General features: G+C 46.6%; 1 protein-coding gene across 1 annotated transcript; it reads right to left on the bottom strand.

Moving 5' to 3' along the window:
- Nucleotides 1-24,583: 24,583 nt before the first annotated feature.
- Nucleotides 24,584-53,075, bottom strand: FAM155B (family with sequence similarity 155 member B). The gene is made up of 3 exons (XM_038587620.1): nucleotides 52,074-53,075; nucleotides 27,900-28,071; nucleotides 24,584-27,513 (listed from the first exon to the last, which is right to left on the bottom strand). The coding sequence occupies exons 1-3, from the start codon at nucleotides 52,947-52,949 to the stop codon at nucleotides 27,128-27,130; spliced, it is 1,434 nt and encodes a 477-aa protein (XP_038443548.1). The 5' UTR covers nucleotides 52,950-53,075; the 3' UTR covers nucleotides 24,584-27,127.
- Between the last annotated feature and the right edge of the window lie 18,507 nt (nucleotides 53,076-71,582).

The raw sequence follows: 71,582 nt of genomic DNA, 5'->3' as shown, positions 1-71,582 counted from the left end.
GCTGTTTTCTTCCTGTAACTGAAGTAAGGTAAAGTTCAGCTCTTATTCACAGGGGCCTGGGATGGCTGTACTTGTGCTAACGCTGAATTTAAAGTGGAATGGCCTTAATTTTCTCGGCCTCCACACTTCATTCCTCTTTTTTGGCTGATTAATATTCTATTGTATGAATATGCCATAGTTTGGTTATCCGTACATCCAGTGAGGGACATTTAAATGGTTTCCAACTGTTGGCCATTGTGAATGGTACTGCTATGAACACTCATATACAAGTTTTTGCATGAACATATTTCATTCTCTTGAGTATATAGCTAGGAACAGAATTGCTGGGTCAAATGGTGACTCTATGTCTAACCTTTTGAAGAACTCTCAGTCTGTCTTTCAAAGGGCCTCTGTCCACCGTTTTGGTAAGATCTTATTTATTCATTCATGAGAGACACACAGAGGCAGAGACATAGGCAGAGGGAGAAGCAGCCTCGCTGCAGAGAAGCCTGTTGCAGGACTCAATCCCAGGACCCCGGGATCATGACCCGAGCTGAAGGCAGATGCTCAACCACTGAGCCACCCGGGTGCCCTTTCTGTCCACCTTTTTTTTAAGATTTTATTTATTCATTCATGAGAGACAGAGAGAGAGAGAAGCAGAGACTCAGGCAGAGGGAGAAGTAGGCTCCATGCTGGGAGGCCGATGTGGGACTCCATCCCGGGTCTCCAGGAACCCGCACTGGGCCTAAGGCTGCGCTAAACTGCTAAGCCACCCAGGCTGCCCTGCTGTCCACCTTTTTAATGTTGTTTTACCTCTTCTCCTCTTAACTATTGCTGGTATTTTCTAAATTTCCATTTCCAGCTCAGGTTTCTCTACTGCACATCTCTACTTGGACATCCCACAGGCTTGTCAAACTAACATTTCAGAATGGAACTCATTATCTCTTTCCTGCCCTTATTGTATTTCCTCTTTCTCCCATGTTGCCAATCCCAGTGCATGTCTCCCTAATCTATCCAGTTGCCCATATACCAGACAAATACCAGTCTCTTTTCCTCTCTCATTCTTCACATTCTAATTCATCACCAAATTCTAAAGGTTCTCTATTCTCAATAACTCTCTCATTCATCTCCTCTTCTTCATCTCCATTTCCCAATGCTCCAGGTAAGGTCTCATTTTGCCCAAAACAGTAATATTTCATCTAACTTTTAATTTCACTATCCTTCAAAATCATCCTAAATATTACTGCTAATGTAATAAGCCACTTTCATGCTCAAAATTTCTTAGTAAGATGCCCTGAACGGTAGAACTAAATTTACCTTTTTTGAGAGACAAACACAGAGACAGACTCTTCACTATAGATAATGAATTGATGGTCACCAGAGGGGAGATGGATAGGGGAATGGGTGAAATAGGTGATGGTGAGGGATTAAGGAGTGTACTTGTACTTGCACCAGGTGATGTATGAAATTATTGAATCACCATATTGTACACCTAAAACTAATATTACAATGTGTATTACCTATACTGGAATTAAAATTAAAAACTTAATAGAAAAATTTACGTTCTGTGTTACCTATGGTAACAGGTAATGCTCCAGGAGTACTAAATTAGGTATGCTCTGTCATACCTCTGTATTTTACACATGCTGTTTTCTCTGCCTTGAAGACTATCCCCATGCTTGTACTCTGAGTGCATTTCTACTCATTCTTCAGAGCCCAGATTAAATGCTACCTCCTCTGTGGATTCCTCAGGTAAACTTTGGTCTCACTTATCCCATATTCCCAATGAACCTATATGTGTATATCTTTACTAGAGACTTTATTAGAAATGATGTTTTCTTAACTATCTCCTAGACTGAAAGATAGTTGAGGGAAGGGACTATATAATTTCATCTCTGAATATCCAGCTCCTAACTGAGTGACCAGTGTCCAGTGTCTGGCACAAAGATACACACACTGAAGAAGGAAAAAAAGTATGCTTTATTGACTTTATTGACTCTGACCACCTGCTCAGGGCCAAGAATGTTAAACACTTTGTATATGATCTCATTTAATCCTCACAGAATCCCTACCTGGTATCTCTATCTTAAAAATGAGGAAATTGGCACTGAGATTTGGTAACATGCACAATTTCCCATATATAGTCAAAGCACAGGGAAAAGAGAGAGAGAAAAGAATTGAATCTCCCTAGGGGTAGTCTTTCCTCAGAAGGGCCCCAACCTGAATCCTCACCAGCTTCATCTTACCTTTAGGCTCAGAGCCCTCAAATTATGTCCTGTCTACAGACCATAGTCATCTCTATCCCCTTTCCATGAGGGAAAAGTCCAGGAAGGAGCTTTAAACTTCAGAGAAACACCACTTCTTGATCTACCTCAAATTCATCTTCTCAAGACTTCAAGTGGCCCATAATGGCCACCTCCATTTCTCCCCTTTAGGATATTAATAATCTTCCTAGGTGTTATGATTCATCTGTGGCCAATTGCCTTTTTGCTTGAATTGATCTGAAACAAGGTGGGGGTTTTCAAAAGGAACTTTTCACAGAAGCTAAGGGGAACACAACAATTTTTTTAAATTACAAAACCCTAGAAATAAATGAGGTTACAGAAGATTGATTCCTTTTCCTAATGAAACTCAGATTTTTTTCATTGATGGGCTTGGCTGGCACAGTTTATAGGGCACTCAATCCCTATTCCTATTCTTGGCCTCAATCCTGTCTCGGTTGGATGCTCAACCATACTACTCAGACTCATTGCCTTGAAAGTTTGGGTTTATCCCACCATTAGGGCTGGTGGGATTTTCTGTCTTTTCCAGAACCTGCTTCATTAATTTAGCTTTGAGGGGGTGATATGGGGAACATTTCCAGATTGCCTCCTGGTCCAGGGAAAGTCTGTACTTGTCCTAAGTAGCTTTTCTGGTCCCCTGAGAGAAATACCCTTGTTCCTGGTCCAATGAGTGATGAAAGCACTTCCTCAGCTAGCCCTAGAGAGGCCTTTCTTGCATTACAGGTGTTTCTGTAACTCCTTTTATAGAGCCTTTATGGCTCTGGTCCATGAATAGCCCATCTTCACCTTCACTCCGGCCTGTTTCTCTTGGTCCCTTTTGGTTTTCCTAAAGCATATCAGGGGTAGACACCTCTGAGAATGGTGGTTGGGCTCACAACAGCACTCCTGTGACAGTCACTACTTATTGTCTACCCGATAACTGTTTCTACACTCCTTTTACTAACAGATGGAAATATGCTGTATCCTTGATAACGAATTAACCACTCCCAGAACTCTATATCCCTCAACATTTTATTGACAATAGATTTCCCTTATAGCTTAAGTCACTTTTTGATATGTTTTCTATTAATTGCAGCTGAAAGCATCTCTGGGAATGCCCCAATTCCCAGACCCAGTGGCAAGTCGGACCTATGTTATATAACCCTGTCCTCCCTCCCTCATGTATTTTTCCAAGGTTTAGAAATCTGTTCCAAGTTGTTCAATCAACTTCACTCTGGGGAATTTAAAACTGATAATGGGAGACACAAAGCATTGGAACCAGTCATTGGAGCTGAATCCCACAGGTGGCAGTGTTCTAATGAGGAAGAGTCAGAGACTTCTTACAGAGCTGTTCTGGTTCCTGCTCTTCCTGAGGACAACTCTTCCTTTTGTTGCTTGCAACCAAAAGAGCCTTAGATAATTATATCTACCTGATTAGACATTAGTACTACTCTACCCTTTTGTGACACACAGCTGTTTTTCCAGTCCTGAGATTACAAATTGCTTTCATTTCTATGTCAGTGTTGATCCATTGCCTAGAGTACTCAGTTAAGAAGGACTTTCAGGTAGAGTTAGCATTGAAGTTGGGTCCTAATGACCAATTAGCAATGTTCACAACAGGTGGAAGAGTGGTTAAGTGGTACTATGTATTTGTAGTAGTTCTGTGATACCAACTATTTGTAGAACCTATCTAGGCTTTTCTAGAACTTTTCTAAGTTTTTCTCTCTGGTAGCCTATATGGTCTCTTTCTGAAGCCTGTCCATTAGCCTAGCTCACTATCACAACTTTGTGACCTTGGCCAAATCACTTTCCTTTTCTGAGCTCTAGTTCCTTGAGTATAAAATAATAGAGGTTGGATCATATGATCATTAGGTCCTTCCTAGTTCTACAATTCAGATCAGGCCTTTTCAAAGTTCAGTTGTATACTCCTTTTCTTTTCCTGTTTTGAAACTCACTCCACTCCCCCTATTATAGCACTCTCTGAGATCCAGTGTCTGAGGAACCCCTCCCATTAGTCTATTGGTAGAGGAGAGAGGATTGACAAACCTTGAGCCCAGTGAACTATCAGATTTTTCCCAGTTCTGGTTATGAACTCTACCCACTTCCCCAGGGTTTCTCTGTTGATTCATTCAGGTGCCCCTCTCCTATCCTTGGGAATGACCTTCCAGAATTTTATCTATTTTTGCAATAGAAAAATGCTTCACATGCTGAGTTATAGTAATAGCCAATATTCATCAACAGTAAAAGGGTTGCTCTCTCATGCCCTCCTTCCCCTGCCCCACCTCATAGGCCACCCCAGTCAGGCCCTCACCACACTCCTTGGCTACCACTGTACCTCCCCTGCCTCTGTCCCTTCAGACACAGTTCTGCATTTCCTGATGATTCCCTTTCTTACATCCCAACTGTCTGTACCTCTCCCCTTCACCCTAAACTAGGTTCTGGCCTTTGGTAGCAACCTAGTCTTTACCTTCTCCCCACCCTGTCACCCCAGCGCAGTCTCATTGCCCCCTTCACAGGCCTCTCCCTCTGCAGCTGTTACAGTCTAAATAAATACACACACAAAAATACCACATGTATTAAAGTGAAGCTCTTGTTGGACAACTGCAGATTTCCCTGGGCAGGATTTCAGTGTGATTTTCTCAGGGTTCTTATGGAGTCTGAGTTCCTGCCCAGACCCAACCCGCCCCCACCCCAGATGTCTGGGGTCTGTAGGAAACCAGAGGCCTAGCCAGTCCAAGAAGACCAGCTCCCTAAAACTTCCTTGTCTACCAGTCAGGGGCCAAAGGAACAGAGAAAGCAGAAGAAAGTCAGCCCAATGCAACAGGGAGCAGGCAGCTTGCCCTGAAGGGGAGTTTAACTTAGAATTGGAGGCCTGACAGCAGACAGCCAAGCTCCCCTTCACTGAAGCATAAACCAATCTTGTAAATAAACACATAAACAGATTACCAATGAGTCTGGAAGGGCTGCTAAAGGGCTGGAGAGCTGAGCTGTCCCCAGCCCCACCCTTGGCATTCCCCCAAAACTTAGGCCCCAGCTTTGCCCAGGAGGGCCTGGAAGAGGGATTGGGTGTCCAAAGCCCAGGCCCCACCCAGTCTCTCAGTTGCTGAGGGAAGCCTTGAGTGTGGCCACTGTGGCCCCTTTCTCCTTGGCTTCTCCACCTGGAATCCCACTCCAAGTCTTTTTGCTTCTCAAGTCTGGTCTCCCTAGTGAACTTCTGCCATCTCTTGCCAGTATTTCAATGCTCCCAGTCATTTTCCCAATACTCCTCAAGTATATTTACCACCACATGCTTCCCTCTCCAGGCCTCCTTTCCAAATACCTCCTCTGAACCTTGAAAATGGCCCCAGATAACACTCACTTCATCTCCCCCCTTCCTACTCTTACTCTCTCAGAGGCCCAGGTAGAATCTTTATTTTAAGTTGTTTGGGCCTCAGTTTGTCCCCAGATGCTGAGAGCTCCACCCACGCTTCACAAGCATCCTTGAAGAATGACTACATAGTATGGAGCAGAGCTGCTGTACCCAGGCTCTGGGCCTCAGAGAGATTTTCCCAGCCTGTACCTTTCTCTCAATGCCCTTTTCTGCCACTCCCATCACAACCATTTGGAAATGGCACCAGCATGCAGGTGCTGAGAAGGGCCCAAGGGAATTCTGATCACAAGGCAGAGTGTTTGCATCAGATTTGGCCAGAGGGAGAGAATGCTGCCTCTGGTCCAGACTGGAAGTTCCATAGCTTTGTCTGTGCTCACTGCTATATCCTCAAGGCCTAGCAGTGTCTGGTACATAAGAGGCACTCAACAAATATGTAGAAAAGTGTATGTGTAAAAATCTAGATGAATATGGCTTATAGCAACAAACTTGTAGGGCCTGGGATGGGACCTCCTCATATGACTAAAATCCCAAAGCCTCAATATTAGTTTTCTATGGCTGCCATACACGTATATAGAAACTTAGCAGCTTAAAACAATACCTATTTATTAATTCACAGTTGTGTTGGTCTGGAAGTTTGGATGGGCTCCACTGGGTTCTCTTCTCAGGGTCTTATAAAATCAAGATTAAGGTTTCAGCTGCCCTAGGCTCTTATCTGGAGACTGGGAGTAAGTCTCCACACTGATTTATGTTGGCAAAACCTACTTTCCCTTATGGCTGTAGGTCTAAGGCCCACCCCATTTCTTTGTGGGCTGCTCACTGCTTTGAGAGAGGTCACCTGCATTTCTTCTCATCTGCCTTACTCCATCTTCAAACCAGAGACAATGTGTCAGCTTCAATTTCTTCTTCCTTCCTCTTCTGCCACCAGATGGAGAAAGTTCTCTGCTTTTAACGGATCATGTAATTAGACTAGGGCCATCCAGAAAATCTCCTTTTTAAAAAAAAATTGTGGAGAAATATACAATTTTTGGAGAAATATTACAATTTTTGGAGAAATATTTTTTGGAGAAATATTAAAATGCGTTGTTTTAAACATTTTTAAGTGTACAATTCAGTGTCATTAAGCACATTTGTATTGTACAACCATCACCACTATTGATCTACAAAACTTATGTATCATTACAAACTGAAATTCTATATCCATTAAACAATGATTACCCATTTCTTCTTCCCTCAGCTCCTGGAAACCACTATTTTAACTTTCTGTCTCTGTGAATTTGACTTCTCTAAGTACTTTATATAAATGAAATCACACAATATTTGTGTTTTTTTGTGATTGACTTCTTTCATTTAGCATAATGTCTTCAAGGTTTATCCATGTTATAGCATGTGTCAGAATTTCCTTCCTTTTAAGGCTGAATAATAATAATCCATTCTCTCTCTCTCTCTCTCTCTCTTTTTAAACATTTTATTGGGCAGCCCAGGTGGCTCAACAGTTTAGCGCCGCCTTTAGCCCAGGGTGTGATCCTGGAGACCCGAGATCGAGTCCCACATCAGGCTTCCTGCATTTATTTATTTGTTCATGAGAGACACAGAGAGAGAGGCAGAGACACAGGCAGAGGGAGAAGCAGGTTCCCTGTGGGGAGCCTCATGTGGGACTTGATTCCAGGACCCCAGGATCATGTCCTGAGCTGAAGGCAGATGCTCAGCCACTGAGCCACCCAGGACCCCTTACTCTCTCTTTTTAAAGGTCACCTGGACCATATAATTTAACACAACCATGAAAGCAGTATCTCATCACATTTACAGGTTCTTGGAATAAGAATATTGACTCCTGGGGCCATTCTTAGAAATTCTACCTACCACAATCTTTAATTCAGGAATGTTGAATGTTGCTATCATCTACCCAGAACAAAGGAAATCAGTGTGTATAATAGCTAGAGCATGCATTGGACCTGGTGAAGGTGGATGGTATAGGGAATGCGCTGAGAGATGATCCAGTGGGAAATAGCATTAGTGTTTATTGAATACCCACTATGTACTAGGTGCTAATAGGTGTATTACATGCATTATTTCATTAAATCTAACAGCACCCATGAAAAATATGTATTCTAATCTTCATTTACAGTTGATAGGTTCAGAGAGTTTAAATGACTCTTCCAAGATCTCACAACCAGTAAGAGGAAACAGGTGCCTAACACCAAAGTCCATGCTCTTGCCACTATACCATAGCACCTTCCAATACTGGAAATAAGGATGGTCACACTTATGAGGGCATGACTGATGGCTCTTGTCTCCACTTCTCCCCAACCTTGTCCATCTGTACTAGAATAGTATGTGATTTTTGGCTGCCCAGCGGAAGGTAATTGTTATGGGCTAAATGTTTCTGTCTCTCCAAAATTCATATGATGATGCCCTAACCATCAATGCAACTATATTTGGAGATAGTACCTGTGTAGAGGTAATGAAGGTTAAATGAGGTCATAAGTGTGGGGCCCTAATCCCATAGGCTGCTGCTGTACTCATAAGAAGAGGAGATGACCCCAAAGCTTTCTCTCTCTCTCTTTCTCCTTCACTTTTGCATTCTCTCTCTCTGCTATAATAGGACAGTAGTAAGAAGGCAGCCATCTACAACCCAGAAAGACATTCTTTTCCAGGAACCAAATTAGCTGGCACCTTGATCTTGGACTTCCTAGCCTCCAGAGCTGTGGGGAAATAAATTTCTGTTGTTTAAACTGTGCAGATTGTGGTATTTTGTTATGGCAGCCTGAGTAGACTAAGAGAGTGCATAATATACAGCAGCAGAAGTCAAGATCAAAAGAAAGTTCTTTTCCCACCTCATATGTACAATCCTACTCTAGGTCTTTGACCTTTCTGGCATTCACTGAGAGCCACCCTGGGTGTCCTGTTGGGTCCCAGTTCTGGAGACTAGCAGGATAGGGGAAAGGACCAGTTTCTGAGACTCAGGCTGGCCTAAGGTAGCTGCCTGTAATTGGTCAGGGCTGTTGGAACAGCTGGGGCCCTGGGTGTGAGGCCACCTCTCTAGGCAGGGCCAGGAAAGCTGCAAGTGGAATTAGCTACAGATGAAAATCTGAAGCAGGAAGCAGGGCAAGTGCATAGTGCCATCAATGTGCAATTCATTTGTGAATGTGAGCAGCATATTTGGGATGTGACAGATGACTGCAGGGTCAAGCAGCCAGCAGAGCTGGGTTGGTTTGGAGGCAGTTCAAGACTCTAAACTGAAAAAAACATATTTTTGGGGAAAGACCATTAGCATCTGTTTTAACTCGTAGCCTGGCTCCTCCCCACTGATGTTGCTGGTTTCTTTTGTCACAATGTATGGGTCCCAACTGTGTCCCCTGGAAACAAAACTCCTAGTTGTTCAACGCCATCTCACTCTTGGGGCTGTGGCTTGGTTAGTATTACTGTGTAACAAATTACCACAAATGTAGTGGATTAAAACAACACAAATTTATTATCTCACGGTTTTCATGCATCAGAAGTTTGGGCACAGCTTAGCTGGATTCTTTGCTCAGGATTTCACTAGGTTGAAATCAAGGTGTTCACAGGGCTCCAATCTCATCTGGAGCTTGGAGTTCTCTACTAAGAGCACTGGCTGTTGGCAGAATTTTGTTCCTTGCCATTGTAGAGCTTAAGTGTACATTTTTTAATGGCTGTTGGCCAGGGATTACTCTCAGCTCCTAGAGGCCCTGAGGTCCTTGCCACACAACTCTTTCCACGGGCAGTTCACAACATGGTTGTTTGCTTCTACAATGCCAAAAAGAGAGCATCTGCTGAGGCTTCCCTTCTCCCCCTCATTCCTCCTTTTCTTCCTCCATTCCTTCCTCCCTCATTTTTAACTTTTTACTTATTTATTCATGAGAGATAGAGAGAGAGGCAGACACAGGCAGAGAGAGAAGCAGGCTCCATGCAGGGAGCCTGATGTGGGACTTGACCCCGGGACTCCGGAATCACGCCCGGGGCCAAAGGCAGGCACTCAACCGCTGAGCCACCCAGGCGTCCCTCTTCTAAAAGTTTTATAGTTTTACGTTTTATATTGAAATCTATTACCCACTTTGAGTTAATTTTTATATAAGGTACAAAGTTTATAAGGTCAAGTTTTGTTTTGTTTTGTTTGCCTATGAATGTCCAAACACAGCAACATCAATTGTTGAAAATATTTCTTGTTTCTTTTAAGGGCTCACTCAGTTAAGTCAGGCCCACCTGGGATAATCATCCTTTTGATTTACCCAAAATCAACTGAATATGGACCTTCATTATATTTGAAACATCTCTTTTCCCATATGATATCATAGTTATGGGATTGATAGCCCATCATATTTAATGATCCTACCCACACTTAGAGGGAGGCAATTATATAAGGATTTGTGGCTCATTGGGGGTGCCATCCTAGAATTCTGTACATGTTGGGAACAACCATTCACACCCAGCTTTTCCTCCCCTGGGTTTCAGAAATGGCCTAGCCCTAGAGTCTTGTCCAAGTGAGGATTGGCAGGTATGGAAAGTCCCATATAGAGTTGAGAGCAGTTATGGGTACATGTGTACATGCCAATGGTAGGTACTAGTACACTGCATATGCTAAGCACCAAGCAAAATGTGATTTGGTTATTCCTTCCCATAGTTAGGGCTGGATGCCCTCATCTGAACTAAATAGCTTTGATGGTGAGGTATAGCATGGGGTGGAGGAAGGGCACTACTACATGAATCTTTTCTTTTAAAATAGAGCTTGGTTTAGCGAACTCAGAGCAGAAGGTTGTCATAGGCCCAATTAATGTCAGCAATGCCTATTCTCTCTTGCAATCTATTTTCTTTTTTTTTAAATTTTTATTTATTTATGATAGTCACACACAGAGAGAGAGAGAGAGAGAGAGAGGCAGAGACATAGGCAGAGGGAGAAGCAGGCTCCATGCACCGGGAGCCCGACGTGGGATTCGATCCCGGGTCTCCAGGATTGCGCCCTGCGCCAAAGGCAGGCGCCAAACCGCTGCGCCACCCAGGGATCCCGCAATCTATTTTCTAACCTTCACCAGAGTCCATATTCTGTCACTGACATTCAGCTAATAAGCAGTGTTGGAAGCCTAAAGGTAAAATTCTTTTAGTTGTGATTTTTTTTTTTTTAGCCGTGGGATTCCTTTTGTCCATTTGCACCTTTTATCTCTCTGATTGCTTCTTCTCAGTTCTCATTGGTTTTTATGTGTATTGCAAAAATTGGCAGATTTGAAAGTCTTGTCCTTAGCCCTCATCACTTCTCTCTATATATGCCTTTTCCCTAGATAGCTTCATACTGAGGACTCCCAAAACTCTATGTCCAATCAAGCTTTTTGGCTGAATTCTAGATCATCTATTGTATCTCTCTTTCTCCTCAAATTTTGCATGCCCCCAAACAAGTTCACTGGCTTTCTGAATCCTCTCCTATCAAACTATGAAATCAGAGCCCAGTGATTTTCATCTTTGTTAGTTCCACCATTATTCACTCACTCTGTCACAACAGAAACCTGGGTGTAGTTATCTAGAGTGTCTTCTCTCCCTCAACTCTCACATCATCAAGTTCTATTAATTCTACTCCCTAAATGGCTCTCCAGTGTGGCTCTTGTCCATTGCTACTGCTTTCATTCAGGTCTTTATTTCTCATCATGACTAGTGATCCTACTGCCTCCTAATTTCTCAGCCTGTCTGGAGTCTTACTCCTCAATGATTGCTTCATCCCATAGCCAGAGTGATGAAAAGCCTTTAGAATAGTATCTGGGACATAGTAGATACAGCAAAGCTTCGTTGAATGAATGGATGTCCAAATGCTCCCTGGGGTGCCATACAAAGCCTTTTCTATTTTCCAGCCTCATTTTCTGTCTTGCAATTTAGGTTCTAGCTAGGGAGTGCAAGAGCAGATCTCACAACAGGTCTTCTGATTCCAAGTTTGAATCAGCTATAGCCCAGCAGCCCTTTCAACCTCATTTCATGAAAGTCTTAAAAAAACCTTCTGCTAGGAGCATTTGGATGCAGTACCAATTGGAGGCAAGAGGACAGACAATATGACCTCCCTTTGTCACTTCCCATGAGGGAATGCTATGATATTACACCCAGAAAGGAAGGAATGGGGTAGATTCTGTAGACGTCTAAAGTATGGAAGAATTCAGATAATAATTTTTGCATATATTAATTCATTCATTTACTCAACAAAAATTTACTCTGTGCCAGGCTCCATGCCAGGCCTTGAGGGTATGATCATGGGCTCCACTGTCTTCAGGAGTATTGATGGACAATGATGGGAGCTTATGACATATTGGGAAATGGAAGTCATGCCTGTGGAGAATGACTTTGGTGGTAGTGGAGACAGCATCTCCCATGCCCAGGAAGGATGGCCAAAGAGCTGCTGCAGGATGTGTCCTGGCCCACTGCTTCACCAGGACAATGGGACATCATAAGATGTTGGGCAAAGAGGAAATCCTGAGTCTGGAACAAAAGATTATTGCTTTAGCTGCTCACTCCTTGCTCTAACCATCCCTTAGAGCAGCAATTATCCCCATATCCCTGAATACCTAGGATGTGGCCAACTCAACCTTCTTAGCAGTACGCAAGATGGGTAGCTGCACAAACTTCTTTGGGAAGATGTTATTGTGTGGAATGGAATATGTACACCAAGAGACAAGTTACCCAGGATTCTCCTCAGTCTTAGTTTTCCTCCATAAGCATCTAGCTCTTCACTGGTGACTTACCCAGGTGCCCTAAAATAAGGGTCTTTTATCCAGAATCTTGACAGAATTTCCTTGACACTATTTGAAAAAATACACCAGATAATGCTGCCAGCATTGTCAGTGGAGAAAGATTGGCCTCTCATACAGTTGACCTGTGAGCACTAAAGCAGGCAGCAAAGATCAAAGCTGCAAAACTTAGCCAGTGGAGGAATGTCTGGACTGTGACCCTGTGCCTTCTCCTCAGGGGTCTGAGCCAGACTCCTAGGCTGGCCTCCTCTGTGCCCCTCTCCCTCCCCCCACCCCCCTTTCTGGACAGGGCTGTACCAGACCAAGAAGACACTGCCCCAGGGGCTCATAAGCTGAGTGAGACAGTCCAATTATCTTCAATTTATGGACCTAAATTGGAGTGAGTTCAGAAAAGAGCAACCTGAACAATTAAAGGACTGGAGGCCTCACTCAGCTTCTGGGGCAAGATAAAAGGCAGGAGGTCTGAGGCAGCAGTAGTGATTTCAGGAGGAGTGGTGACTAAGGGGAAGGGCCCACAAGAATGCCTGCCAGCAAATGAGTGTTGAAGCAAGTGAACACCTGGGAAGGAGGGGGTGAAATGAGTGGGAGCAAGGCAAGGGAGGTGAGCCCCCAGTAAGGGCAGGCAAGAGGCTGAAAGCTCAGATCCAGCTTCTGGGAGTCAAGCAAGTGATAAATTACTTTAGCAAGTAATAAATTCTGGCTTTCCTAGCCCAGGCCCTGACTTGAGGGAATCTCAGGAAGCACCAGAGAACAGAGAAGCAGGAGGGTGGTGCCTCTGACAGAAGAAAAGCCTAGATCTAAAGCCTGTTGAAAGCTCAGGCTCCATAGAGGATCATATGATGGAGAAAATGGTTTGCTAGGCTGGTTTGGCTCCTGTCCTAGGATATCTGTTCCAGCCCTGTTAAGATCCCACAGGGAAGGATGCTCCTAACCCAACTCAATTCTTCATTTAGATTTTGTATCAATACTTAAGAGGTATAGTGGGCATGGCCTAGTACTGGTTGTCAGTGGGCCTTGCTTCTGGACCAGGCTCTACTTCCATTAAGTTGTGTGATGTTGGGCAAGTCCTGTCCTTTCTCTGGGTCTGTTTTCTCCTCTATCAAATAAGGAGAACCTTTGGAAACAGCTGAACCCACCACCTTTTGATGAGATCTTAAACTGAACCCTACTGTATAAAGCAGATAAAAGCAATTGCTTTGTTAATAGAAACGCGTTTATTAAGTTCAAATTTATGTCATTTACTTTATTGTAAAGTAAATCAATGAGAATGATGGGTCTCTTTTGATCAAATCAATGGTTTGAAATGAATGGTCATAGCTCTTGGTTGCTGTCTGCCAATCTGCCAAGACTTCTGATGTTTACAGAACCCCTAAAGTTCCTCTGTAAAGTTCAAGGGCCCCCATAGAACTCTGAGTGAAAGCTATTACCTCAGTTATCTCCCTATTTCTTCCAACTCAGGTTTTTTAAAAATCTAGACTGTGTATCCCTAGGAGGTGGCTACTCTGTCTCCTTTATCTTGTGTCCCTAGTACTTTGGGACCTTGACACCTGGCCTGGGGCTTTGAAGAGATTTTCCAAAAAAGAAGTGTGTTGGATTGAACTGGGGACCTTTTGTCAGGTAAAGGAGGTGGGCCTTAGTGGGGAGGGTGCCTTACTCAGACACAAGGGCTCTGCTCACTTCAGAGCTCCTTCCCACATGACTGAGAGAAGCACCTGTGGAGAGTGAGGGCTTAGGTTGTGGTCTTTGGGTACATCACTCCTGTAAAGCTCCTTTTCACTTCAGCTGCAGTCTCTAAAAGGTTTCACTTCTGGGTGCCAAAAGGCAGACCAAACCAGGGTTTTTTAGAGGTTGAGCAAAGCCAAGCTGGCCTGAGTAGAGGAGGTGGCCTGGGCAAGAAGGAGAAGAGGGAAACTGATCTGAGTACACTTGGACATGGAATATGACTGTGGAAATGATTTTGTGAAGCAGTTTACTAAACAAAGTATTGGGAACTACAGGTGCCAGGTTGCTTCCCATGCAGCTATCCTTGACTGGCAGGTGATTTCAGGTTGTCTCTCGAGAGACTCTGGTTAGTTTTGTTTGATTATTGTTAATTTTTCTTTTTGTATCCACTGCAGAATTTATTAAAATGAAAACAAAATCAGTTTTATGGTGCAAAATTCCAAAGGAATACGAAGGTATATAGTGAGGAGAAAAGTATCTCTCCTTTCCTGAGTCACATAATATCTTTCCTTAGAGACAACCATGGTCACCAGTTTCTTGATACACAGATCCTTCCACAGATATGTTATAACCGTACTACATTTATATACCAGATATATCTATACAAATTCAAACAAATATATATTTGTATGTATGTGTGTTTTTCTTTTTTTTCTTTTTTGGTATGTGTGTTTTTCTGTTTTTTGTTAACCTCCCACAGAAATGGAAGTATTCTTTACACAATGCTCTTCATGTTCCTTTTAATAGCTGCGTAGTATTTCATTGTATGTATGCAATACAATTTATTTAACCTATCTTTTATTGATGACATTTGGGTTCCTTCTAATCATTTCTATTATTCACAATGCTACAATAACTATTCTTTTTTTGTATATTTTTCAATTGGAGCTCAATTTGCCAACATATAGTATAACACCCAGTGCTCATCTTTTTTAAAAATTATTTTATTTATTTATTTGAGAGAGAGAGAGAGAGAGGGAGAATGAGGAGGGGGAGGGGCAGAGGGAGAGGGAGGAGAAGACTCCTTGCTGAGCAGGGAGCCCAACATGAGGCTTAATCCCAGGACACTGGGATCAGGACCTGAGCTAAAGGCAGATGCTTTACTGACCGAGCCAGCCAGGTGCCCCATAACTATTCTTGAACATACATAATTTGGTAGAGGTGTGGGTATATCTACACAGTCTTCGAGCCAGATTTTAAGCCCACCTGTGAGGCTGCAGGAGGGAACACCCTGGAATGCTTCGAGCCAGATTTTAAGCCCACCTGTGAGGCTGCAGTAGGGAACACCCTGGAATGCTTTAGAAGCCTAACTGCCTTCTTTTACCACTTTGTTGCTTTCCTTGACTTTTAAGCTGGTACAACCAAGTACCATTTTGGGACATTAGGAAGGTAGGCAAAGGACTGGTAGGGGGGATCCCTGGGTGGCTCAGCGGTTTGGCGCCTGCCTTTGGCCCGGGGCCCAATCCTGGAGTCCCGGGATCGAGTCCCACGTTGGGCTCCCTGCATGGAGCCTGCTTACCCCTCTGCCTGTGTCTCTGCCTCTCTCTCTCTGTCTATCACGAATAAATAAATAAATCTTTAAAAAAAGGACTGGTAGGAATTTAACTCCCATTGGTTAACAGTGCCTTCTTGGCTAGCAATTCCTCCTTGGTGACATTTTTTGCCCCTTGAACCATTTAAGCAGTGGCCAAATGGCAGACTGGTTTTAGACACCAGGCAGAAAATGGAAATCCATGAAACCAGCTGCATTTAAGGCAGAACATGGCAACTGATACCTAGCTTCAGTTGTATAAACCGGATGGGGAGTTGTGGGGATGGGGCTGACCACGAGAAAACACAGTCCATCTGAAGACAGCAGATTCAGTTTGAGCTGGCAATGGGGCCCAGTACTGTCAGGTCTTCTGAATTTTTAAGAAGCTGGAAATACAGATTTTAGGTGAACTTGTCCCAATTTCTATACCACGATGATAGTAATTGTAACACCCGTAGAGAACTCCCCCCCCCCAAAAAAATCATTATACTTGGTCTTATCAAATAAATCCTTTTTGTATTTAGCCTCATTAACATGAAAAAAACACCTGTAGAGCACTTACTGTGTGCCAGGTACTGGTCTAAGTGCTTTAGATATCTTAACCTTTGACTGTACCTCTATGAGGTGGAGCACTATTGTTTGCCTCCATTTTACAAATGGGCAGAGTGAAGCACACAGAGTTTAAATAACTTTCCCAGAGTCACATAGAACAAGTAGCAGGGTCAGGATGCAAATTCAGGCCATAGCCTTAATGATTATTCTCTTGTTGAGTTTTTAGTAAACACTCATATTAAGTCTTGTATTGAGGAAACCTAAGTCAGATTTAAGCAATGCACAGAACGATACTGCCAAGCCAAACAAAGTGTCTCTGAAAGTCTCTGGTTGGAAACCTCAGCTCTGGAGGGTATCTGGCATGAGGCTGATTGTTGCTCAGCTGGTCCTTCAAACCTCAACATTGACTGAGTCCCCCTGCCATCATTCAGACCTGGGCCAGGGGTCAACCACAGCCCAAAAGCCCGGTGAAAGCCCTTTCCCCTGCTTCTGTTACATACCCTGCATTCTCAATCGCTCTTGATAACTAGTCGGCCTAGTTTTGGGTCCTCAACAAATCACAAAACTGTGGGTGAAAAGGTGCTGCTGGTGCTGGTTTTGAAGTTAGAATTCTTGGCTTCTAGTCTTGGCCTTTTGCTCTGCCGATTTTGGTGATGGTTTTTATTTTGTCTGGGCTGGGGTGTCTTTTGGCCTTTCCTCAGTTCCTCAGTTCCTTCATCTATAAATCCAGACTAATAATTCCTACCACTCAGAATTACTGCGAGGAGCAGCACGACACTGTGCACGTGCAGTACAAATGGAAGAGGATATTCTTAACAGTAGAACTTGGTTGGGGGATAGGAAGCTGTCATTTCTCCCCAAGAAGCTACCCCTGAGATCCAGTCAGGGAAAGTGCTGTCTCTTCCTATCCCACCCTTCTCAGGGTTGTTTTTGATCCCAAGCTCTTTCATCTACCAGGTTGCTTCTAAGGCCATGAATGAGACATATCTAACTCTGGGCATGGCTTCCTGGAGTCCAAGGGTGCAAGGCAGCCTGAAATTTTTTAAAAATTTTATTTATTCATTCATGAGAGACAGAGTGAGAGAGAGAGGCAGAGACACAGGCAGAGGGCGAAGCAGGCTCCATGCAGGGAGCCCGACGTGGGACTCGATCCCAGGTCTCCAGGATCACATCCTGGGCTGAAGATAGCGCTAAACCGTGAGCCACCCGGGCTGAGCAGCCTGAAATTAACCATGAGCGCTTTCTTGGCCAATACATTTGCCTGTGCCGACTTTTCTTCTTCATTTGTATGCTTCTCCATGTTAATTTACAGGTTTTCTGTTGGGTTCAAGAGGCTAAATTGAATAAAGAAGTCTCAAACCTTTGCTCACAAAGAGCTACCTATAGTTTAACATTTGTGCATGTTAGGCTTCTCAAGAAAAAAAGAACCAGGCTGAAAGCAAGGCTTAACATTACAGAGAAACCTGGTTTTCACGTCATCAACCACTTTGTGAAAGGACGGTGTGTCCTTGTTGAGAATAAGCCTCATGTACCAGCAGGAGGGTCACAAGGGAGTGGACAACACCAACGAAAGGAGGAACAGGGAGACCAGAGTGGAGCAGAGCAGATCTAGGGGACAGGGGAAACAAAGGGAGAGGGCGAAGGAATAAACAGAAGTGTGTTCCTGTGCTCCAGGGGAGGCAGGCGCTGTGTTCTCTGTATTTCTCCAGTGTTGTGACAGTGTGATGGTGAGTAAAGACTATTCACATAGATCCCTATGCAGCCCTGTACAGAGTCCCACAGAGCCTCCCACTGCCCTCCCACTGCGTTCAGTTCCTGTTCTAGCTCCTTCTTTACCCAGGGCAGCCTACCAAGGGTAGGCCTTTTATTCTGGATGTGAGTTGAGGTCAGGCCAAAATAGCGAGGTCAGAGCATGGAGGGTCTTGAACACCAGCTTTCAATTTTTCCAAGCTATGGAAACCATTGCAGGGGCAGGATGCCAGGCCACTGCTCCAGGAGGCTCCTGGCTCAATACAGGGAAGTCTGGGCTGCAAGGGCAGGAGGCTGGAGGCTGTGGGCTACTTGGTGCGGGGGGAGGGGGAGCTAATGAGGATGAAGGGATCCGTTTAGGACAGAGAACATACACAGAGATACAGGATATCTGGGTCATACAGTAGGGCAGTGAGTGCAAGGGACCAAAGGAGGAGTCCCAGAGAACTGTGTTCTTGCACCAGGGGCTGAGAGGAAAGGCAGGGCTATTCACACCCACAGTGAATTGGCCCCTTAAGGACCGTAGCCCCTTTTCATCAAAAGGCTGGCCTCGCAGCGCTGACCTTGCCTTAGCTCAGACTTGACTGGGGCTGGCGGCAGGGGCGAATGAGGGGGGCGGCTGCGGTGGAAGCTTTGTCTCATCCCAGGGGCCAGGGAGGATGGAAGCCTGCATAGGCTGCAAAGGGAGGGCTCCACCCGGCCCCAACCGCCCCTGCACCCCGCCCTGGCCCCCCCCCCCGGCTCCCCCCGGCTTCGGCCCTACTTCGGCTTGGCGGGTCGGAAAGCCAAAGACCGCCAGAGGCGGGGGAAACCAGGCCACACGGGCCAGAGTGGGGGCGGGGGCGGGCCTGCACCCGGGAAGCGCGGAAGCAGGAAAGAGGCGGACTGGGGAGAGCCCGCTCCGCGAGCGCCGACGTACCCCCGCGCCAGGCGGGGTTCGGCTGCGTCTCCGCCTCCCCCCGCCCCGTACCTCCAGCTTGGGTAGGAGGAGCCACAGCGCCACCCAGCGGCCGGTGGCCGGGAACGGCAGTCAGGGCTCTTGAGTGGCCCCAGAGGAGAGGGAGCTGAGTGGAGCGGGGATCCCAGAGGAGGGCCTGGAGGCCAGTATGAAGGTGGTGTCCACAGGAGTTGATGGGCTCTTAAACCAGCCCCTCCATTCTCTTCACCCACCATTCTATCCGTCACGTGGCACTAGATGAATCTTACTCCTGGTCAGCGGGTTATATTCTTCTTAAAATCAAAACTCTTCCATGGCTCCCAAGGAGTCCCAGTATAAAGCCCACATTCCCTAGCTTGACCTTCGAGGGCTTCCATGTTGTTGGACCTCAGGCTGTTTTTCAGGCTTAATTTTTTGCCATCTACTCCACACATCCTACCACCACTGACTCCTACGCAAATGAAATCCCTCACTGCCACCTATATCCGTTTACCCAGTGAACCTTTACTAAGGCCCTGGGGAAATAGGGAACAGACAGACAAGATCCTTGTGGGCTCAGAGGTTACACTCAAATGAAGAACTAGGCAATGAATAAGAAAGCCAGTGTATAAGATGATGGTTTCATATAGTTATCAACTTTAGATCATATGAAAAGCAGGGTGGCATGATGGAGTGTCTGGGGCAAGAAGGGACTACCTTATGTAGAGTAGTCAGGAAAGGCCTTTGTCTGAAAGTGACATGTGAGCTGAGATCTGATGATCTCTGAAGGAGAGTGAAGAGGAGCCGATCAGCCTTGCAAAATCATGGGGAAGAGCATTTCAGGCTGAGGAAGGCCACCTACAAAGGTCTCAAGACAGGAAAAAACTCAGTATATGAGAGGAAAAGAAAGAAGGCAGGGTTGCTGGAGGATGGTGAAGGGAATGTACTGGATGCATTCATTGTCATATAAGGCCTTGTGGGCCAAGTTAGGGAGTTTGGATTCTAGTCCAGTTGAGATGGGAAGCTAACAGAGGGTTTTAGCAGAGGAGACACGGAGACACAAGATCTGGTTTGCACATTTCAAAGATAGCTCTGCGTGGACTGAAGGCAGGGGACAAGACTGGGAGGCAGGGAGACCAGTTAGGAGGCAATCACAGAGGTTGAGAAGAGAGAGAGAGAGAGAGAGAGGAGAGATGGGGGCCTGGTCCAGGTGGCAACAATGGAGGGGGGAAAAAATGGTCAGAATCTAGTCATTTAAGTGATTTCTGTCCATGTTTTTTCCTCCTAACTGACCCAGAAACTTCTTGAGGGTAGATTCCCTGACTGAGTGATGGTTGCATTCCCACCCTACCCCCTAAGCAGTTTGTCTAATAGGTGCTCACTGGTTAGTGACTAGATCTGTGACCTTCCACAGAGAATGTGACAACAGAGAGTGGCACTGAGACAGAAACTTGGGCCTGGGGCGGCAGTTCTGGGTCTTTTTTGTTGTTACTTGTTTGTTTGTTTTTTTAAAAAGACTATTTATTTATTCATGAGACACACACAGAGGGTGGCAGAGACATAGGCAGAGGGAGAAGCAGGATCCCTGCAAGGATCCTGATGTGACACTCGATTCCAGGACCCCAGGATCACAACCTGAGCAGAGGGCAGACGCTCAACCACTGAGCCACCCATGTCCCTCTAGTTACTTTGACATACTTCTCCCTTTTCCCTTCTGTGTCCTCCAGCGTCTTCTAAAAATGTTTTGAGGGAAGGAAAGCCAGAATTATAAATCCCTCCTCTGTGTTAGGAACAGCACTCAATGATTTCACACATATTACTTCACTTAATTTGTTTAATCTTTATAACATCTAATCCCATTCCTTCGTTTTAGAGATAAGCAGATTGAAAACTCAAGAAAGGAAAGGGACTTCATGAAAGGCCAAGTTGTCATAGCACAAAATACTCATGACTTTAAGTCCTACATAAATTCCTTCCCCCACTTCACATGCCCATTGTTTATCTGTACCCAGTATGTTAAGGTCTTTTCAGCCTCTTGTTACTTGTTAGCATTACACAGATGCAAAGGAATTTCAGAGTGAAACTGCAAGTTTTGAAGAAGATTCAGGGTTTCAAGAAGTCAATGAAAATGATGTCAAAGACCATCACCAATGTCATATGAAGTCCTCGATACATGGTGATTTGGCAGAGGTAGAACAGTTACCACTGGCAGAAGAGAAAATTGACCTGGGTAATAACAGGATCAAGGCTTCAAAGCAAACGATTCAACTCTCAAAAAATTATAAGAGGTTCTTGGGATAATTGAAGATGCTCTCTAATTTTGGAAAAACAAAACAAAGCTGTTTATGATGATGTGGCAAGAGGCACTATTGTATTCCCATGCACTTTGGTCAGGAAATTATGTTATCTCCCCCATGCTTGAGTCATTCTTTGTTCATTCTAAGAATTAGCACAGATTTGCACTTATTTACACACTTCAAAAAATCAAAAGTATTGTCCACGTCTTCCATTTTATTTCTCCAGATAAAGTCCCAGTCAAACCCTTTTCCCCTTTGCCCCCACTCTACTGTGAAGTGTTGGTTTCTACTTCAAGTGGGTTAATTGTAAGTGGCCTCTTTCTAACACCACTTATTCTCAAATGACAAGGAACTTCATGGAGCCTCAGCCTCCTCCTCTTCATCTCGAGATCGAGATCACTAAGCCTGGCTACACATGCACATTCAAACCTCTTGTGGAGTTGCTTAAACAATACTGAAGACTAAATCTGAATCTCTGCTGGGGGAAGGGAGAGCAATAGCTTTCCAGGTGATTCTGTTGAACTACTGCCCCCACGCTTCCTTGCATATACTGAAGCCGGAAGAGACTGAGGCTATCTGGAGTCTGCCTGAGAAGGGAGAGCACCAGGGTGTGGGCTCAGGGGGCAGCTACAGGGCAAGATCCAGGAGTCAAATAGCAAAATGGGGCTGGTAGGGCTACAGATATACCTTGTTTGATTGTACTTCACTTTATCACATTTTACAGAGACCGCAGGGTGGTTTTGTTTTAACAGAAGGCGTGTGGCAACCCTGCATGGAACAAGTCTATTTGCACCATTTTTGAAACAGCATCTGATCACTTCCTATCTCTAGGTGACATTTTCTTAATTCTCACAAGATTTTGAACTTTTTCATCATTACTGTATTTGTTATGGTTATGATCTGTGATCAGTAATTACAACTCCCAGAAAGCTCAGAGGATGGTTAGCAGTATTTTTTTTTAGCAATAAAGCATTTTTAATTAAGGTATGTCGATTTTTTTAGATGTAATGCTACTGTACACTTAATAGACTACAGCCTAGTGAAAACATAACTTTGCTATGTACTGGGAAACCAAAAAATTCATTTGACTCACATTATTGTACTAGTCTGGAACTGAAAAACACAATCTGTCTGAAGTATGCCTGTACTTCCTTGGCATGGCCATAGCAACTTTTACTCCCTCAGCACTGTGGGGGTGTAGCCTCCTTTAGTCCCTCACCTTTCATCCCTATGTCCAATGCCAAGAGAGCCTGGCTCTCCTCATTGGCATGTGGTGAGAGAAAAACTCATATGTTATAGTAAGCGTATCATGGTTGCCGAACACAGAACATCATGTTATCTTGTAGATAGATCATGTGTGGATCTTTTACTGCTGTAGTCCCAGCACTGGGGACAGTGCCTGACACAGTCATGGCTTGATAGGTATGTTTCTATTTATTTACTTATTTATTTGAAAGCGAGAGCACGAGTGGGGGAGGGGAGGCAGAGGGAGAAGGAGAAGCAGACCCCTCACTGAGCAGGGAGCCTGATGCAGGGCTGAATCCCAGGACCCCAGGATCGCGACCTGAGCCAAAGACAGACACTTAACCAACTGAGCTCACCCAGGCGCCCCAGTAAGTATGTTTCAGTGAATGAATGACTATGTTGAATAGAGGCAGGATGTAATAAGTACCATGATTAAGGTGCAATGTGTGCAAAGTGTTCTAGAAGTACAGATCATTCTTGGCTTGGGAGAGGGAGACTGTGGAAGTCTTCATAGCAGAGGTAGCATTTGAGCTGGACTGTGAAAACTAGATGAGGCAGTGATAGGTGGAGGTGGAGAGAAGGCATTCCAACAGAAGAAACAAGGTGAGCCAAGGGTGGGAGATGAGAAGGCAAGTGAACAGCCAACAGGGAAATGTGGCTGGGACTTGAGTGTGGGATAGCCTCTGGTGGAATATCAGACTGGTGGGATAGGATCAGAATAAATACATGAGCCTTGAAAGTCATGTTCAGAAGTTTACTCTTGGTTGTACAATGTGGAACCAGCTGATATTTGGATCACAAGTGTGATCTGTTCACTTGAAGATTAGATGTGTACTCTACAGCAGCAGTTATTTCATGAAATATTTCTGGAGTGCCTCCTAAGTGCCTCAGCACCCCATGCTGGGGAAGAGTGGATTGGAGTTGGAGCGATCCAACAGGAGATGAGTTGATAGGCCATTGCAGTAGTCCAGGCAAGAGCTACTGCAGGCTTCTAAGTGGTGGAGTGGGAGCAGGGTGGAAAGGAAGGGAAGGAGTTGACACGTGACAGAAGTAGAATTGATAAAACTTGGTGACCATTTTAAGTGGAGGTAAGGGAGCGCCTGGGTGGCTCAGTCGATTAAGCCTCCGACTCTTGGTTTCAGCTCAGGTAGTGATCTCAGGATCGTGGGATCGAGCCTCGTGTAGGGCTCTGCACTCAGTGTGGAGTCTGCTTGTCCCTCTCCCTCTGCTCCTCCCTGCCACTCTCTCTCTCAAATAAATAAATAAATAAATAAATAAATAAATAAATAAATAAATAAATCTTTAGGTGGAGGTGAAGGAAAAAGAAAAATAATGACAATCATAATGATCAACATTTGTGCAGCTCCTTCTGTGCCAGCTGTTGTGCAAAGTGCCTTAGGTATGCCATGTAATTCACACAATAACCCTTTTGACAGATGAGGTCAACATGGCTCCAAGAAGTCAAGGAACTTGTGCAAAGCCTTACAAGTGGGAGAGGGTGGTGCTAGATTTTGTACTCACACACTGGCTCCAGGGACCATGCCCTTAACCTCCACGCTATGCTGCTTTGGGACGGTGTTGGGGGAACTTGTGTTTTCTTGGCAAAGGAATTCAGGAGACACCGGATTCCCTCCTAACACATGTCCTCCCCTTCCCTTGTTTATGGGAAAAGGTGGTGGTGGTGGAGGGCCCTGTCGTCACCCTTGCAGCAGTTCTTCCCTGGGTGCTTTTCACTTCAGTGCTCAGTACGTGGGCTTAGTGAAGCCGTGAGGAGCCAAAGGCTGCAACAGATGTGGAAAATTGGTAATCTAGTCTTTAGAGGTTTGTTTTCTGCAGACTTGAGCCAACATTTAGAAATGAGAGGGCTTCACGTAGAAAAGGCGTGAGCTCTGGCATCACTGGGCCCACATTCCCACAAGACCACCCTGAGCTTGAGGTGCCCCCTGCACTTGTCACCACGCACGGCCTTGGAGTCTGAGTTTCCCCTCAGCCTGGTCCACCTCACTCACTCACAGTTCTGTGTGTGATCTCTGCAGAAGGTTGATTTTGTGATTCCTTGTCTCAATGGCCTACTACAGAGCTTCTTTTTCTTTTCTGAGCTTTGAGCCCATAAGGAGCCCGCGGGGCACAGGGTCAGCATCCTCCGGTCCCGCGCCTTCTGCAAGCCCTAGGCTTCTTTCTCTCGCAGCACTTGACTCCACAGAACAAAGCCACGAAAGGAGGGTTATCATCAAGTCTTACCATTTATTTCTTTATGGGGTTAAACGAGAGCAGAGAGACCTCTGCCCCACAATGCAACAAAACAGAAAGCAGTACACATACATAGACTCTCACCGAAACACAGAGGCAGGGGAAGGGGGACAACTGAATCATAGCCAGGTGAGGAGGGAAGGGACAGGGGACTACTCGGAATCCAGGTTGGAGACTCAGTCGTAGGAACTAGTGCAAGAAAGTTCTACTCATGAAGCACAGTGTAGAAAATGGCATAAGAAAGCTGCCCAGCTCTGCTACCTGTGACAGAGGGCAGGGGCAGCTGGAAGGGTGGCGGAAGATCTGGGAGGTGAGGTGGACAGGGATAGTCAAATGACTTCGAGGTGGAGTGAGGTGCCCCTTTCCCCTGCCACTGGGCAAGGCCCTGGGCTGGTCTGAGCCAGGGGTCTCCTGGGCACTTGGTGAGGGGGAAGAGAGGATGGGAGTCTCCAAGGGTCCATTCTTTGGGGTCCTAAGGCCCCCCTTTACTTCCCAGTCCCTTTTTGCCTCCTGAGGATGCAGGAGTTAGAAGGCAGGACCTAGGATCTCTCACATCTACAGAAGCATCTCTGGAAAGGAGCCAGCACCTCTTCCCCTCCCCAGCTGAAAAGAGCACTCTAGGGATAGGGCATGTGGCTAGGCCGGAAGTGCTGTGGGCAGGGCACAGGGGTCGGGGGCAGGAAACAGGCTGTGACAAATGAGAAAACTGGCAGGGAAGGACTCCCCAGTCTCGTAGAGCCTATTTGGGACCCAGCAGAGGTCCTCGGATGATTCCCTTTTTCCTTAGGGAGGTCTCCCATCTCTCCCCTGCCAACCACTTCCAGCTATCCCCTCCCCATCCCCTTCTTCGGATGCAGCTCCAGGCCCAGCCCTGTCCTTACTGGCATCACAGCCTAGGACATGGGCCCTTCTGGCACCAAAAGCCCCTTGGCCTGTCCCAGGAACACAGTTCTGGCTCCCTTTCTTGTCCACTCGTATCGGTTTTTAGATGTCCCAGGCAATGTGGCCTCCCACTGCCAGGAGATCAGCACAAGGCTGACAGCCCCCGAGGGGGCTCTCAATGCCTCTTTTCTTGTCTAGCCCTCTAGCCTGCCTAAGCAATTCAAGTGTCTCAGCCAAGAGACAACAGCACATCATCTTTATTCAGTGGGTCCACTTGCCTGTCTCTGGACCTTCACCAGTAAGGGGCAGGAGTGGCTGGATCAGGGGACCCGCTACAGGGTGAGGAAGAGTCTGGTTGTTCCACAATTCAGATAGTAACCCACGGGGTCTGGGATGGGAAGGGATGAATACTCTTTGGTAGGCTGGGGATGGGGACAGGGTGGGGACGGGGGAGGCTCATCTCTGGAAAGCCCTGGGGCAGTGCCACCAGGTTCTCCTTCATGGAGGCCTGGGCTAGGACAGAATGAGGGTGTATGGGGACCCAGGCCAGGCCTGACCCACTTGGGCTTAAGTCCCTCCTCCCCATGGAGATCAGGAATGGAAACATCTTTGGCCTCAAGGCCAAGATCTCCAGGGCAAGAGTGGCCCTTGGGAGTATGTGCACCTTCTGTAAGATAATGGCCCTTCAGACAGTGGCAGTCTGACCATGTGCTATCAGCCTTCTGTTTCAAGGCCCAACACCCAAGTTCCTGTGCTCTTTCCCCACAGGACTCTTTATGCCACCCTTTCTGATTTGAAGAGCTGTCCTGGAGCCTGTGTCAACATTGATCATCCATCTTCCCCAAGCCAGGTGACTATAGACCATTCAGCTATCTCTCTAGGCCCTTTGACTGCATCTCACCCCTCCTCTCCTCCTCCCACCTCCCCTTCTCTCTCCCCTCCCTATCTCCACTCTCTCTCATCACTCATCCTGTACCCCATGACTACCCCTCATGGCCTAGGGTGGTGGGGCAAAGCATCACTGGGGCCTCAACCTAGCCATGACTATGTGCACCTCATCTCCCAGCTTGGTGCTTCCCTGTGGCGGCCCCACATGGGGCAAGGTGCGCAGGAGTGGGAGGAGGGCCGCTGCACTGTCTGCCAATGCCTGTAGGGGTATGGGCAGGAGGGAATTAAGGATCCTGGCAACAAAAGGAATGCGGAGGGGGGAAAGAGCATCTCCTCTCTGTGCCCTCCAACATTCCCTGCAGGGCCAAGGCCCAGTGAGCAGCCTCCTTCCCTAGGGTCAGGACCCTCAGCAGGAGTGGGTACTTCCAGCCCCCACTCCACCGCTTTTTTTTTTTTTTTTTTTTTTTTTTTTTTTTGCTAAGCCCCATAGATAGGGACCTGAGGGGGGGCATCTGCTGCTCCTGCCTTTTTCTCCCGGATGAGTTTTGCAGCTCCCTGGGGCCCTCTGGCCGTTCTGTTGGAGCTGCTTCTGGGGTAGGGGTAGGTTGGGGGTGATGTGTGGCCCCCCATTTCCCCCAGCCCCCCACCTGACCCTATACCTCCCATGGGAGGAGCCCCTCCCCCTCCCCCTGGGGGGGGCTGGAGCTGATGTCTGTGTGTGGTGGAGGTCTGCCCTCCCTCCCTGCTGTCACTCTTCCCGAGTCAAGCCCTCATCTAGGGCCGGCAGTGCTTCCAGCCCCAGTCCTCCACCACCCTGGCTGCTGGAGAAGGACACCATGGTATGGAGGAGCATGAGAACAAGGACATAGAGCCGGATCCTGCTGGGGCTGAGGCGGGAGCCCCCAGAGACCGGCAGCAGGGAGGGCTTGTGGCTGATGTGGCCTGGGGGGTCATGGCGGGGGTGGTAGTGGTGGTACTGTTGGTGGTAGTGGTGGAAATAAGAGTGGTGGAATTGCTGGTGGTGGGTTTTGGGGGCCTCAGTCTCCTTGAACTTCTTCTTCTCCGACTCACAGGAGACCCACTGTACATCACAGCACTTGGTTTCCGGCCGCTTTGGCAAAGTGTCCAGCAACCCTGCCAATAGATAAGGAAGGTGTGGTGGGGTGCTAAGGGGACAGAAGGCTTTCCTAGAGAGATTTTCAAACCTGGGACTGCTCTGGTAGCCTTGCCCAAGACTCCTTTCCCCCTGTCCCTTAGCACCTTCCCTTTCTGGATACTTCTCTTCCAGGGATCCCAGACGGTTTCTCTGGGATGACTCCTTGGCCAGGGCATGTTGTGGATAGAGATGGCCCCTGTGCTCCTTGGCCCTATCCCAATCCAGGGACCTCGCTGCTAACTCTTCAAGGCACCAACCTTCTTCCAATCTGACTTCCGTGTTTTCCTCCCTGCTCCCACACTCCAAGCTGGTGCCTGCCCTGGGCCCCCCACCACCTCCCTCCTCACCAGTGCTCTGCCTTTACCTGTACAGATAAAGCCAGGAAGCCCTCCGTACACCATTTCCTCATTGTCAGGGAGTATAAAGGGGCACCGGGTCTGCACCTCCAGGCAGTATTGCTTGCAGGGCACCCAGCGCTGGCATTCCTGCTGGGTCACGCTGAAGTATTCTGAGCACAGCCAGGCCTTGTAGACAGCCTGTGGGGAGAGGAAACAGCATCAGCCCAGGCACCAGCCCCGTCCTCTCTCAAAGGAAAGGAAGGAAGGAGGGGTGTACTTGCCCTACCCACCCAATGCCAGGATCTGGGGGGTGGGGGAGGAGAAGGGTTTGAGTGGAGACCACTACATCCTACTCTAAAATCGCCTATCTCAGAGCCAAAAGTCCCAAGACCCCTAATTTGCAGTCATCCATGACTTAGAATTTTTTCATTGGTAAAATCGCAAAATTACTCCTATGTCAGAGCTGGAAGGAGTCTTACCAAGCATCCCACCCAACCCTGCTATTTTAAGTTGATCCAAGGAGGTATCTGACTTGTCTGAAGTTACTTATAATGAGGTAAATTTCAGTTCTGTTCAATTCCTGAAACGTTTCCTTCGCTGATGGTGTCAAGTTTCTGAATTCAAGAAAGAGATGGAAATAATAATCCTTGCTCTACTTCATTAGGGTGTTATGTGGATCAAATAATATGACACATACAAAAATGTTTTGTAAACTCTGAAGTGCAATACAAATGTGAGGGGTTAGTTTTAATAAAAACAAGAATCTGCCTTACCAGGCACCACATGTGTTTTCAAGCTCTCCTTAATCCTTGCTCTGTCCTGTTGGCTTCAGCCTTGGTGTGGAGCAGATACCACGTTTCATTTGGAAACTCTGCTTTGCAGTTTCACTATACAGTATACTTCCTGTTTCTCATCTAGACCACTCTTACCAGGCACTGCGTACTAGCTAAGTTTTCCTGCTCTATACTCTTTGACTGTCATCAAGCCCAGAGTTTCTCCACAGTGACACTACTGACATTTTGGGTCACGAAATTCTGTAAATTTTTTAGAAATTAAGTAATTAATTAAATTGAAGTAGAATTGACATGCAATGTTACATTAGTTTCAGGTGTACACCATAGTGATTCAACAACTCTCTGCTATACTCCCCACAAGCATAGCTACCATCTGTCACCATTTGACACTATTATAATATCATTGGTTTTAATCCCTGGGCTGTGCCTTTTACTCCTGTGACTTACTCATCCCATGACTGGAAGCCTGTATCTCACAGTCCCCTTCACTCATTTTGCCCTTCTGCCCATCACCTCCCCTTCTGGCAACCTGTATTTCTAGGTCTGATTCTGCTTTTTGTTTCTTATTCATTTGTTTTGTTTTTTATTCCACATATAAGTGAAATCATATGTGTTTGTCTTTCTTAGTGTGACTTATTTCCCTTAGCATAATACCCTCTAGGTCCATCCATGTTGTCTCAGATGGCACAATCCCATTCTTTTTATGACTTTTATTTTCATTCTTTTACATTCCATTATGCAAACACACACACACACACACACACACACACACACACACATCTTCTTTATCCATTTACCTATCAATAGACACTTGGAAAAAAATAGACACTTGGGTGGGAATCCCTGGGTGGCTCAGCAGTTTAGTGCCTGCCTTTGGCCCAGAGCGTGATCCTGGAATCCCGGGATTGAGTCCCACGTCGGGCTCCTGGCATGGAGCCTGCTTCTCCCTCTGCCTGTGTCTCTGCCTCTCTCTTTCTCTCTGTGTCTATCATGAATAAATAAATAAATAAATCTATAAAAAAATAAAAATCTTAAAAAAATAGACACTTGGGTTGTTTCCATATCTTGGCTATTGTAAATAATGCTGCAATAAACATAGTGATGTATATATCTTTTTGAATTAGTGTTTTTATTTTCTTTGGGTTAATACCCATGGATTAGATACTCCTTTGTAGTGGGAACTGCATTATAGGATATTGAGTGGCATTTATTGACTCTACCTAGTAGTAGCCAGTCATATCCCCCTCCCATTTTTTGCAACAACCAAAAATTGTCTCTGCCCATTGTCAAATTTCCCTGAGGGGTGAAAATCAACCCCCATTGAGAACCACTGATCTAGCCCTTTGCTACTGGAAGTGTGGACCTGGACCAGCAGCATCACCATCACCTGGGAGCTTGTGAGAAGTGCAGAATTCCAGGCCGGGCCCCAGACCTGCCATGTCAGCATATGCATTTTAACAGGATGTCCGAGTAACTCTCAAGTATGGGGTCAGCTCTGCCCACACCCTTCTCATATCTTCAGGGGCACCTTCTCATAGTTTCTTGTCCTAGCAAAGGTTCTTAAATTTCAGTGGGCCTCAGAATCCCCCGGAAAATTTGCTAAATAGGCAGATGACACCCTTCAATCCAGCTGCAAGAGGACTGAGGTGGGCTTAGGTATCTGCATTTTGAACAAGGGTCCTGGTCATTGTGCTGCTGGAAGCCTTTTAATCACACTGTGAGCAACATGGTTAGAGCTTCTTACGCTGATTTTAAACATTTACAGTAAAATACAAATAATTTCACTGTGGGCATGAATGTTTACAGTGTATCCCCACAACAGCCTTTCCAGCAAGGGGTGGTGATGGGTGGTGGTGGTGGGTGGTAGAGGGTTGTAGTGTAAATCAACCCCCTGAGGAACAAAGTGTTGCTTGGTGCTTTGATCTCTCACTGGCATCTCACATCTAATGTGCTCTAAGTCATAAAATGAAGTTCATTTTTTTTTACCCCAAATCTGCCCTTGCTCCCAACTTTCAACCATTTCAATGAAGTGCCATGGCCAACTACCCAGGTATTCGAGCCAGAAACCTAAGTATCAGCCTTTATTCCTCTTTCCATGCATCCCCACATGCAGTCCCTTAGTGAGGCATGCCAATTCTTACTCCCAATTCCACAACTTTGTGCAGGCCAATGTCACCTGTATAAAAGTCTCCTGTTTGGCCTCCCTGCCTCCTATGCTCTTCATCTTTCCAATCCACTGTTTACACAGGAGTAAGAGTGATCAGGAAACACCACCAGATCATATTACTCCCTTGCTTCAAACCCTTGAAACACATTTAGAATAAAACCCAAACTTTTTACCACAGACTTCAAGCCCCTGCATAACTTGACTCCCATCTGTCTCTCCAAACTCATTTCCTATCTCTCCCTTCAAGCTCATCATGTTCCACATGCACACACATAGGTTTTCTTTCTTTTCCTTGAAGGTACTCTACTTATTCCTACCATAGGACCTTGGCTCATACTGTTCTCTTGGCCTGGAATGCTCTCCTCCCTGCCTTTTTGCATGGCTAGGTCTTTCTCAACTTTCAGGCCTCAGTTCAAATGTCAACCTGACCCCTCTAGTTAGAGAATGCCTTCTCATTATTCCCTCTTTTTCTTAACTGTTTCTTCACAATTAGGACTTTGTCTGCATCCTTGTTTTGTTTTTCTCAGTCAACCTCACTAAAATGTGCGATGCATGAGCGCAGACGTGGGTTTGTCTTATTGACCATTATGTATGCAGCACAAATACATAAAAAATGTCTGTTGATTGAATGGAGAGTACAAGTAAATGAGGAAATGTCCCTACTCTCAGATAAATTCCAGTTTCATAGGTAGATGCATCTAATTTGAATCCCTGGCATATGATCTATCCTGTAGGAGAGGTAAACTACTGGCCATTGAAGGGTAGCAAATAGAATAGCTTGGAAAGATTTCAGTGAGAAGGTAATAGTTGAGCTTGAACTCAAAGTAGGATTTTAGATGGGTAGAGATGAGACTAAAGGACATCATTCTAGGCTGAGGTGACAGCTTATGTGGAAGTATGGAAGCAAGTAAAATTCATGGTGCGCTAAAAGTATAGTTTTGTATGAATGGAGGGGGAAGGGTAACAATCCCCTGTGGATGGACATTTAAGTTATTTCCAAGTTTTCACTATTATAAACAATGCTTTGGTGAATATCTTCACACATGTCTCTTGCACACCTGTGTTAAATGTATTTATACAAACTCCCAAAAGTGAAATTACTAGGATAAAAGGTATATGCAAAGGAATGAGAAGGGAATGAAAGGAGGGTGTAAAAGATTAAGTGAAAATAAGAGGCAGGGTAAGAGAGAGGTGGATGGGTAAGAAGGGGGCTAAGGTATAGAAGAGAGTGGGGGAAGGGGATAAAAGGTAGGAATATGTGAGAAAGAGTAGGGAGTTGGAGGGTAAGAAATGGTGATGATGGGAGTAGACCCGGGAGAAAGAGCAGAAGAATAACAGATGGAGGGTAAGGGAGGCAAAGGTATGCAGTGAGGGTGAGTGATGAAGAGTAAGGAAGAGCAAAGGGATAAGAGGGTGGGGACATAAGAGGGAGTAAAGGGGGGGCTGTGAAGAGGAGGGGTAAGAAAGAGGAAGTCACAAAGATGAGGGTAAGAGTGATCAGGGGAATAAAAGTGGGTGAGGAAGATAGGGATATAAGAAAACAGGGGTAAGAAGATGGATAAGAGAGCAGAAGGAGGGTAGAAGAAAGAAAGAAAAGCAAATCCCTAGAGCTAAGGGGCCCTCCATCTTTTGGAACCCAGAGGGCCAAGGTGAGGCTCTGTCCACAGCCATTGCCCTGATTTCGGCAGTTCCTGCCTGGAACCAGGGTCCTCCTCGATCTTCACTCTCACACAAGGGTGTGGAATCGCTTCTTCCACTGACTGAGTTCAGAGGTCCCTGTAGGATTCTCCCTGTTTTGTTTTTTAAGATTTTATTTACTTATGAGAGAGAGGCACAGAGACACAATCAGGGAGCCTGATGCGGGACTTGATCCCAGGACTCTAGGATCATGCCCTGGGCTGAAGGCAGGCGCTAAACCACCCAGGGATCCCCTCTTCTAGTCTCAAGAAAAGGCCCAATTGGAAGTTGCAGCCCTCTTCCCAGGCAACTGATTGGCCTAATAACAGGCCAATAATGCTCCCTATGACAGCTGGGCACTCACCTGTATGCTCTGGGAGAGAGGGAGGGAGAAAGGGAAGGAGAAAAGGAGGCAGGGGGTGGGTGGACTGACAGTGGGAGTGTGGCCTTTCTCCTTAATTAGAAGACCCTCCCTCAAGCCCCATACCCCTAGCCTGGGTCACCATCACAAGTGGGTGAGCAGATTGCCTGAGGAGGACACCAGGCCTGTGGGTGGTTAGGCAGGAACAGGCAAGGAGCTAGTGAGGTGAATGGAGGAAGAACCAAAAGGGGCTGAGAGGTAATTCAATTTCTTGGCCTTACAAAGGGCCAGCTGAGGCCACTGCTGGCCGTCCTACTTCAGAGATGGCCTGGGATCCTTCTCAAGTGAACAGTCTGGCTCTCAGGACTACCATCTGGGCAGCAAGCCCGCCTTAGTCTCTGCAGCCCTTTCCCCTTACCGGGTTTAAGTATCTTGCCCTGACTTATCAGTGTGAGGACTGAGCCAGAGGGCACCAGGTTGTTCGGGCAGTTAAAAGGGGCAGCCTGAATACTTATCATCCATAAGGATAGGGAAGAGCCAAGAGAGCCAGGGTTAGGGAAGCTGTGGGGTTTGCTGGAGGTGAGGCACATAGGGAAAAGGAAGAAAGGTCTCAGAACTAGACAGCTGTCAGTTGGGAGACCCTTGGAGATCTCTTACTCTAGTCTTTCAACTTTGGCTGCATATTAGAATCACTCAGAGAAGATGCCTGGGTGGCTCAGTGGTTGAGCATCTGCCTTCGGCTCAGGTCGTGATCCCAGGGTCCTGGGATGGAGTCCCGCATCGGGCACCTGCTTCTCCCTCTGCCTATGTCTTTGCCCCGCTCTCTCTCTCTCTCTCTCTCTCTCTCTGTCTCTCATGAATAAATAAATAAAATCTTAAAAAAAAGAATCACTCTGAGAGTCTTTAAAAAAATGCACTCCAGACCAATGAAGTCAGATTCCTTGTGGGTGGTACCTACACATAAGAGTTTTTCAGAACACCCTAGATAACTTTAATGTGCAGAGAACTATCAGGTTAGCCCCTCTACTTGTAGTTTATAGATGAGGAAACGGAGGCCCAAAAAAGGGCGAATGACTTATCTATAGTCCCATAAAATAATGGCAGAAGGAGAAACTTGAAACCCGGTTTCTTGGCTCCGACTCCAGGGTTCTTCTTACTGGACAATCCTACCAATGACTGCAAATTCCACACTCAGGGGCAGGGCACACAAGGGCATGGGCGGGGAGGATGGCTGAGAACCACGGTGGCTCTGGGCTTTCGGGCTCTTCAAACTTCATCCCTGGCAGACAAGGCTTCTTCATCATGTGCTTGCTCTTTAAGCTTAACCAGCCTGGACCCTTGAGGTAGTAGCAGAAGATGGGTGGGGTTGGAAGACTTGACCTGGAAGTGCCCTCCTCTTCCTACAGAATCCCCTTTCCCAGCTTAGGTCACTGCTGGGCTCAGCTGCTGCAGCCAAGTTGCTATGGGAACTGGGAAGGGAAGGAAGCAGGGAGTAACTAGAGGGAACACCAATTAACTCAAAAAGGAAGCTGGGAAGGTTATCCCCCTATCTCCTCCCAACTAGGCTGCTAAGCCACTCTTGAAATGGGAATGGGAAAGATGAGGCTCTGCAGCTGTTGGTTGAGGGAGAACCAGGAGAACTTAGAAAGCCTTACCTTCCTGCTTCCTGATTTGCAGCCCTGGTCAGGGCATCCTCATCCCTATGCTCCTTTGGAAAGAAGTGTCTGACTTCTCCTGGCCCCCAGGATGCTGTGTGAACCCACACAAATGAGTATGTACACACACGGCCCAAAGCCAAGACTCAGGGCCAGAGGGTTTAGAGGAGGCCATCCTGGACTCCTTGGTTTAAGAGCTGGAAAACCATCCAGGAAGGAGAGCTTCTGTTCTTGCCAACCAGAAAGCCCACACTTTCCTTCTTGGATTCCAACTTGCTAACATCCCGAGGGCCTATTTCCCCATCCAATCCTCCCTACAGACCTTCTCTTTATGGCTGCTTGTTTTCTTAATGTACTCCTGAGACCCTTGGCCAGGAACTGCGGCTGCAGAGCCTGTGGAGGCAGAGCAACAATCTGGGCTGAACTTGGGGATGGAACTCATTACTGTCCATAGTACACAAGTAACCACCCTGCCCCCATATTTTACTGAGGCATAAAGAAAGGGATTAGTTTAGCCAAAGTCAGAGGCTTGCAAGAAATCAACTACAAAGCCAGGTTCAAAACAGGTACTTTGACGACTAACCCCATGCTTCTTTGCACCACATCCATCAGCACACCTCGAATTTTGTGAGGTACCTCCTCGGGCAGAGCCATGTGCTCCTATTCCTAATTCTGGGCTTTCAAGGAATTGGATCAGAACAGGGTAAGGTCAAAGTTAGTCTCCAATTCAGGGGAAGATCAGGGACAGAACTCTAGAGACAGCTGTAGTTCATTGAGATTGGCAGAGTCAGGCTGCGATTAGAGGCATTACCGGGCAAATCCAGGTGGATGATATGGCTTTACTTAAGTGGCTATAAAAATAAGCAACAGCTTTCCTGCTTCAGAGAATGAGCAGTCGTGGGTCAAAGTGGCCTGGCCTGGCCTGGAGGAAAGGCAGGGAAGATGGGTGGAGAGGTGGGTAAGAACGTAAAGCCAGTGAAGTTCCACAGGGACCTCATACCTCCAAACTTCCCAGGCCATTTGCTCAAAGGCCAATGGCTGGGTGGGCCTGCTTTGGCCAGGGGCAGTCTGGTCAGTGGAAAAGCGGTGTTCCTAATGCAGGGGTAGCTCTTAAGGAATCTAGATGATCCATATCAATCAGATGAGCAGAGGAGGAAGGTTTATGACCATTCCAGAATGGAAGGGACTGTGCATCATCACTCCACTTTCCTTACTGCTATTGGGATTTCCACTCCAACATCACTGCTGAGCACTATTGTCACAGGGCATTTACTCTTTCCTACAGCAGCCCATATCTTCAGACAACTTTAACAGTTATAGAAGTTCTTCCTTCTTTTGAGCTGAGATAATGTCTCTCTGTGGCTTTACTCATAGCTCCTACTAGCTCTACAGTCAGCTTCCTGTCCCAACGGATAGTCCTGCAGTTATTTATAAACTCCCTGAGTGGGGTCTTCCCATTCATTTGTTCATGCAGTGATCACTTTCTGAACATCTTATGAGTATCTGGCACTGTGATGAGGGGCTACATATGATAAAGATGAGATTGCTATCTTCAAGAAAAAGGAGAGACAACTATGTGAATCAAACATTATAAGTCACTGTGATAAAAAGTATGTACTTGGTACAGTGGTAGCAGAGAGGGAGGACTGATCAACTGTGTTTTGAAGGCTGAGAACCGGAAAACATCTCCATGTGGAAGAGGCTTGAGCTGGGGCTTGGACAAAACTAGTAGAACCTCACTAGGTGGACTAGGGCAGGAATAAATATACTTTAAGCAAAAGAATCAATAGGTATAATGGCCAGGAGGTATGAAATAGTGCTGGGTTCAGACACCATAGGTAATTTAGCATAGTTAGAGGCTGCAAAAAGGGGTGTAATGGGAGGTAAGGCTTCAGAGAAAAGCCATGCCCATATTATGGTATGCTGTGGATACTGAGGAGAAGGTGGACTTCATCTTATAGGCAATTGAATGCCTTTAATGAATTTTAAATAACTGCTTTTTTAAAAGATCACTTACCACTTCTGTGGCTAACTTCTCAGGCTATGTCTGAAAGTGTGGATGATGGAGTATAGGAATCAAGACTGGAGGTAGGACGACTAGTCAGAAAACTATTGCAATGATCTGGAGTGAGAGATGATGGGGACCTCAACTAAGGCAGTAGCAGCACAATTAAGAAATGGAGAGAAGGGGTGTATATGAGAAGAGATGTCAAGAAGGTAGAATCAACAGGATAACTTATGGAGATTAGGGAATGAGGGAGAGGGCGGGGTCCAGGATGATTATCAGGTTTCTGGCTTAGATGGCAAGATGAATAGTAGTTTCATTCATTAAGGAAGGGAAATCAGGAGGAGGAGTAGATTTGGGGGTGAAGGAGATGAATTCCATTTTTGACCATATTGACTTTGAAGTCCATGTGGGCCAGCTAGGTAGAAATGTCAAGTAGGCAGTTGGACATAATGCTCTGAGCTCAGAAGGAATGTCTAGGCCAGAGATAAATCACCAAGGGATAAGGGGTTAATCATTAGAAACATGGTAGGACTATAATTTACACTACTATATGGAGTTAGGCATGACCAAATGACTTACTTTGGCCAATGAAATGTGAATTGAAGTGGCATGGGTCACTTTTGGGGACAAGCGTTAAGGGTTGGTATATGATTTGGCACATTCTTTTCCCTCTACTGCTGACTGTGGAAGCAGTGTTGAAATGGACCCTCTGTTAGCCTGGGTCTCTTGGTGATGATCATGCACAGATGCTCCTTGCTGACCTGTTTTGGACATGTATTGTGAGCAAGAAATAACTGTTAAGCTTCAGATTATTAGGAGCTGTGTATTACCACAGCATAACTTAGCTCACCCTGACTGATAAAGCAAGAATGGAAGTCAAAGTGGTTGATATTGCCTAGGGAGAGCAAGCACAAAGAGAAAAGGATCAACAGTAGATCCTTGGAAAACACTACATTGAAGAGAAAGGTGGAGGAAGGGAATCTGATGAAGATGGAGGAGTGGTGTAAAAGATTGGAGGAGAACAGAAAAGAGTAGCATTCTGTAAATTAGAGGGAGAGTTTCCAAGAAGAAGGAATGGTCAGCAAATGAGGACTTAGACAGAAACATGCTGGCAGTCTCATCATGGTGAGAATGATTTCAGTAGAGCAATGGGGGCAGAAACCAGACTGTAGCTAATTTATTTTTTTATTTTTTTATTTTGTAGCCAATTTAAAAGCAAATGTGAAGGAAGAAAAATGGAGATAGCTATGTGTAGACTACTCTTCTAAGGAGCCATACATTCCCAGGTTTTTATTTTATATATTTTTTAATTTTTTTTTAATTTAAAGATCTTATTTATTTGTTCATGAGAGACAGAGAGAGAGAGAGGTAGGCAGAGACATAGGCAGAGGGAGAAGCAGGCTCCACGCAGGGAGCCCGACGTGGGACTCGATCCGGGGACCATGGGATCACGCCCTGAGCCGAAGGCAGATGCCCAACCGCTGAGCCACCCAGGTGTCCCATTCCCGGGTTTTTAAATTATTATTATTTCATAGGATGTGATTTCCAGTTCTCTCTTCTATCCTGGTTGTTATATTCAGATGAGTGCCTACTTTTCTGTGTCCCTTGCAAATGAACCCAATTCTCAAATAGAGTTTATCAACACAGTCAAATAGAAGTATCAGCCCTCCTGACTTGGAAGCTCTGTTTCTGTTAATGCAGTCTAAGACCACATTTGCTCTCCTGGGGGTTGTGTTGTGTTCTTCTGGCAATTCAGTGGAGAGAGATGGAAAGAGATAGGTCTGCCTGGAGTGTGGGATCAAAGACACAGCCTGATCAAAGTCCTTGCAAGGAGCCCACGGCTTCTGGTAGGACATCTGTAAAAAATCAGTCCTTGAGGCTGTAGACTCCCTGACGACAGGGACTGTATCTTACTTATCTGTGCATTGCCCTTAGTGTTTCACATGGAACTAGGTATACAGAAAAGGTGCTTGCTAAGTGCTTGAAATCTGAGCACTTGAAAATGAAGCCTCCAACAACTAGCCCAGACTGGAGTAAGGTGGAGAACTGCAAGAAAAGGTAGAAGTAATGAATTATGTAATGTTAATGTGTTTGCATAAATTTTACAGCTCTGATGGGGAAATGGGAGGCATATTAGCAAAAAGTCATATAAAACTGGGATCCCTGGATGGCGCAGCGGTTTGGCGCCTGCCTTTGGCCCAGGGCGCGATCCTGGAGACCTGGTCCCAGGTCGGGCTCCTGGTGCATGGAGCCTGCTTCTCCCTCTGCCTGTGTCTCTGCCTCTCTCTCTCTCTCTCTCTGTGACTATCATAAATAAATAAAAATAAAAAAAGTCATATAAAACTAAGCAAAAAAGAGGCAAATATTAACTCCAGGAAAACAAGTTGACCAAGGAAGGAAATGTAATCCAGTGTTCTACATGACTCAGCTGTGAACAATATTTATAGTCCTAATAATGTAAAAATGGAATATTGTCAATATCAGAAATTGTGATATGTCAATATTGGATGTAGGAAGGGAGGGGAAATATGTGTGCACATACAGTGCTGCTGGTAATAAGAGAGTTAAATCCTCCTCTAATAAAATAAAGTCAATAGATATTTAAAACAAAAAAAAATCAAGAAACAGTAGTATTGGCATGCCAGTTTGAAATGTGGGGGTAAATATCAGAAGAAACAATATTTAATTCTGAAAAGTGAGGCTCAGGGGTTGAACAAAAAGCTTCTGTTTTAATTATAAGCTTTGAGATCTATATCATTTAAAAGACATTAAATTACATATATATAATTCACACATGTATACACACACACTGATATTTAAAACAGAAAAGTCAAGAAATAGCAGTATTGGCATACCATTAGAAATGTGGAGATAAATATCAGAAGAAAAAGGTAAGAGAATTTCAAGTGTTTAACTCTGAAGAGTGAGTATACATATGTAGCTTATACAGGATTCTTAAAATTACGGACATATAATACTTTGATAAAATGAAAATGAAACAAAAAGATAAACTTACCTGCATCCATGAACCTCAAAAAACAAAACAAAATGTTTAAGATTTAATCTGACCAACCTCACCCAGACTCAGCCCCAAAACTCCAGGCCCTGCACTGTGCAGTTCTGGATCATCTACTCCACCACCACTGCCTAGGCCATGGGATTGGGCCAGGTCTGTTTAACAGGCCAACAGAATGAAAGAGTGGTTCTTTTTTTTTTTAAGATTTTATTTTTTTATTCATAGACACAGAGAGAGAGGGGCAGAGACACAGACGGAGAAGCAGGCTCCATGCAGGGAGCCCGATGTGGGACTCGATCCCGGGTCTCCAGGATCACACCCCAGGCTGCAGGCGGCGCCAAACCGCTGTGCCACCGGGGCTGCCCTGAAAGAGTGGTTCTGTAGCCAAAGAGAGGAACTAATATGTGAGGACAGGAGCTGTGGGGGCTTCTGTGTCCAATGGTTGTGCAGGCCACCACAGGAATGTTGCCAGCGCCAATAGTGACAGCATAGCTTCCTTTGAGCTGCACACAGATATGTGCACCATAAAATCCCAGTGCCCTCTCCCAGACACAGCTGTCTGCCACACATTGCTAGCCCTGGGCCAAGGCCCAGAAAGCAGTCTCTAGCCTTCCTCAGGGATTATTGTGAAACCAGCTCCCTGACCCTACCTCACCTCCTTCCCCAAATGTAGTACCTTGATAGACAGATGAGAGACCGGGGAGAAGAGAGACCTGATAAAAGGATCTGTCAGCTGTGCTTGGTCTCTAGGGATGAGGTGAATCAAGGGTTTGGAGTCCTTCCATCTCTGCTTCTTTCTTCCCCCACCTAAGCTATGTCTTTGTGCCCTCCCTTACTAGAATCTCTCCAGTTGCCTTCTGGCTTCCAATCTCCCACTCCCACACCAGACACTTCACCTCCTGCTCCCAAACTACCTTTTCCTTCTCCTAAGCAGTCCATCCCAGTGTTGTCAATCTCGATTGGGTATTAAACAGTCATTTGGATTAAACACATCTAATTAAGGTGAGAATAATACTAGCTGCCATTTATTAAGTGCTTGCTATAGGCCAGGCTCTGTTCTAAGCAACTGACATTTATTAACTCATTGAATCCTCACAACTAGCCCCCCAAGGTGGAGACATATTTGTGGGTGAAGACAGGAAGGATCAGAGAGTTTAAATAACTTGCCCAAGGCCACACAGCCAGTAATAATAATGGCGGCTACCATTTCCTGAACATTTTCCATCTCACGGGTACTGCAGTTTTAAGAGGTTAGCAGGCTGTATGTCATTTAAGCATCACAATGGCCCTATTTCTTTCTTTTTCTTTTTTTCTTAAGATTTTACTTATTTATTCATGAGAGACACACAGAGAGAGAGAGGTAGACTCCATGTAGGGAGCCTGATGTGGGACTCGATCCCAGGACTCTAGGATCACATCCTGAACCGAGGGTAGGAGCTCAACCGCTGAGCCACCCAGGTGTCCCACAATGGCCCTATTTCTTAATTTCAAATGTGAAAAAAGTGAGGTTCCAAGGGAGTGAAAGAATATGCTCAAGATCTCAACAACTATTTTACAGAGGAGACAGATTTCAAAGCCAAATTCACCTGGACTTCAGTGCCCTAGCTCTTTGATGCCGTATCTCTGTTTCACTATTACCACTGAAGGAATTAGCTCATTACTCAAACAAATCTTTTTGATGGAATTTCAGGTCAAGTTGGGGAGAGATTTCTAGGACTGGATGGGAGAGTGATTTTCTACAATCAGTGTATTCAGCCCATCTTTTATCGGAGTAAGGTTTTCTTTGTAAGGGAATGTGAAGGGAAGAACATTTTGGGGCTAGGTAGGGGTTACACGTGAGCATTTCCATTCTCCCGTCAAAGTACTCCCTTCTCACTTTTCTCGAAACACATACAAACACACACCCTGGGAGATGGAGATGTTGGAAAGAGACAACTACTGCTTTGTTTCACCACCAGCTTCCTACCCAGAGACGAAGGTCCACTATTTATGCTTTAATCTTCAGCAGCTGGTAAAGGGAGTGCAGCTGTCTCCTTGTAGAAAGGTTTTCTTGCCTTTGGACACTAGCTCTCCTGATCCAGGTCCTATCATTTAGGGGCTTCTGGAAATGCCTTGCCCAGGAAGACTCCAGTGCATGAATCCATTCCTTCAGAAAGGTCTCAGGGCACTCTGCCTAATGGCTCCTACCCAGCATGCCCCAGAAATGTTTTGCATTGCAAAGCCTTCGCTTGAGGCAGATGGAGAGTTAGCTAAAGCAGGGTTCCGATTCTGGCCGTGCCAGTGGCTAGCTTTGTGAATGTGGACAAGTCATCAGTAAGGAGGCAGGGGACTCGGCCACTAATTTGCGAGGTGACTATGAGCAAAGTACTTTCCCTCTCTAGGCGTCAATATGGAGCCAAGAAGATGGTCCGGAGGGACGCAGCCGGTGTGCGGAGAAGACAGGGTCAAACATCTTTAAACTTAGTCCTGTGGTCAAGTCCCAGGTCTGCTCTTAGCAGTTATGAGACCTCAAGCAAGTGACTTAAATTTCCTGATCTACATTTTTCTCACCTGCACAATGGAGACAATAAAGGCACCTATCCCTACCTTTCTATAAATTATGTCTGTAAAGCAACTAGCACAAAGTTTTACCAGTGGTTTAATTGCACTGGCACAGATGAGGCAGTACCACTGCCTCCTGGATTTGACCTGGATTCAAATCCCAGCTCCAACTCTTACTAGCTGAATGACCTTGAGCTACTTAACCTCTCTGAACCTGTCTTCTCCTATGAAAAATGGGGATAAATATTTTTGCACTTTACAAGGCACATGTAAGAATGAAGGTCTGGGACAGTTCTTTGCTTTTCCATTCCTTCCTTTCAGCTCTAAGATGGAAATAACAAATGAGAAAAATAGCTGCCACAAATGTGATCATAAAAAGGTTAAAATCATTAATAATACATAAAAAGTACATAAAAATCAATAAAAAACCACAAGACACAAATGGACAATTCACAAAACGGGCAATAGAAATGGCCTTATAAACAAGTAAAACAAATTTTTGACCTAAGGAATGCCAAGTAAAAGCCAATGCTATAACATTCTTCAACCCCAAATTAGTAAAGCACTAAAAATATGATACTCAGTACTGGAAAAGGGTGGTAAATTAGTCCCACGCTTTTGGTGAAGGTATACACTAGAATAATCCTTCTGGAAAGAAATGTGGCAAGAAAGAAATTTGTATGTCGAGAGCCTTGAAAAGGTTAATACTCTTTGACTCTGTGAGAGGAGTCCCAAATGTTCATTCTGCAGAATTAATGTTTATGTTCCCATTTGTATGCAAAACAAAGGAAAGAAAAAGTCATTGTGTGTGTAAATGTTTATGTAAGCTCAGAGAGAGGGGCAGGAAGGATACGCACCAAATTGTTACCATCAGTGACCTCAGGGCAGTGGCACTGGCACTGGAAGGATTATTAATGTTTTCTTTGTACACCCCTATATTGTTAGATTTGGTACAATGAGCATGCTTTATTTTGTGATTTAAGAAACTCAGCAAAGTAGAGAAATAAGAAAAAAATGATTGAGATAGCATTTATTAAAAAAAGGAGTCAGAGATCTGACAAAGCTTTATGGACAAAGGTTCATAACAGCATTAATTATAATAGAAATTGGAAGTAAAGTAAATATCTCACAAAAGGGACTACTTAAATCACACTATATTCATGCGCTAGAATATTGTACACTCATCAAGACTGATGTTTTTGAATATTTAATTACATAGAAAGATACTCAGTATAACTTTAACAATAATCGAAAAAGAGCAGGGTAAAAAGAACTGTATGATTTCAACTATGTAAAAATAGTTCTATCTATTAGGATGGCTATTATCGAAACATGGAAAATAATAAGTGTGGGGAAGGATGTGGAGAAATTAAGAATCCTTGTGCATGGCTGATAAGAATGCAGAATGGTACAGCCACTGTGGAAAATAGGGTGGGGGTTCCTCAAAAAGTTTTTTTTTTCCTCAAAAAGTTAAACGTAGAAATACCATGTGATTCAGCAAGTTCACATCTAGGTATGTACCTCAAATGACTGAAAGCAAGGATTTGAGCTGATACTTGGATACTGATGTCCGTAATGACATTATTCACAATAGACGAAAGGTGAAAGGAAATGAAATCATATGTGCACATAAAAGCTTGTCCACAGCAGCGTTATTCATAATTGCTAAAAGGTGGGAATTACCTAAGTGTCCATAGAGATGAATGGATAAACAAAATATGGCATATCCAGACAATAAAATATTACTCGACCATAAAAAGGAATGAAGTACTGATATAGGCTACAACATGGATGGACCTTGAAAACATGTTAAATGTTTTTAACACAACAAAATGTAATGACACAAAAGGATAAGTAGTGTATGATTCCACATATATGAGGTTCCTAGACTAGACAAATTCATAGAGAGAGAATGTAGGATAAAGGTTACCAGGGGCTGGGGGAGGGAGGAATGCAGTGTTATTGTTTAATCAGTACAGAGTTTCTGCTTGGGAGAATAAAATAGTTCTAGAAATGGATGGTGTTGATGACTATACAACATTGCAAGGGTACTTCATTCCACTGAACTATACACTGAAAAGTGGTTAAAATGGTAAATTTTATGTTACGCAGATTTTACTATAATGAAAAAGCCCAAAAGATCTATGTAGGGGCACCAGGGTGGCTCAGTCAGTTAAGTGAGCCGACTCTTGATTTCGGCTCAGGTCGTGGTCTCAGGGGTCCTGGGATGGAGCTCTGAGTCAGAGTCGGGCTCCTCTCTCAGTGGGGTGTCTGCTTGGGGATTCTCTCTCCCTCTGCCCCTTCCCCCCATTCCCTCTCACTCTCTCTCAGAAATAAACAAAATCTTTTAAAAAATAAAATCTTAGGCAGCTCTGGTGGCTCAGCGGTTTAGCGCCGCCTTCAGCCCCAGGGTGTGATCTTGGAGACCCGGGATCGAGTCCCACCGCGGGCTCCCTGTATGGAGCCTGCTTCTCCCTCTGCCTGTGTCTGTGCCTCTCAATCTTTCTCTGTGTCTCTCATGAATAAATAAATAAGTAAAATCTTTAAAAAAATAAAATCTTAAAAAAATATATATTCCACAAAAAGACATATTATGAGGAAATACACTATACATTAAGAGGGTCTCTGGGACCTTTTACCTGTTATGCTTCTGTTTTCCATAATTTCTCAAAGACCTTTTTTTAGGTAATTGGAAAAAAAAGGTATTTTCAAAAGATTTTGAGTCTACAGTTCTGGAGGACTGACTGGGCTGGAAGTTCTCATTGAGTTGAACACTAAAGCAGATATGTTCACCTTTCCCAGATGTGTCAGGTAACCAGGCTATCTGCTGGAAGCCAAATAAAATGATAGGAAACAATGGTAATGCCCATCACCACGCCATGTCCCTTGGTAGGCAGGTGGAACTTGGTGAGCTGGCACTTCCTTCTACCCCCCAAGAAAAGCCTAGCCATCGCAGGCCAGGGCTCAACAAAAGAGTGGCATGGGAAGTGGGTGTCCAAAGCTCAGGGCAGGGGTCAGCAGGCTCTGGGCTAACAAGGTCTCACTGTTTCCACTACCAGCTCCACTGCACGAGGCCTGCCTAGGAAGGACCTCCTCCCCTCCTGCACCAGTTGGTCCTTCAAGAATAAGAATAGTTACCTTCCTTCCAGGCAAGGGGCGCCTGGCTCCTCCCACCTCCTGTGCAGAGCCTGCAGAAAAAGGAGGCAGCAAACACTTCCCTTCCTGGTAGCCATCCCCTGTCACTCTCCCAAAAGGATACTGGAATTGTTACTGAGTTTCAAGGATAAGAGATTGGGAGTGCTGAACAAAGAGGATGCTGGTGGGTCCCTACTTTGCACCTGAACTACCCCAGGAGGCCCTAAGCTGCCAGGAGGCCTTGCTTGACCCCCTCTGAGGTCAGCGTGGCTTTGCAGCCCAGTCTCTCAATAGCCAGCTGGGCATTGCTTCTGAGAGCTGGAGGAGATCATTAATATATTCTTTATACATGTATGCTCTGGGGAAAGAACAGACAGACCTGATTTTGTATCCCAGTCTCTCTACCTTTTGGCTCTGTGGAATGGGTGGGTCACTTCCCCTCACTGAGCCTCAGTTATAGTCATTTGCAAAGTGAAGATAACGCAGTAACTGCCTGCTGGCATGATTGCATTTAAATGAGTTTATGGACACATATAAAGCCCCTCTCATCTCCCAGGCACTCAAAAGCTTGCAGTTTTCTTTCCCCCTTCTTGGTCACCAGTCTGCCTAGCCCAGAAGCTTGTGGCTCAGGTTCCATCTTCCTTCTCCAGGATCCATCTGAGCAGGAGCTTTGGTCCTGGCAGCCCCTGTCACTCTGTAGTAACGCCTTTCCTCCCCAGGGCCAGCTGCAGCTTGCTTGTACCCTTGCTCTCCCCTCTAAGTAGCTACCTGGCTCAAGGTGTCAAAAATCCAGGCTTTGCTGAACCTCCTCTTATGCCTAGGGAGGAAAGTTTGATCCAGCATCCCTGGCCACCTGCATACACTCTAGTCTGTGTGCCTGTAACCACAGAGAGCACGACACACGCAGTCCCCTGAGACCTCCCAGGTCAGCATTGGAGAATGGTGCTTCTGGAAGCCTGTCTTGGTCTAGACCCCTTAGAAGCTGCCCCTGGCCTTCCAGTGAACAGCTGCAGCTGGAATCTGCGTGTGGCCGAGACAGGAGCTAAGGCAGGGGTGGGGAGCAGGTTTGATGCCCAGTTTACATGGGCACAGAGCAGGTAAACAGCCTCAGAGGGTGGAAACACTAAATAACTGCCCTCAGGGACAAGATTTTCTAGGGCAAACTTCCACCCTTGAGCCTGAGATGTTCTCCTACATACCCACCCACACACCAAGGGGTGACTGTGCCCTTTCCATGAGGCACCAATGCCTGGCGGGGAGGGGGGAGATGACCCACAGGACTTAGAGGCACCCTCTCAGGCTTGTGAGGTCTTCAGAGATCCTTGATCCTCTTTTTATTGTCAGCCCCGCCCACCGTTTTCCCTTTCCTCACCCCTACCTCCACTGCCTCCGCCCTGTTCAGTAGACTCTTCCAGCCAAACCATGAAACTAAGTGGGAGGCTGCTGGGCTCACCTTTCTCCACCTAGCTCCCCCCCCCCCACCTTCAGGAGATACCAGTGTATCCTTCCTGGAGGTTCCCGTTGCTATGGTGACTATAGTAGTCAGGCACCAGCCTGTGGAAAGGATGGAAAGTAGCCATGAAGAAGACTGTGTGTTTGTGTGTCTGTCTGTCTGTGTCTAAGTGTGTGTGCTTGCACACATACACTGTTCTGCCTTGAGCAGTTAGGGGAGAAGGCAGGGAGGACACAGAAGCAGAAAGGGAGGGGGGAGGAAGGGAGGGTACAGAAGAGGGGACTAGAAGATGGAAGGGGAGGCAGGAGAAGGCACAAGGATGAGGGAGGTGAGGTGTGAATGGAGTGTGAGAGATGCACGGGTAAGGGGGCATGGACATTATTCAGGACAAGAGGCACAGGGCAGGCGGGGGAGCTGGGGGGAAGGCCAGAAGAGGGGAAGGACATGGGTTAAGAGTTAGGAAGGGTATGTGGTACAGATGGGTGATAAGGGGATAAGGTGGGATGAGTGATGGGGCAAGGGGCTGGAGATAACTGTTGGGAGAAGTGGGGGTTGGGAGTGTGTAGGTGTGAGTATTAGCAAGTGAGGCATGGGGTGTGGTCTTAGGAAGGGTCTGGGGAGATCTTCTCAGAAGAGATGGGAAAGGTTATGGGGCCACTGGTATGTGGATGGGGGGGTTGGGTATGGGCTAAAATTTGGGAAGAATATGGAGCTGGGGTGGGTCAGGATGGGGGTGAGGTAGTCTGGAGAGGTGTGGGCAGCACGAGGTCACTTTTACACTCCTACATTTAATCCACTATATCCTTGTCTGAGCTATTACACATTGCCTCTGCTCTGTCCCAGAAGCCCAGTGCTCACATTCTTGAGCAACGAGCTTTTGTGGATTTTGAGGCTTTTCTCCAATGGAGGCTTTGTCATGCTTCCCAGAAGGCCATGTCTTGAGTACTTCCCCCTTCCTCCCCCGCCCCCTCCCCCAGCACAAACCAGAGCCCTCTTCGCCTGGGAGAATCATCGATCAGGGAGGCTGACTGAGAGGCTCCACTCCCAGCCTGCAAGCTTGGGTGACAATAGGGACTGCTGGCCACCTTAGAGCATCTGCCCTTTGCCCAGTGACCTGAAGTCCTTGCTTTTAGTATCAGTGTTAGCCCAGGAGTCTTGCTTGGCAGGAAAGCTGTGACAGGTGGGAGGAGAAAGGAAGGCAGTGGGGCAGAAACAGCTGCCAGCCAGAGTGGAGGAAGAACAAGGTCCCAATGGGTATGGACAGAAGGCGAGGAGCCGGCTCTGGCAGTCCCCCTTCCTCTGTGTGGAGGTGTCATGCCCCTCTCCAGCTCTTCCCATTCAATGCCACTGTTCAGGGAGCAGGCTCTGCTCATGGGGCTTCAACCTTGCATTAGAACAGACTTAGAGGTCACTTGGCCAACTCCCCCCATAACCTGGAGTTAGAGTCATCTCCACAGCATTTCCTTCAAGAGTCTACCTGTGTCAGGCCAGATGTTTCCTGGGAACAGGAGCTCACTTCCTCCTAGGGCAGTCTGTTCCCTCTTTGGAAGGAAAGAAGCTGTTAAGTGAGCCACTCCAATGTGCCAGGCCTAGGTACTGTGCAGGCTTGTCATTAATAATGACCTCACAGAGCTGTTATGATGAATTAGCTCCGGTTTATAGATGAGAAAAGTAAGGCTCAGAGAGTTGAAAGCCCCTAGCTCAAGGGTCACACAGGGAATAGATAAAAGAGCTGGGTTTGAACCCAGGACATTCTAACTACAAAGTCACTTTGGGGGTAAGCAAGACATGCCTCTTTTGTACCATGATAACTCTTCTTGAGATTTAAAGTCAGAGACCACATCCTCCTGACTCTCCTCTTCTCCAGGTGAAACAGCTCCTTTGACTCTGTCCAGGAGAACCTGGGTTCCAGCCTCCTCCCCATCTGCTCAGTGTGAGATCCAGAATGAAACACCCAGTCTGCCCAGGTGGGTTTGGGCCTGTTCGGAACAGAATATAACTATCACATCCTTCCTTGGCACCAACCTTTACTTCTGTGGCCCTGTGGCAGGTAAGAGAGTTAATTGTCCTTCTCTTGGGCTTCTATCTCTTCTTGAATCAGAACTATGAGAGAAGGAGCCAGGGTTTTGTTTGCATTTCCACCACTCCCCCTAGTTGCGCTGTTCTAAATTTTAGGTCAGAGAGGGACAAAGGTGGGAACAGAGGCCATCAGAACCAGCAGGGGTGCGGCAGGGCTGGGAGGATGGAGAGCTGTTGAGGAGTGAGGCAGCTGTCCAGCAGGGCTGGGAGGAAGGGCCAAGGGTAAAGGGAGGTGAGGGCTCAGGGGCTGTATGCACAAGAAGATAAGGGTGGGGTAGAACAGCAGCCTGAGTTTGGAAGAGGCCAGGGTGGGGATGGGCATCGGTCTGCCTAAGTTAACATCCCTGCTGTGCAAGAGGAAGTCAGTCGCACATTAAGGAAATGTTGCAGCTGGTACTAAATTGGGAGGTGTCACAGGCAGCAGTGAGGACAGGTATGATTCGTGGGGCCCCACATGGCCTGAAACAGGGGCAGGCATCGCTGAGGGATGAGGGAGAACAGGGTTTCTGGAACTCCCCAGGAAAGATCTGACTGAGATGCTCAGGACAGGCCCCAGGGCAGGGTGTGCCCTGACCCTGGAGCAGAGGCTCCAAAAGCTTGGTTTCCTGGCCTGGGCTATGGGCTCTCCACCCAGGAGAAGCTTTGAGGATGAGGCATCATCCCAAGGGATCCATCCCCTTTGGGGTAGGGGCTGGACAGGAGGGCTTGGAGCCTGGGGGCAAGCTTGGGAATGGGCAAGAAGGACTGGGATAGAGGTGGAGTGGTGGAGTGAAGGGAGAGGGGCTGCAGGTAGAAGCATGAGCAGGGCTGCCTTTTCCCTCAGTGCCCATAAAACAGTGGAATCCAGAGTCCTGTGGGTGTAGGCCTCAGCTGGAGAAGAGTGGGAGACGCCAGGAGAAAGCTGGCACTGCCCTTCTCCCAGCACAGCTGGCAGCAAGAGAGCAGGCGGAGTTCATTTGAGAGGGAGAACAAGAGAGTGACAGCGACAGCAACAGCGACAAGGAGACAAAGGAGAGCAGGGAGGGCCCTGGCCATGGGGAGCTTGATGCGAGGCTATGGCAAAAGCATGCCTCTGCTCTTCTGCAGAACACGAAGGTTGCAGGCCCGGCACTCCTGCTCATCAGCTAAGTGACCTCAGGACAAAGGGCTCGATCCCCCTGCACCTCAGTTTCTTCGTCTGTAAAATGGGGATGATGGTGCTGGTATCGCCATCCTCCCTGGGCAGTTGTGATCTTGTAATATTTGTGAGAGAGGTTAAAACGCTAAGTGAAACACCAATGTCAGGTGTTATATTATCATTACAAAATGCTAATAGCTATCTCTTCCCACTTAAATCTCATGAAGGACTCAGGATGGGGGCAGAGCAAGGATTATGGATCCTGTGTTACAAATGACGAAATGGAAGCTTAGGAAAGTGAAGTGACATGCCCAAGGTCACACTGCTAACAAGTGGTAGAGGTGATAAGGCCTCCTAAATCCAAGGCACTGGTTGGCTTTCTTCTCTATCAAACTGCTTGGTAAAACATAATTAATACGGGGGATTATTATTTAGTGTGGGATCGGACAGAGCTTGGAGCCAACTGCCACAGGGGGGAAATACCTGAGGGAAACTTGTAGTGTGGTCTCTCAGTCAGCCTGGTAACTGAAGAGAAGAAGAATGACTGGGGCCACAGGACCGGAGGGAGGACCACAAAAATAGACATCCTTTATTCTGTCTGCTGTGGACCATGCCCCTCCACTTTGGCTGAGTGTGTATCTGTGATTGACATGGAGGGTGTGTGTCTCTCTAGATGACAAAATGTGTCCTCCTTCATGTGACACTTCTTCTGCCGCCTGACACCGTAGGGAGCTGTGTGTGTGTGTGTGTGTGTGTGTGTGTGAGACAGGGTGTCTGCTTCGATGGCACCGTTTGAGGATGTGATGACCTCTCTGTATCTCTGCATGACTTTGCCTGGGGTGGTGGTGGTGGTGTATGGCAGTGTGTGTTTGTCTGTCTGTACACCTTTAAGAAGTGGAATATCTCATTTGGTAGTGTGAGTGAGGCAGTGAGTCAGCTGAGGCTGAGGGAGGCGGGAGGGAGACTGCTAGGTTACGAGAATGGGGAAAAAGGAGAATGAGAAAGTGAAGTCAGGAGCAAGGAGCTAGCCCTTTCCTCCCCGACCCCTGCCTAAATCCTTAAGGAGCCCACCGAGAACATGGAACCCTGAAGAAGTCCACAGGGGTCGCATTAGATGGAAAGGAGCACTTTCTGCCCCTCCCTGAGGCCTCTGAGGGAGACAAACTAGGATAGGAGTCACTGTCTCTCTCTCCAGCTCTCAGCCCCCAGCTCCAGGATGAGTGAGGCCACCACCCCACCTGGTCTCTTCTTCACTTGACCCTTTGACCTTGCTATTCTCTTTTCTCCCAGAGGCAGGTCACCTGGCCAAGCAGAGCAAACAGAGCAGTAGCACCACATCCCAAATGTTGATAGCCTCCATGCACCTATTGTCCAGAATGACCCTACCGAGGGTCAAGAAGTTTCTCCATACCCAGCTCTTCCCTAGGAAGGCCCGTTCTGCAGTGGCCTCCCCTCTCCTCTGGACGCCTGTCCCCAGCAGCCAGATAACCAGCTTTCCCTCCACTGCTACCCCAGTGTGTTGGGAAGGCATTGGGAGTTTTGTAATGCACCAACCTCCAGTGGCCCTCCCACAAACCGCTGTGCCCTGTTCCCCAACTCTTGTTATCAGGGAAGAGGAGCTGGCAGGTTCCCTACTTGAGAGAAGACAGGCACCCCTGGTGGACTATACCTCGGGTCATCTAAGGTCACTAGAGCCCCGCACCCCACCAGCTGGAATGCTTCTTCTCTCAACCACTGGCAGGGGCCAGAGGGTGGACAGGTTAGGTTGCCAAATATTTTTCCTTCCACCTTTGGCCTTCCGCCTCCAACAGGACTTTCAATTCCGACTCAGGAAAGGAAGGGGGCACCGCTGGTGGGGGATGGATGTTGAGGGGTAGCCAGATCCGTCTTTCCATCCCTTTGTCTGTGACCCCTCCCACCTCATGTGGGGGCGGGACACCTGGAAGCCCGAGTCAGAAGGTGCCCAAACCCGGAATTAATAGAAGTTGGCCGGGTGGTTAAACTGACCTGAATCCCTGAGGCCCCCTTCTCTGGGGAGGGTCCCAAGGTAGTACTCATGGTGCCCTGCTGTGAACGGTGGGGATGTTGGAGGAGGTGAGGGGGGTGGAGGGGGAGACTTCCTTTTCTCTCTGAGTCTCACGGCCACCGCTACCGCTGCCGAGAGGGAGGTGTTGTGCCCGCGGACGCCAGTCCCTACCTTACAGCCTTTCGTGCAGGACCGGATTGAGTACTCTTCTGCCTGTAAGTATTTATGCAGCACGAGGTCGAACTCGTCATATTTTTCCTGAGCATGTCGGTCGAGCCGCTGGTATGCCTCGATACAGTTGCTACAAACCTCCCAGGCCCCGGAGCCCGGGCTGGCCACTACAGCCAGCAGGTCCCCCAGCAGGGTGTCCAGGCTGCAGTCCAGGCTGTCGGGGCGGTCCATGCCCAGCAGCAAGTCCCAGACCGTGTAGGTGTCGCAAAAGGAGAGAGTGAAGTTCCGAAAGTGGCCTTTGAGCAAGTTTTTTTTGGCGGAGGGGAACTCGGCCGGGGCACGGGAAGAGGAGTCAGGGGGCCGCAGTGGGGGGGCTGGGGTTGTCGGTTCAAAAAGTCTCTGCAAAGATTGCAATTTGGTGCAAGCTGCATCCAGCCCCGTGGGCTCTGGGACGCCACCGCAGTCCGGCCTGGGACCGGCAGCGGGGGCGGCTTTGGTCAGGTTGCTGTACTGGGGGCCGCAGGTGCCCGGGGGCGCGCTGGGCTCGCCGGGCGGCGGCGGCGGCGGCGGCGGCGGCGGCAGGGGCAGCACCGCGCGAGGAGGCATCGGCTGCCGCTCCCGGCCGGTCCCCCAGGGCGGCCGCATGGCGCTGCTCAGCTCCCTGGCCCGGGGCCGGGCCCCCGCGCACAGCCACAGATGGTCAGCGAGCAGCACGGTGAAGAAGAGCAGGGACGCCAGGGACAGTCGCCATCGCTGCGCCCGCTCAGAGTCAGCGCAAGGTTTGTCGCTCGGCCTGGGAGCCCAGCAGCAGCAGCAGCAGCAGATAGTCAGCGCGGCGGCGTCTTTCCCGGGCCACATCCAAGCGCCCCTGAACATATTTCAGGGGGGGTCCGGGCCGGAGGGATCAGGCGGGCGCGAGGCCGGACAGCCGTCACGCGCGGGCGAGCCGGCTGCACGCCGCTCCGCGTTCCTCCGCGCCGTCCAGGCTCTACCTCGGGGGCCGCATGGTGAGGCAGGCCGGCCGGCCCGGGGCCCCGCTCAGGCCAGAGTCGCGGGGTGCTCTCGTGCCGTCCCCGCGCTCCTCCCGCGCCCCCTCGCTCGCAGCCCGGGCGCTGCCGCCCGGCCCGCTAGGCACTGCCCGGCGTCCCGGCGGGGGGCGGTGCGGGGCACTGGGGCGGTGGCGGCTGCGGCGGCGGCGCCGCACTCCTCATAGTGTCGGGCCCCTCAGCTGCCCAGGGCTCCGCGCCACTCTGGTCCGCGCCGGCGGCCGCCCGGCTCGCACTCTGTTCTGGCCGTCTCGGCTCGGCGCAGCTCTGCGCCCCTCAGCGCCGCCGTGCGGGCCCGGCCACCACGCTCCACTCGCTCGCCCCGCGCCGCGCCGCGCCGCGCCGCTCCCGCCCGCCCGTCGGCCAGCCCGCCTGCTGCCTGCTCCGCGCGGCTCCCCGCCTTGCTTGCGCCCTCCTAGGCCCGCCGGCCGGCCCGCCGCCCGGCCCTTCGGGCTTCCCTCGCGCTCTGGCCGTTCGCCCGGGCCGGTCCCGGGCCGGCTCCGCTCCGGCTCGGCGCCTGCTGCTCCCGGAGTTCCGGCTCGGGCGGGCCACCTGGCTCCCGGCGGCGCCACAGGCGCCGGACCCTACACCGGGCTTCACTTAGTGCGCCGCTAGCTTCCGTCTCCCGTTAGCACCGCTGTGGCGGCCGCCGAGCCGCACGGCCCCGTGGCTCCCGCTGGCCATGCCCCCTCAGTCTGTCGCCATCTTCTGCTGTGCGGAGAACACCTTGAGAGCCCGTGTGCGAGTGTGTTTGGGGGGGGGGGAGCGGGGCGGAGAAAGAGGCACTGAGAGGAGGAGGGAGCGGGACTGGGGCCCCAACTGCGCCTGCGCCTCAGGACTCGCGCCCCCCCCCCCCCCCCGCAGCCCCAGCCGGCCCCAGCCTGTGCTGTTTGGGGATGTTTCCAGTCCACCCCCAACTCCATTCACTTCAGCGCCTCCGTTCATCCGCCGGCTCCCCGCGTGCACACGCCACACGCTGAGTCCCAGGCCCCGGCGCTCTCCCTCCCCCGCCCACCTGGGTGCCCGCCTCCCTCCCCAGGGCGGCTGCTCACTCCCCGCCGAGGGCTAGGGGACTTCTGAGGGTGATTCTTGGTGGCAGGAGGCAGGAGGCTTCTCGTTAGCGTCTTGCTGCCTCCCTGAGTCGCCTCCCCCGTCCCCGTGACTAGGCGATGCTGGAGCCGGCTGCGGATCGGACCAGTCCCATGTCCCTAACTCAGCAGTCGCCCTCACCGCCCTGCCCGAGGCCCAGACGGCCCCTGGTGCTGAAGGACAGCTCCTAGCTCTGCTGCCAAAGAGGTCAGAGCCCGGAGAGCGCCCTGGAGGGGGCAAGACGGTGGGCTAAGATGGGTAGTAGAGATAGGGTTTCTGCCCTTAGTAAGATTTACAGCAGCCTCTCCCCCTTTCCTAGCTTCCTGGCTCCCCCTACAGGCTGCTGAGAATAGCTAAGAGAGTTAGGGAAGCTGCGCGGCCCGGATGGAACCATGTGCTTGGGGCCCTCACAGAGTCACATGGCACTAGGAACTCAGACGTACAAAGGTCCAGCCGCGCCACTAACCTTGTTTAGATTCCACCAAATCTCAGACTGGTCCTGTTGTCTACTTCTTTTCCTCACTCCCTCCCACTCCAAGTAACTCCTCCATTCAAATTTTTAATCAACCATCACCAGTAAAAATGTGTTGATATTAAGAATAACAGCAATAAAGAAAATTGCCTTTATTGAGAGAATACTAGGTGCTAGGTTACTGCTCTAGGTACCTTGCTTACATTATTTCATTTAATCTTCACAACAATCTTGTGAGGTTGGCACTATATTGTTTTCTTCATTTACATAGGAGTCAGCCCAGATGTAGAGAGGTTAAGTTCCTAAGGCCACAAAGCTAGCAACTGATGAAGCCAAGGCAGAAACCCAGGCTGTATGGCTCTAGAGCTCTCTTCACACTCCAGGGAAGCCCTGGAAAGATGAAGGGGTGGACACACAGTCCTGACTTAAAGGAAGTTATAGTATACAGGAGGAAAGAAATCATGTAAGTTGGCTAGTGGGAGGATTCATGGGCTGGAGACTAGGGTTCAAACAATAGTTCTTCCACAGAACATAACATGTGTCCTTGAGAGAGTCCTTTCTCTGAGACTTGGTTTCCCCCTGATTAACAGGAGGGGATACCAAGGGCTAAGTGAGACAGGTGGGAATCATTAGCACTAGCTGGGGTGGGCTGGGATAGATGCATGAATGGTTTCTTGAAGAGTGGAAATTTGAGCTAGTTCTTAAAGAAGTAGCAGGATTGGGGTGGGGATTGGAAGGGCATTCCACTTAGGAGGAATGCAGGTGAATGTTTCAGGGATGAAGAGGAGCCCTGTAAGGTTGTGAAGCCACAAGTGTGACAGTTTGGCTGTACTGGTGGTGAGAGCTTGTGGGGAAGGGAGTGGAGGGATATGAGACAAGGAACAAAACTGTCAGGCATTTGGGAGGCCTATTCATTCATTATGTTCCAGGTACTATGTTGGGCACTAGGTAGGAGACTGAAATGGATCAGGCATGGCCCCACCCTTGAAATGCTCACAGTAGAATTAGGGATACAGACATTTTAAGGAAGAAATTGCAACCCAGTGCAATATGGATAAATAAGAGTGGGAGGAAGGAGAGATTTTCCTCCCATAAGGGAAAGGACTGATCCACTCTGCCAGCTTCCCTCAGAGACAACTTTGCACACAGCCATATGAGTTGGGGGCATTCATTCATTCATTTGGCAAACATCTTTTGAGGATCTGTTATGTTCCAGATGCTGTACTAGGCATCAAAGGTATAGGCATGCACAAAATATGTGTCTTGGGCCGAAGGAGTTTAGTTGAAGTCTTAGGGATGAGTAAGGATTGGCTAGACAGATAGGAGAGAAGGTGGTGTGTGAAGGATGTCCCAGGCAGAGGGAATGTCATGTGTAAAGGCCCAGGAGCAAAGCCAAGAATGGCATGTTCAGAAACCTACAAAGTAGTTCATTGTGAATAGGTGTGAAATGGGAGCACTGCCAAAAATGAGGCTGAGGATTTGGCAGGAGCCAAATCATGAAGGGTCCTGGGTGCCGTGTTAAGTAGTTTGGACTTTATCCCCGGGGTACTAAGAGCCACAAAAGAGGCTGAAAGGTTTTCAGCAGGAGGTCACACAATCAGATTTGTATTTTTACAAGACTCATTTGGCTGCATGAGGGAGATTGGGTTGGGGCAGGGGGAGACTGGAGGCAGGGAAACTGGTTAGTAGACTAGTTGGTAGTTCAGATGAGAGGTGTTGAGGGCTAAACAAAGCAGCAGAAGGAGTAAAGAGAAGAATTACATGGGAAGGAAATGACAGGTAGAATTAAAACGGGGACTGGCCTAGATGTAAGGAATAAAGTAGGGCCTGAGGCAAGAGGAAACCAAAGGGTTCGAGTTTGTCACACTGGCATGGCTGCCCCTGCCTCCCTAGGAACTGTCTTTCCAGAGCCATTCTTTGTTTAGTCCTTGGAGGGTTCAGTGTTCTGTTTAACAAAGAAGGCTAATCGCTTACAGATACCTGGTTCTGAGCTGATTGGCAGGGCCACAGTGATTGACACCCTCAAATGCCAATGAAAGAGCAGCCTGCCCGGCCTAGGCTATCAGCTCTAAGCACCTCTGGAGCTTTCTGTGAGAAGTCACTCAGGCAAGACTCCCTCCCTCCTCAAGCACACACAGGGCAAAAAGTGCCTCACAAAAGTCCATTTATCACAGGAGCACAATATAACAGTAACTTACCTGCTGCAAACAAAGAAGTGGTAGCATGCCAGCCGTCAGAGGAAGCTCTCATTCTCTCCCTCTAGATTACACAAGAAATTGGGATTGGGAAAGGGGAGGCATGGGCCTCTAATCAGGCCCTAGGAACAGAACAGCCAGGTGTAGGTGGGGGACTGGGCTCTCCAGAATTGGTGGGCCCTGGCCAGCTTTCCGCCTAGCCCTTTTTCTCTACGTGCTGCAGGTTAGCAGAGGCTAACACTGGAGGGTAAAGGTGGATCACTTCTGATGGGACCCAGCCTGCCTAGCAAGAGTGATAGGGTGCCCCCAAACCTGGTAAGGGGAAGACACCTTGGAGTAGAAGGAGGAGGGGAAGGTTTTTCACTGTGAAATCCTGACAATTAGGAAGAATAAAAAGTGGGAGCCATTTAAAGAGACTAATATGGTTACATAGAGAGCTTTCCATTAAGCTCAGATCTTAAAAGGTCATAGGAAAAAGATGGGAAAAGAGCTTGTAATTAAGGCCAAATCTAAGAACCTGTAAGAAGAGTGTCAGGATGGCTAAAGCACGCTTGAACTGAAACTTGTCAGGCTCTGCCTGGATCCCAGCCCCTGCCCCTCCCCCGCCCCCCCTCCCCCCATCCCTCTATAGTTGGAGTACTTTCCCTCCTGCCCAAGGCTACACCTGTCCTAAGACAGAAAGGATGGAAGTAACCTTACTCTGTGTTCTGGAACTCAGGATCAAGTAGCCCTTTTGTCACCAGTCTGAGCTTTATTTCAAATTTCCACTGAGCCTCTATCTCATTGCTCAGTTCGACCCCTGGCCTTCTGTCTCCTGTCCTATGGCTGAGCCCCCTAGTCAGAGATCCTGCCAGATCCTCCCCTATCAAGTCCTAGGACCAGTATGCTCTTTTAGTCCACCATCTAGGGAGAAGAAGGTCCTGACCCCAAGCCCCGCCCCGCAAGTGACTGAGGGCTGATGGCCTATACTAATGGACTCCTCTGACCCCAAATGCCCACTTGTATTTCTAAATGTCTAAATTCCTATAGTCATGTTAGCCCTCCACTTGGATCCCCCGTTATCCAATTGGTAATCCTATGTCAGTTAGGTATGCTTTTAATTGCAAATATTATGTCAACAATAGTGGCTATGTAAGATAGAGGTTTATTTGTCTTGTGTACCAAAAATTCCCTGAATACATGGTTCAGGACTGGTTTGACAGTTTAACAATGCCATCGAGGCCCTGGCTTTTCATCTCCGCTGTCCTTAGGGGTAGATTTGCTTTTTGTCTCATGGTCGTAAGACACCTGCTACAGCTCTGGGTCTCATGTCTGCATTATAGACAGGAAGAAAGGAAAACAGCTGTAGGGCAAGAAGACTAAGGACAAAAAGAACCTTCTAGAGAGGCTTTGTATTAAGAATGGAGCACTCTCCCCAGTGACATTTACCTACATCTTTTTGACTAGAACTGTGTTATAAGAACACTCCCAGCTGCAAAGGAAGCCAGAAAGTCCAATACTTTTAGCTGGGCACAATGCTGCTCTGAACAAAGTTGGAATTCTGTGAGTAAGGAAGAAGAAGGAAATCCTTATTGGGCAGGCAATTGGTAGCATCTACCATGAACCCCAACCACCAACTAACTGCTTGCCTTGACTGCCCTTCCTTACTAAACCCTTCATACACTAGGCTTTGACTGCTAGACTTGACTTCCTTTCAGCAAGTACAGAGGTTTTGTTCCTCTAGCACAGCATAGAAGAGACCTGCCTGGTTTAACAGCAGCACATGTGAAAAAGACCTTGATTTGATCATAAAGTCAACGGAGTGATGAGTCAACGGAGTGATGATGCTGCCAAAAGAGCTAATTAGATTTTAGGCTGCATTAGTAGAAGTATAGAACTAGAACAAGAGAAAAGATGGTTCTGCCTATACTTATCACATCCTGGAGCACTGTGCTCCATTCTGGACAACCTATTTAAACAGGGATACATTGACAAAGTGTCCAAAGGTGGGTCACTAGGCTGGTGCACCAGCTGTCACATCATATAAGGAACAGTTGAAGGACCTAGGCTTAATTGGTCTAGAGGTAAAGAGACCCAGGGAAGAGCCCCCATAGGGGACCAATCAGAAGTAGTTATTCAAATTAGGGTTCAGAGCCAAGATGATTACAGCAAGCAGGGTAGTGTCAAGTGATTAAGTGAGGGGATGAGAGAGAGAATCAATAACAATAAAAATGCTTATATAGTGCTTAGTATGTACTGGATACTGTTCTAAGCATTGACAGATGTCAAGTTACTTAATCCTCTGTGACAACAATTCTGTGAGATAGGAACTATCATTTTCTCCATTTTCCAGATGAAGAAATTGAGGGACAGATCAAGTTACTTGTCTAAGGTCACACAGTTAGCAAGTGGCTGAGGCAAAATTTGAACACAAGAGTTCACGCTCACTTTAGAAGAGTGTTAGTGATTCTGGGTAATCACCTAGATTGAGCACCAGATAGCATTTGCAGCTTGCTGGATTGTTCAGCAGTGGTGGGTGAATTTGCAAATAGGGCAAAGAGATAGAGGACCCTATTTTAAAACCTACAACCCAGGGGATTCCTCTTAGGTATTTCAATACCTTCTCAGTCAAGACCACGAGAAGTAAATGTCCACCTCTTAGCCCACCTTAGCTTTCCCTCTCATTTCCAATTTCTTGTATGAGGAATACAGACTCATCCCTGGGTAACTGACAGAATGACCCCGTGTAGACTCCATTCCACTCTAGACCTCAAAGGTACAGAGATGGTCAATTCTGGGGCCACCACTACTCTAAACAATTTTTTTAATTCTTTTTTTTATGTTATTTATTTATTTATGATAGACAGAGAGAGAGAGAGAGAGAGAGGCAGAGACACAGGAGGAGGGAGAAGCAGGCTCCATGCCTGGAGCCTGATGTGGGACTCGATCCCGGGACTCCAGGATCGCGCCCTGTGCCAAAGGCAGGCGTCAAACCGCTGAGCCACCCAGGGATCCCCCCACCACTACTCTAAAGCTTGTAGTATGCAGAGTCTACAGCTCCTGAAGCTGCCACCAACCCAAGATGAGAGAGCTGGTTTTCTGGCCACCATGCCCAAAGCCTGATAACTTCTCAAAGATACCAGGACTAAATTCATCCTGCCCCACAACTCCCAAAGTGATCAGTCTACTCTCAAAGTGTAAGCCTCACTTTTACCCTCACATTATTTCTCATAATGCTCTGCTTTTAACCTGAGCTCCTCCATCCCTCCATCACTCCAGTTTTACTTCATCTCCCCAAGCTGTCCACCAGAGCCCTCTTGATCAGATGCTCCCTAATCATCATTCTCAACCTCTTTTGCCTAACAGAAACCTAGTTCTACCCAGAGGGCTCCATTTCCCCTGCTGTCTTCTTATGTGAGAGTGTTTGTTTTCCTTTCCAGTATTTTAAAGTCAGAAAGTGGGGTGGGTGTCTTCCTTGCCCCCAGACCTTACTTCCGGACCATTTGTTTTCTTCTCTTTTGCAAAAACTACAGATTTTTTTGAGACAAACATCATTTTGACATGTAACTCACCCCTTCTCATTTCTGTCATGGACCGTCCTCCTGGTCATTATCCTCTGTAGTGCATTGAATTGTGACCCCCTAAAGGATATATTGAAGTCTTAACCCCTAGTATCTGTGAAGGTGACTTTATTTGGAAATAAGGCCTTTACAGATGTAATCAAGTTAAGATGTGGTCATACTGGATTAGGTGAGCCCCTGACTGATATCCTTATAAAAAGAGGGAAATTTGGACACAGACATACACAGGGGGAAGATGGTCATGTGATGACAGAGGCATAGATTGGAGTGATATGTCTGCAAGATAAGCCAAGGAATGCTGAGGATTGTCAGCAATTACCAGAAACTTGGAGAGACGCATGGCATAGCTCTCCCTCAGAGTCCTTAGAGGGAACCAACCCTTCCAACACCGTGATTTAGGACTTCTGGTCTTCAGAACTCTTCGAGAATAAATTTCTGTAGTTTTAAGCCACCCAGTTTGTGGTAATTTGTTAGAGAAGCCCTAAGTAATGAACACACACTTTTTTTTTCTCAACGAAGACTGGTTTCCATCTCACTGGCTTTCCCTCCCCCACTGCAAGTCCTGCCACCATCCTAGGAGACTTCTGTGTCCATGTTGATGATTTAGCTATCACTTAGACCTCCTGGTTTCTAGACATCCTCTTCTCTGCTTCACAATCCTACTACATGCTAAATTTCATTAGTACCTCTCCCTGTGTTGGATGATTATTTCAAATCTTCTCCACTCTTTCCTTAAACCTCCAACTTCTGTGTCTATCCTCTCACTTTCTCTCATAACAGATCGCCTTATCATTTATTTCACCAAGAAGATTAATGCATCAGGCAGGGCCTTCTGTTCCTACATTACCTCAATGACATTCTACGCAGGATTTTCCACTTGTAACAGTGGAGTAGAACTACGTAGGACTACATGGGACTTTGCACTTGTAACTTGTAAACGGTATTCTTTATTCTTAGAAGACCATTCCTTGCACTGGTGTTTTGTAGCCTATCCCTTCCCACTTTTTTACGGTATCAATTATCCCTTTTCTCTCCTATGTATTCAACCTCTTTCTCTCAACTGGACCCTTCTCAGTAGCAGGTAAAACAATCTTTCCCATCTTAAAATAATACCCCCTGCAACTCCACACTCCCCTCCAGTTACCACTTATTGTTCTTGCCTTCCAAATAAACTTCTCAAAAGAGTTATCTGCATTCACGTCTTGGCCTACTCCATTCATGCTTCTGCTCCATTACTACCCTGAAAGTGCTTTCATTTAGGTCACCAATGAGCTTAGTACCTCCAAAGGATGCTTTCAATCTTTGTTTCACTTGACTTCTTTTTTTTTAATTTTTTTTATTCATTTTTATTTTTATTTTTATTTATGACAGTCACACACACACAGAGAGAGAGAGGGAGGCAGAGACACAGGCAGAGGGAGAAGCAGGCTCCATGCACCGGGAGCCCGATGTGGGATTCGATCCCGGGTCTCCAGGATCGCGCCCTGGGCCAAAGGCAGGCGCCAAACCGCTGCGCCACCCAGGGATCCCTGTTTCACTTGACTTCTTAGTGGCATTTGACATTGTTGATTGCTTCCTCTTTATTGAGATACTTTCTTCCATTAGCCTCCTTTCTTTGTTTTTCTCCCCCCTTCTCTGATGACTCCTTATTGGTTTCTTTGAGGGGTGCTCATTTTTCCCTAACTGGTTTTTAAATGTTGGAGTTCCTCAAAGCTGCATTATCTTCTCACTCTATACTCTCTCATTAGGAAAAGTCATCCATGCCTATGCCTATGGTATGTACTGCATATTTATCTCTACTGAGATGACTGAAACACAACTCAAATTTAGTACATCTAAGACCAAACCTATGATCTCCTCCCAGTTTTCCTCTTTTCCGTGAATGGCATCCCAACTATCCAGTCATGCAGTTCAAAAACCTAGGAGTCATTCTTGGCCACCCCTTTCCTTCATATCCAGTCCATCACTAGTTCCTATTGATTTTACCTCTCAAAAGTTTCTTAGTCCGTCCACATCTTTTCTTTTTTTTTCTGTGTTTAAAGCATCTTTCTGTCATCCTTTCTTTTTCTTCTTTTTTATTTTTTATTTTATTTAAATTCAATTAATGGACATATAGTGTATCATTAGTTTCAGATGTAGAGTTCAGTTACTCATCCATTGCATAGGACACCTGGTGCTCAGTACTTCACGTTCCCTCATTAATACCCATCACCCAGTTACCCCATCCCCCCACTCCTCTCCTGCAACTCTCAGTTTGTTTCCTATAGTTAAGTGTCTCTTATGGTTTGTCTCCCTCTCTGATTTCATCTTATTTTTCTCTCTTTTCCCCTATGATTCTCTGTTTTGTTTCTTAAATTTCACATGAGTGAAATCACATGATAATTGTCTTTCTCTGATTGACTTATTTTGCTCAGGATAATACCCTCCATTTCCATCCATGTCATTGTAACATCCACATATTTTCAATGACACTGTCAGTCACCACATTTGTCTATGTTACTATCATCTCTCATTTTATCTATTACAACAGACTGGTCTCCACATATCCGTGTTGGATTCTCTCCAACCCATTTTCTATAGAGCAACTAGAGTAATGTTTTCAAAAGTTAAAGCTGATTGTGTTATCACCTTGTGTAGACAGTGTCCAATAATTTCCCATGACACTTGAGGAAATAATCATTAATGTGGCCTACAGGGTCCTATAAGGTCTTGTCCAAACTTACATCCCCAGCCTCACATCACATTGTCCCATATGCTTCAAGCTCCACCCACACTGGTCTTCTTTCAGTTCCAGATATACCATTTTTTTTTGGCCACAGAACCTTTGCACATGCCTTTTCTTCTTCCTAGAACACTCTCTCCACTTTCCACCTCCATCTACTTCATTTGGCTAACCCTACTTAATACTCAAATTTCAGTTCCAGCATCACTTCCTCATAGAAGATTTCCTAGACCTGTCCCTCTAGGCTAGACCAGGTTCCTTTGTTACATTTCTCATAGAACTGTCTTCCTTTCTTCATAGCTTTTATTTCAGTTGTATTTCACCCTTATTTGTGTGATTCCTTATTTTATTACTATCACAACCACTACATTTCAAACTCCGTCTGAGCAAGAGCCATATCTGTTTTTATTTTTCCCTGTTTCTCTAGCAGCAGGTATAGTACCTAACATATAGACACTCAGTATTTGTTGAATGAGTGAATGCATGAATGAGTGAAAGGATAAATAGATACTTCAAGTGAGACCATTCCCACCCTATCACAGGGGTGTGGCTTTACTCTAACAGATCTGCTGCATGTGTCTAACAGATCATGACTGTTTTCTTTTTTTTTTTAATTTTTATTTATTTATGATAGTTACAGAGAGAGAGAGAGGGAGGCAGAGACACAGGCAGAGGGAGAAGCAGGCTCCATGCACCAGGAGCCCGATGTGGGATTCGATCCCGGGTCTCCGGGATCACGCCCTGGGCCAAAGGCAGGCGCCAAACCGCTGCGCCACCCAGGGATCCCTCATGACTGTTTTCTTAAAAGATTTTATTTATTTATTCATGAGAGACACATAGATAGAGAGGCAGAGACACAGGTAGAGGTTGAAGCCTCTATGCAGAGAACCCGACATGGGACTTGATCCCTGGTCTCCAGGACCACGCCCTGGGCTGAAGGCAGCACTAAACCACTGAGCCACCCAGGCTGCCCATGACTGTGTTTTAATACAAAGCATGAACCACAACATGCAGAAACAGAGGATCTTTCTATCATAGTTACCTCTAAAGGTAGTGAATTCCCTTTAGTGAAGAAATCTGCAAGGAGGTATCTAAGTAGAAGTTAAATAACTTTCTCTGCTTAAATAACCACAAGATGAGATTTCTAAAGCTTTTGCCATTCAAGGCTTTGTGATTTTAGGGTTTGGTACATAAATGGGGTGACTCAAGCAAAGAGGATTCAAATATCCTCTGAGATGGAAAATGGAAACGACATGGAAGAAACCGCTGTAGACCCTAAGCTCGTTGAAATCACCTCATTAATTTCCTTCCTTCCTAAAAGAAATTCTCTTTTAGTACATAATTGGTAGGATCAGCATTTTTCCTATATTGAAGATTGAAAGGGGTAGAGGTTCTTCCACTTCTACAGTTCTCCTCAAGCCCATCATTCACTGGCAATCTTGCCACTAATTTTCATCTTTCCTGCCTAAATTTAAAACTATTTCCTCATGAGAATTTCATGTCTTTGTAGATTCCCCATATATATACCTATTAAATTTGATTTTCTCCCGTTGATCTGTCTCATGTCAATTTGATTCTAAATCCAGCTAGAAGGACCATAGGGCAGAGGAAGGTCTTCCTCTCTGACAGTTGGCATAGTTGTCAGGATCACTTTAAGTTGCTGGACACCACTCGCCCAGGATGCTGCTGCAGCTGAGAGATCCTTGGGACATCTGACAAGCAGCCAGCAGAAAGTGAGATTTCTTATCATGTTAGTCCCCTAGAATATCTATCTGCAAAGTCCAAAGGAGCTAGAATGGTGAGAGTCCTTTTCTCTCTTTCTAAATTTAGGTTAACAGGAGAAAATATTTGTGGAACTAGTTCTTAGGGCCTAGTGACTCTTTGGTTAAATTTGGTAGAGAACTCTTTGGTAACGGATCCATATCCTCTCAGAGATAGTCTTCTTGTATCTTTGGTTAAACCATTAAGGCTTGGTTTGAGTCGCTATTAAATCCTACTTGTCAATGGTCAAACAATGGATCCTTTAAATTGACTATATTTAAAAGAAAATATTCTTTATAGAGAGCTCTCAACTATCTTAGTAGTAGAATGGCCAGTCTCAGGGACACCCTTGACAAGATAAAATCACAGAAATTAAGCTTAAGACAGAAATAAATGTCAACATCCAGCGTAAATTTCCTCTAAAATCTGGCCTCATCTGCTCTATAAGATTTACAGGGTACTCTTCTCTAATCTCTAGGTTCAAATGTACAGGTTTCTCATGTAAATGCTGAAAGCCAGGAAATAAATTTAACAAAAGCACCTGAGAGTGGCAATAGGCTTGCTCTGCTCCTACCTTTCAGGGATTGATAATCCAGGCTCTTCTAGCTCCTAGCATTCATTAGCAATGTCTATTTCAGGTGCATCTGAGATCCCTCACTGCAAAAGAATTTGTGTCTCCTGGGTAGCAGCAAAGTCTTAAATTATAAGCCCTTTTACCTCCACTTTTAAAAGACCCCATAAAATTCAGAGAGAAATTTAAAAGGTTGATGACTTATTTACTGCCTTCCCTTCAGGGGAAAAGGTGACCAAAATTTCTCTTAGTCCTTCCTACAAATGATCTGTGAAAGACCAATATTCAGTGATTAATAGAAACCAAGTGTGAATTAGAAGGCTTTTAAAAAATGTTTTATATAGACAAAAATCTTTTGATTCCAATTTTAGTTAAAAATCTCCCTAATATAAAGAAGTAAATTCAGTTAAAAAGGCAGGCCAATACTTGCTTAATATTGAGGTTGGAATCTAGTTCTTTAGAAAATTAAAAACAACTCTGTCTTACAAATCTCTATGAAACCAGAAATGGAACTCCAGAAACATGTCAAGGTGCACCTATGTACCAATCCCAAACCTTGCCTATTCCTCTTTTTTATTTTTTCTCTTTTTTTTCTATTCCTCTTTTTTAATTGAAGATTTTATTTATTTATTCATGAGAGACACAGAGAGAGGCAGAGACAGGCAGAGAGAGAAGCAGGCTCCCTATGGGGAGCCTAATGCAGGACTTGATCCCAGGGTCCTGAGGGGTAGGCAGACACTCAACCACTGAGCCACCCAGGTGCCCTTGCCTATTCCTCTTTAAGTGTTTGTGGATATTGTAAAAACACAAGCAATTGGAACAAAATTGTACTGTATTTAGGAGAAAGGAAGGTTAATTTTAAATTGCAAGTACCCTGAAATTCTGGAAAACAAACAAAAATTGTTCTGCATTCTTTATATACAGTGAAATTATACATCTTACATCTTTAAATGTAAAAACAGCTTACAATTGGCTGAAACTGAAGAAGTAAAAGAGAAAAAGAGTTAAAAAAGAAAAACTACTAGAATGTCCAGACTCTAGCACCTCGCAAAAACATATACACCAGATTTTCACTTTGGAGGAAATGTAGATGCTCTCTCTCTGCCTTTGTGATGTAAATTTTCTGCCCCATCTTCTCTAGACCTAAGCAATTCTTTGTCTTTTTTGTCTTTTCTTTTAAGAGGGACTGAGAGGAAGAGAGAGCACATGCTAGCAGTGTGGGACAGGCAAAGAGAGAGGGAGAAAGAACAGCCTGTTTAAGAACAGGCTCCATGCAGCCAGCTTTGTGGGGCTTATTCTCATGACCCTGAGGTCATAACCTGAGCTAAAATCAAGAGATGGGCATTTAGCCAACTGAGCCACCCAAGTGCCCCAAGCAATTCTTTGAAATAAAGAATAAGGAGAACTATAGGGAAAAGTTTTTCATAAAAAAAGGGAGATATTTAGAAATTGGGCTTTTATTGTTTTTTTCACAAATATTAGTAAAAACAAAAGCTAGGAGATTGTATCTTGTCTGTGTATGTGTGTTCATCTGTCTTGTCTGTATGGGTGTCTGTGTAGGTTGTATTTTTTCTACCTGTGGATAGTATTGCTAAAATTCATTTGTATAGGAACTCTATTTCATTAGTTTAAAGGCAAGCACTTGTAAGATTTGGGCATTCCAAAACTCAGAAACTAACCCAAATGTTTTTTCAAGTTCACATGAATCTGGGATAATATTTGGTACTAAAGATAATTTCAGGCTCTTGGTTTAATTAAAATAAAATTGTCTTTAGAGTTAGAAACAAGCAATCAACACCAAAAAAACAAAAAACAAAAAACAAACCAAAGCAAAATATAAACCTATTTTCTCATGCTTCTCATAGCAAGGATGGAAATATGCTGTTTTAGTCGTATCCAAAGAGTTATAAAGGTTATTATTTGGGGCTACATGCAAGTCCCCATATTTCACAGTACAGAGGTGCCATCCTTATACTGTATGTAGGCTACGCTTAGTATTTGTATGTTAATGGTCTTCTAAAACTGAAGCGTTGTCAAACTATGGAGCCTGTATAGACCTATAAAGGTCAAAGCCATGCCTCTTAATGTAGGGGACTGGCTTTTACCTGAACTGGATAATAAATGATATCCATCACAATGGAGTCCTGAGAATCACCTGAGAAAGAAACATATTCACCAGGGCTGAAAAAAGGAGTCCTCTAGGAAGTCTGGGATTCAGATTTCTGCAGTATTGGCTGAGGAGGGAATCCAGTCCTCAAACACTTGCCCACTGAGGTTAGAGTTATGAATTGCCCTCCTTGTGAACAAAGGTTATGGCCCAAAGGGAAGGAGCCAGGCATATGCCATTTTGGAACCCAGATGTAGTACAGACAGTGTGTGAGTCGCAGTAAAGAATTAGCCATGGTTGGCTCACAGTTGGGTGCTGTGGAATCTGGGCTGTTTGGGTTTCTGATATTGCCCTGTGCTTCCCCCAGTGTGTTTCAGGAATTTCTTTGTGCAAATACTGTGACAACAGGGGTGGATGAGATAGAGGCAGAGCCCTACTATGGGGGCCCACTGGTGGATGTCAGGAATGAGAGTTAATCTCCAGCATGCTCTCCTTCCCAAGGTTCTCTTTGCTCCAATCTGGCAGACTCTGTGTTCTGTTTTACCAAGCGAGTAAGAGTGGTAAGGTCAGAGTGAGACCTAGGACCTTAAAGGGAAAAGAAGATTTAATGGGGCAGAGTTGGGAGGTCATCACAGGTCCTTCCCCCATGAAGGTTCTCTTTTCAATGCAATTGGTTTCTCCTAAGAAGGGAAGTGGTTTCTTTATTTACTAGGTATTTTCTTTTCTTTTTTTTTTTGAGATTTTATTTATTTATTCATAGACACAGATAGAGAGGCAGAGACACAGGCAGAGGGAGAAGCAGGGAGCCCGATGCAGGACTCGATCCCGGGTCTCCAGGATCACACCCCAGGCTGCAGGCAGCGCCAAACCGTTGCACCACCGGGGCTGCCCCTATTTACTAGGTATTTTCTTATGGGTCAATAAGAGACCTATCTGTAGAGACAGAGGTAGATTTTCCAGCTATTGGTGGGCAGATAGGCCCCTTCAGTACTGCTCTTCAGGTCCTCTCTGGAGCCAGCCCCATAAGCTAGGCAAGACCTTGGCCAAAATGCTACTGGTCTGGGATATGGTGCAGATTGCTTGTGAAGGCCAGAAAGCCCCCCTCTACAACTTCCTGCCTCATCTGCCACAGAGAACAACCTAGTGAAAGGTGAAAGATAGAACCAGAGGACAAGGAAGTTCCATCCTCCACAACTCAATACTACTGTCACTGTCTGCCTCATCCCCTGCCACCAACAGAGCTGGATATAAAAGAGAATGAAGCGAAGGTCTCAAAGCAGCAGAAGTGGCTGAGCACTAGGGTCTGAGTCACCTTGAATGCTGTTCTATACATGACCTGGGACTTTGACCCGGGGAAGGCCTGGGTTGCCTAGACTTGGGCTTCTCTTTAAGTCCCTCCCTCAACCTCTTCCTGCAATGCTTCTGGGTAGAGGCCCACAGCCTGGTGTATGCTGCATTTTGGCTCTGTAGCTATCTTGTCCTCCAGAGGGTTGGTCTCTGGTTCATTTCCACAGGTTTGGGATTTGCCATAGTGATCTAGAAGTTGCCTCTTTCAGCTGACCTTGTGGGTTCTGGTCTATGGATCCCACCCTCTTCAGAAAGCAGCACATTGGTAGTCAAAATAGCACAGACTTTGGAGTCATGCGGGCCTGGGTTTACATCCCAGTGAGCACAAGTGGTTAGAACCTTTCAGTTTTCCTATCAGTGAAATAGGAAAAACAGCTACTTCATAAGTCTGTTATGTAGAAGAAATGTCATGATGGTTCCAAAGTGCCTCGTACATGGTCCTCAGTATATTTTAGCCCACCCTGAACTATTCTTTGTAGGACAAGGTAAGTGTTCTCTTTTTCTTCTTTCATGGTGCTTTCTATTCTGTTGCTTGAAACACATTTGCCAGCAGATTATTAACTCAGTTTCTCTGCTGGGAAGAAATTCCCAGAGGGGACAATTTCTGTGTATAGCAGAAGCTTGTGGGCCAGGGAAGAATATCCTCAGAGATAAAAGTTTCCCATGCCCAGAAGGGGCTTCTCAGGCATGAGTTGAGAGAAATGTTTGTGTGTGGGGGTGGAGTGTTAGGGGGAAGTGACCCCCATCCTCCAGATAAGAAATACAGAGGGAAAAAGCCTCATAGAACTTCTAGTGGTCATCTCAGAAGGAAGTCAGGAGATAGAGACTAATCTCTTCAATCTCAGGCTCCTCAATCTGGGGGGCTTCAGAAGATGGAACCTTTGCCGTTTTATGTTCATCCCACTGTAACAATTCGCCAAATCTAGTCTGGGCATTGTGTTGCTATTTTTACCTCTGTTCTGTTTTGCCTGGGTGGTGATCAGTAGAGATCTTTACCTGAGGGTTTGTCATTAGATTTATTTTGGGGGGAGTGCCAGAATGACTTCATCCCACTCTTTAGCCAGTCCAAAGAAGAGCTGTGCCCCAACCAAAGAGATGAGTGCCAAGGACGGCTTTAGAGAGAAAAGGAAAGGAGACTGAGTCCTTTAAGAAGGAAGGCCTTTAGGAAAGAAGCCAGTAGATCTCTTGGGGTTGGTCTGAACCTGACACATGGTCTAGAACTTTAGGAGGAAAAGCACATGAGACTTCCCTAGGATGTATCTCAGGGAAGCTCAGCACCTTCACGAGTTGGTCTAGGCTTATAGCTGTACTTGTTTACTTTATCAGCTATGTGGCCTCCTAAGTCTATGCCATTGTGTGCTTTGCTATGTCAGTTAACAGGCTATCCCTTTCCACTCTGACGTCTGAGCTTGCTTCTGGACTCCTCCAATAATGACCTATCTTTCACGAGTGTTTCTGGCTTTCAGCTCATTTGCAGAATGTAGATGGCCGATGTCTTCCGAGTTAGTAACTAATCAAACTAGCACTAGTTACCAGACTCTCCCTCTTCCCCAAGAAATGACCAATGACTAATCCTTTTTGGTATACCTAGGGGAAGGGTGAAACTCTCCCTAGGGTCCCTGAATTGGGTAGCCTAAATTTATGGACCATAAAGGTTAAGAAGTAAGCTTTTCCAGTCCAGAGAGGCCAGTATGGTGGATGTGGGAAAAAGCCATTGCTAGAATGATCTGGGAGAGGAGTTGAAGCAATATTTCTGAGCAGGAGTTCTAGGCTAGGAGAGCTCAGCCTAGAATATGAGAAGTGGGATAAGAATGTTTCTATGTGAAAGTCAGTTAGGGAAGGAGAGATATCTGTGCACATAGTAAAAACTGACTATATATAAATAACTGCCCTCCTCCCTTACCATGCTTTGGACTTACCTATTGTGGCATTTTGGGTTTTCAAGGTTATCCCACTGCCCTGGAGCCATTCCTCTTCTCTGATTTCTCTGGTTGCTTTTTGGACTTCCTCCACTCCCTACATTGAGTCAGGTCTGTACTGGCCTACCGGGAGGTCATACTGCCTGGCATTGAGCTGAACCCAGATATGACTCCATGCACAAACACAAACAGATTCTAACCCAGGAGTTCTGAGTGTAGGGTAAAGGTTTGGTAAATTGGCCTCTGCTGCCCCCTCCATGGTAAATAAGGTTGCTTTTCCTCACCTGAGGTGACTTCTGAAAAAAGGTTGAGACCTCCAAATTATTGGCCACTTTCCCCAGCATCTTATAGCCACCCCTAGTCCTCTCTCCAATGCTGCCAAGAACATGGCTATCTCTTGGGAGAGAGGCAGGAAATAACCTGTCAGATTCTGATACTGGAGAGGTTCAGGCCATGACCGGAAAGTACGGGCACCCACTTTGGCTTGTATCCAGACTCCCCCACCCCTCAGACCTCTTTTAGGGATGTGGAAAGTGAACGGGAAAAAAATCCAGGCATTTAAGACACTGAGAATGGAATGATTTCTCTCAGAGCATTCTCAGCCTCAAAATCACCAGCCTGAAGCCCCCTATGATCTCCAAGCACCCATCTCAAGATCTAAGAATATGATCCTTCCCAAGTCTGCCTTGAAGTTAACCCAGAAACCATGACTCAACTTCT

This window comes from Canis lupus, chromosome X (genome assembly GCF_011100685.1).
Source record: "Canis lupus familiaris isolate Mischka breed German Shepherd chromosome X, alternate assembly UU_Cfam_GSD_1.0, whole genome shotgun sequence".
Taxonomy (NCBI): Eukaryota; Metazoa; Chordata; class Mammalia; order Carnivora; family Canidae; genus Canis; species Canis lupus.
This window is presented reverse-complemented; position numbering and strand designations above follow the sequence as displayed.

Excerpts from the sequence above, each read along its gene's own strand:
- FAM155B (XM_038587620.1), bottom strand. The coding sequence starts at position 52,949 with ATGTTCAGGGGCGCTTGGATGTGGCCCGGGAAAGACGCCGCCGCGCTG. Across the intron at positions 28,072-52,073 it reads CCTGCACGAAAGGCTGTAAG|GCTGTCTACAAGGCCTGGCT; the intron begins GTAGGGACTGGC and ends CTCTCCCCACAG. Across the intron at positions 27,514-27,899 it reads TCCTGGCTTTATCTGTACAG|GGTTGCTGGACACTTTGCCA; the intron begins GTAAAGGCAGAG and ends ATCTATTGGCAG.